The sequence below is a fragment of the Ursus americanus genome, chromosome 24, assembly GCF_024610735.1.
Source record: "Ursus americanus isolate L20-20 chromosome 24, mUrsAme1.1.p, whole genome shotgun sequence".
NCBI classification, from domain to species: domain Eukaryota; kingdom Metazoa; phylum Chordata; class Mammalia; order Carnivora; family Ursidae; genus Ursus; species Ursus americanus.
The window spans coordinates 43,345,846-43,415,955 of record NC_142150.1 but is presented as its reverse complement, the minus strand read 5'-3'; the positions used below and the strand labels follow the sequence as shown (position 1 = coordinate 43,415,955).

The 70,110-nt window shown below is 58.0% G+C and overlaps 1 protein-coding gene across 5 annotated transcripts; it reads right to left on the bottom strand.

The window, feature by feature from the left end:
* Positions 1 to 17,106: 17,106 nt before the first annotated feature.
* TPCN2 (two pore segment channel 2) lies at positions 17,107 to 50,231 on the bottom strand. 5 transcript variants are annotated; one of them, XM_045775648.2, is made up of 25 exons: positions 50,024 to 50,230; positions 46,086 to 46,150; positions 45,318 to 45,394; positions 44,762 to 44,939; positions 42,981 to 43,097; positions 38,602 to 38,708; positions 38,003 to 38,075; positions 36,695 to 36,794; positions 35,645 to 35,710; positions 34,288 to 34,352; positions 33,633 to 33,733; positions 32,911 to 32,992; positions 32,606 to 32,692; positions 31,521 to 31,640; positions 31,312 to 31,371; positions 29,539 to 29,667; positions 28,718 to 28,767; positions 27,235 to 27,334; positions 24,664 to 24,735; positions 23,502 to 23,578; positions 22,936 to 23,017; positions 22,764 to 22,846; positions 22,253 to 22,334; positions 21,788 to 21,882; positions 17,107 to 21,212 (listed from the first exon to the last, which is right to left on the bottom strand). In XM_045775648.2, the coding sequence occupies exons 1-25, from the start codon at positions 50,133 to 50,135 to the stop codon at positions 21,134 to 21,136; spliced, it is 2,259 nt and encodes a 752-aa protein (XP_045631604.1). In that variant the 5' UTR covers positions 50,136 to 50,230; the 3' UTR covers positions 17,107 to 21,133. The 5 variants fall into 5 exon arrangements, 4 of the variants coding, with proteins under 4 accessions (XP_045631604.1, XP_045631605.1, XP_045631603.1 ...); XM_045775649.2 differs by having other exon boundaries at positions 36,695 to 36,797; positions 45,363 to 45,394; XM_045775647.2 differs by having other exon boundaries at positions 36,695 to 36,797; positions 50,024 to 50,229.
* Between the last annotated feature and the right edge of the window lie 19,879 nt (positions 50,232 to 70,110).

Here is a 70,110-nt window from a genome sequence, read left to right as displayed (position 1 = left end):
TGTCTTGGTAGAATAAATTGCATTTTCTAGAGCCAAGCAAGTACCTCAGTTCAGCAGACCCCGGTAGGCCCTCTCTCCCCCTCCTTGCCCTGGAAGCAGAGGCTCCCAGCAGGCCACCCTTTTGGCCTCCTTTTTCCATCACTGGGCATTGCTCACCTAGTTCCCCCCCTTAGAATGCCTGCACCTCCATTGCCCACATTCAAACCCCACCTCCGCCTCAAAGCCCTCTTGCCCAGGGACCCTAATCTCCACCCCCACCCCTAGTGCAGAGGCTGGGGTGTCTCCGCCTCTGATCCTTCCCTCTCATGTCAGGAGCATCGAGTGGGAGGGAGGTGTGTGCAGAGACAGGCCGCAGCTCTGCCCTTGGACGCATGCAGGCCCAGTTTCCAGGCTCTGCCGCTTCCCAGCACAGGGACCCAGAGGCAGAACTTTCCTCTCTGAGCCTCAGTTTCCTTAGGTGGGAAAGGGCATCCCCCAGGGAAGTGGTAAGGACTGAGTGCAGTCAAGTGTGGGCAGTGCCTAGCGCACAGGAGATGCTCAACACATGTCCACAGCCATATTCGCTGACTGATTCATCGGGGCCTCTAAAGGGAGCGGCCATTCTTGGGGGAAGCCAAGGCAGACCCCTTTCATCCCTCACGGATGAAGGGCCGTTTCGGCAGAGCCCTGCGCACAGAGCGGCCGTAGGCCCCGTGACCGCATCTCCAACCCTGCTACTGCTCAGCCTAACCCCCCCACCGAGAGAATGGAAACCCCCCAGCTGTGTTTGCAATAGTTCGTGGTGCCTCATCAAAGGGCTTGCCCTGGTGTCTCCCAGAAATTCCTGCAAACGCAGAAACATTCTGGAGCCCAAGGCCAGGAGTGGCTCTAGGGAGTGCTCATTTCCAGACTGTCCAGCTCAAAGGCCATGGATGCCACAGCCATCAGGGTGAGCCTTAGTAATGGGCATCTTCTCTCATCAAGCCTGCAGGGGTTCGACTCATTCACACACAAGCGAAGTCCCTACACTGGTCTCCGAGGCCCACAGGGCCTGACCACGTGCCCCCCCCAGCACCTTGCTCCCTGATGCAGCCTCCTGCACAAGCCTCAGCACCTGGACCAGGCTCTCCTCGGGGCCTTTGCACAAGCTGCACGTTCTGCTCAGAATGCTTTTTCCCCAGATCGCCGCACGGCTTCCCCATCCTTCCTTCCCACACATCTCTGCTGAAATGGCCCTTCATCCAAGAGGTCTTCCCTGACCCACTGGAAATGGGGCAGCACCTGTGGCCCAACCCGAGCCCCCACTGCACACCACCACCATCTGGCATAGCAGACGCTCCCCGGTTCTTAACACTTCCCCCACCTGGGCTCTGTTCCCTTGTTCTTGGTGTACAGTGGGCACTTAGTAAGTGGTTGACGGATGGACAGATGGATGGTGGATGGATGGATGGATGGTGGATGGTTGGATGGATGGATGGATGGATGGATGGATGGATGGATGGATGGTGGATGGATGGTTGACTGGATGGGATGGATGGATGGATGGTGGATGGATGCGTGGATGGATGGTGGATGGATGGATGGTGGATGGATGGATGGATGGATGGTGGATGGATGGATGATGGATGGATGGATGGATGGATGGATGGATGGTGGATGGATGGGTGGATGGATGGATGGATGGATGCGTGGATGGATGGATGGATGGATGGATGGATGGATGGATGGATGAGTGGATGGATGGATGGATGAGTAGATGAGTGGATGGATGGATGGATGGATGGATGGATGGATGGATGATGGATGGATGGTGGATGGATGGTGGATGGATGGATGGATGGATGGATGGATGGATGGATGGATGGGTGGATGGTTGGGTGGTTGGATGGATGACAAGGTACCCATTCACTTAATAATAATAATTAACAGTAATAGTAGCGACCAATAAGTAGACTACACACTGATCATGAAAAGATTAATAAGTACGTAGTTGTGAGTTGTCGTGGGCTCCTAAAGGGGCAGGACCAGGCACTCTGATGGGCATCAGGGGCCTCCTCTCAGGAAGCCGAGCTGCTGCCTGAAGGATGCGAGAGGGTGGGGAGTGTGTCAGGCAGAAAGAATGTGTGCGAACATCCTGGGGCAGCAGTAACAAATGACCACAGGCTGGGTGACTCAAAACTACAGAAATGTAGTCTCCCCCAGTGTGCAGGAGGCCAGAGGTCTGAAATCCAGATGTGGGCAAGGCCGTGCTCCCTCTGGAGGTGCTGGGGCAGGTGGGGGGCTCCTTCCTGCTCTTCCACCTCCTGAGGCTCCAGCATCCCTGGGCATCTGGACACATCCCTCCCTCCCCCACCTCCGTGGTCATGTGGCTCCTCCTCCCTGTATGTTCTCTCCTCTTCTGTCTCATAAGGACACTGGTCACTGGACTTAGGGCCCACATGGATCATCGAAGATAGTCATGTCTTGTGATCCCTTAAATTGATTACACCCGCAAAGGCCCTCTTTCCTAAACAAGGTCACATTCATAGGTTTTGTGGTTTAGGACTTGGAGCCATGACAAACATCCTGGGCAAAGCCTCAATGAGGAAGGTGCATGTGACCAGGTATGACCATCCCATAGCACTGAGAAGTGGGGGCTCTAGGTACCCCCACCTCACAGATGTGAGCTGAGACAGAAGAGGCTGAGTGACCTGGGGCATCATTCAGGCAGAGACTGCACCTGCCATGCTCACCACACTTCCCTGGGCCAGTGCGGTACTCAGCAAACCCTGGTGCTCAGCAAACACAGCAGCATTAATGGCAGGGCCTTCCTCAGTGTTCCTCAACTCAAAAACAGTACTCCAGGGGCGCCTGGGTGTCTCAGTTGTTAACTGTCTGCCTTCAGCTCAGGGCGTGATCCCAGGGTTCTGGGATCGAGCCCCACATTGGGCTCCATGCTCTTCTGGAAGCCTGCTTCTTTCTCTCCCACTCCCCCTGCTGTGTTCCCTCTCTCACTGGCTGTCTCTTTCTCTGTCACATAAATAAATAAAATTTTTAAACAACAACAAAAAAAACACAAACAGTACCCAGGCCCATTTCCAAAAACACGAGGGACTTCCCAACTAGAACATGCCTGTTCAACGCCTTACCCACCAGGTCACTCGCTCACTGGGCAGCAGGAACCCCGGGCCTGCCCACCCCCATCAGCCCACTGCCCCCTCTCCACGTCGCTACCCCAGCCACACACACCAGACCCGTCCTCGTCTTCTCCACCTGGACGTCCATGCTCCAGACCCCTTTCTTCCACCCAGAGGCTGTGATCCCTGAAAACCCCAGAGCTGCCATTCGCTGTCCCTGTTCTATGGCCATGTCCCCATCCTGACAGCTCAGCAGAGGGCTGGCCCGAGGGCCGTGGCCTCCAAGTGTCCCCAAGCAGGAAGATGGTGAGGAGGCCGATGCCCACTACAGGCAGGAGCCTATGACAGGCTCAGAGAATCGCCCAGAGGCACCTTCCCACAAACGCCTCCCTAGGCGGACAGGCCTGGGAGGCAGGGCCAGCAGGCCTCAGGGGAACTGGGCAGTTGGTTTTGCTTCATGGATCTGGATGAACTGGAAATGCAAAGGTCCGCACTGGGCGTCCCGAGCTGGGCAAACTAGAAGTGCTTCAAAGAGCCGGGCACATGCCTGGACTGCCCGTTCACACGGCCGTGGCCGAGCCCAGCGCGGTCTCCCATGCCACCCCCTCCCCCGGCCCAGGCGCCCGCCCCGCTGCCAGCCGCAGCCCCCCAGACCCTGCACACAGAGCAGGGCCTCTGACCGCCGGCCCCTTGGCAGCAGGAAGCCCCTGCCAGCCAAGCACAGGCCTCTTGCTACGTCAGATATTAATCAAACGCATCCTGATAATGATCAATGGAGGCGGCTTGGCAGCGCGGGCCTGGCGGGTCTCCAGGCCCACCTCCAGCTACAGGAAAGACAAGGATGGCAAAAGTGATCCTTGGCAAGGGACAGCACATTGTCCCACAGCTGTGGGAAAGTGCTCAGTGCGCAAACATTTCCTTAAGACGAGCTTACAAGGAAATGTTCACGATGGCCTTATTAAAGACCATCGGCCTGGCTGAGCAGGACGAAAATAACTTTAGGCCCCGGCCGTGTCCCCGACTCCAAGAGCCACGTCAGTAGCCAGTGAAGCATCGTTGCACTGCAGCAGCGGCCGGGGAGGGCCAGGCGGCACTTTGCGTGGCGTGACTGCTTGCGCACGGCTCCAAGTGTGGGAACCCTCCCACTCCCACCCACCCTCTCCCACCCCAAGTGCACTTGAAGCTCACGAGAACTCCCAGCTGGCAGAGATGGGGAGTGGGCTGTGGCCATGGGGGCCGCCACGCAGGAATGTCGGGGCCTGGCTCACGTTCTGAACCTGCCATATGGCTCTGCGTCCTGGGACCCAGGCTGGTAGCCAAGGAGGAGCCCTGTGGCTGGGTCCCCGGCACTCCAGGCCGCCGCATGAAGCCATTTGTCAAAGGTGTTTCCCAAAAGCTTCTCTGGAAGGAGCTCCCTTTGCGAAGCTGGCTTGGGCTGGAGCCAGGCAGAGACATCTGGGGGCTCTTGGCAAAAGTGCCAGCCCTCCTGAGATCAAAAGTCCCTCTCCTGGTTATCCTTGCTTCTCTGTGCCAGGTGAGCACGCCACGGGGACCCCGGCGGCTGGGTGAGGCCAGGGCCGCTCACCCAGACGACAGCACGGCAGTGGGAGGCTGACCGCAGGCATGCCCTGCTGAGCCCCACATCACAAAAGATCCGTGGCGGGGCCCCTTCCAACAGGAGCTCCCCCAGGACACTGATGTTTGTTCAGGGATCATTAGCTGTTTGACAGAGAGGCCCAGAGCAAGGACATGTAGAGCCAGAGGGACCGGGGGCCCTGCCAGCTGACATGGCGTCGGCATCTAGAAGGAAATCTGGCCCATGCAGGCACGAAGGATTCCCATGGAAAAGTGAAGCTACAAGTTAATCCCCCTCCCTGGGACCCACTTTCTGAATGAGGAGCGCAATCCCGGATAAATGCATGCTTTTCACTGTGCAGTGCCAGCAGGCAGCCCACCTGTCACACTGCAGACAAATCTGCTGGTGGCTCCGTGGCCATGGACACTGCGTGGCCAGCGTCCTGGCAGCCCAGCATCCAAGAGGAAGACTCCAGGATGTTGCTCATGCCGTGAAGCCCGGCCTCGGCCACTCCGGACTCGTCCGCGGCCCATCCATGACCCATTTCATCTCCAGATGTGGCTGATACACAGAATTGTGCCCCAGGTTTTTCTTGATGGCACCAGCCGTGAACAACGCCAGTAAAACCTGTGTGGGGACCAAAGTCAACAGGGGGACAGGGGATCAAAATCTGCAAGACTCTCCTTGACCATCTCCAAGGGGGGGCCCCAGGGCTGCACACCCAGCGGGGCTGAGCTGTGTGGACGGCTGGCTCCACGTTCACCTTCCCGCTCACCTCTCATCTGTCCTCACTGCAAGCCGGCCAGGTAAGGACATCCCCCTCCTGCAGAGAAAGCAACCAAGGTGAAAAGGGTTTGTGCAGCCAGTGGGCGGCAGCACTGGGACCCTTGGCTGTTCCCAAAGACCCTGCTCCCGGTGTCACTCAAAGGGTCTCTTCTCTGTCCTTTCCACAGAATCGGCAAGTGACACCAGTGCGGTGGAGTAGACCAACAGATCCATTTCACAGACGCAGACGCTGAGGCCCAAGTGGGTTCAGCAACTCACCTGAAGCCAAACAGCTACCAGCTGGCGAGACCAGGACTGAAACCCAAACGGGACACCAAAGTCCACCCCTGCCACCGTCCCCTCATTTCTGCACCCTTTCTTGCTCTCCGTCCTCCTAATGTCCAGCGTGGGGCCGCTGGAGACATGGCTGGGTTGAGGCGTCCACTATGAGAAGCCAGGAGAAGAGCTGCTGCTGGTGAATGCTCATCCGAGAGAAAACCCCTCTGCTGGGTTGAATTGCACCCCCCCCACAAATTCACACCCAGGTGGAACCTCAGAGTGTGAACTTCTGTGGAAGTAGGGTCCTCACACTGAGGAGCGTGGGCCTTCAATCCAGTGACTGGTGTTCTTATAGGAAAGACACGTGCAGGGAAGGAGCCACATGGCCATGAAGGTGGGGGTTGTGGGGACGGGGCCCCCAAAAGCTGGAAGGGGCAGGAAGTACCCTCCCCTAGAGCCTCTGGAGGGAGGCGACCCCACTGACACCAAGATCTCGGACTTCTCTCTGGCCTCCAGACTGGGGGAGACCCAATCTCTGTTGTTTAAAGTCACCCTGTCTGTGGCACGTGTCACAGCCACCCCAGGAAGTTGGTACGACACCCCAGCTCCCTGTGTCTGGAGGAGGGGCCGTGCCGATCATCCCCCCCCAACACATGTACCTCCTATTCCTGCCACGTTATCTATAAACTGGGGATGTGGCTGAATTTTTTTCTGGGGGAGAAAAGAGAAAACGAGATGCCCAAAGGCTCCACCAAGGAGCACAGATCCTGAAGCCTTGAAGGGCGGCCATTCTGGGGCACGCTCTCTGCTCACAGCCAGTCGAGCGAGGCCCTCCTGCCAGGAGGGGCCCTTCTCTTCTCCCCCCACCCCCGTCCACTCCCCGCTCCAGGTGTCCGGCCTGCAGTTCCCCTCCCTGGCTGCCGTCCACCGCCACCAGGCCGGAGCAGAGAGCCCATCCCGCATACCTTCCCTGCCGTGTGGTCCAGCAGTCACTGCCTTTTAGTTATGCGGCAAAACTATGTGCCCAGTGGAAAGCAAGACCATAGGGCTCCCAGTGCCCCTAAACACATTCTTGGACTCTCAAAAAAATGCCAAAGGCATTTGATCAGAGTAAGATTGTTTCCCAGAGCAGGGGCCTGCGAGGCCATCCTCGAGCCCGAGAGCTGACCGCGTGGCGGGCCTGTCCCCCGCCTGCAGCCAGCCTGCCTGGGGCTCTGGAATGAGAATCCGCCCGTTTTCCACATCCCATCGCCACACACCACCTTCGGACACCTCCGGTGGTGACGAGGGGCCCCAGGTTCTGAGCTAACGCCGGTCTCCCTGTCCTCACTGGGAGAGCTCTTAGCCCCGGGCAGACCCTGACATAACTGTAATTCCTTTTGTCCATTACAGTGGCCAGCACTTTGGTTTCTGGAAACAGGAAGCCCAGACATGCACGGGGGCTATTCCAGAATGTTCTGAGCCTCAGTTGTCCCCTGTGAGACAGAAATAAGAATGCATGAGCGTGCATGGCACACTGCCCCACAGAGGGAGCGGAAGCCAGGGTTCCCTCGGGGTCTGCACTGAGGCTGGCCCAGCACCAGAGGCTTATTTGGTCATTTTTTCCAAGGATATGGTTTTAGGCCCCTTCCACTCCCCTCCTTGTCATTGTCCCTGCAGCACCTGGCCTTAGAAGGGGCTGGCTCTGGACAGAGAAGAGAAGGGATCTGTCCCCTTGTTTCCTCAGGGCCTGTCGTCCTAGCTATGTCCTAGGTACCCCTGAGCCCACTCTGTGCACCCCCACAGCACCCCTTCCCACGCACAGGAACTGAGCCAGCCAGACTATCCCCAGGGCCCCCTCCAGGGTCTCCTAGACTACCTGTTGTCTGGCACCTAGGGGAGCAGAGTGCCACGCTCACCTCTCAGCCCGTCCCTCTGCTGACCAGGTATGACGGTGCTTGAGCCCCAGGCCCAGTTGACAACAGCCCCTTCTGCAAGAGGCCCAGCAGACCCCACGTCCGAGTGCAGAACGCGCAGCCCTGGCGAACAACGGGAGACGCTTTCTGGCCTGACCCTGCCTGGGCCAGGTGGCCACACGCGCCCCCCAGAGGTAGGGAGAGCTCTGCCCTCTCACCCCCACCCCCTGGCTGCTCAGAGGCAGAGTGGGGAGGCCTTGGGGGATGGCCTGGGGTCTGTTCACTTAGCCACCGGGAATTCGTGGAGCACCTACTACGTGCCAGGTGGTATTCTGAGGCCCTCGGGACTCAGCGGTGACTAAGACGCAGTCCTTGCCCTTGGGGAGGTGACATTCCAGGAAGGGGAAGCTGTAAACAGAGCATACGCTGCACCTGACAGCGTGGGGACAGGACAAGAGAGAGTCAGGCGGGCGGGGGGCCGGGCGAGGTCTGACGGCCTGTCAGGATGGGGGTGGTGACATGTGCAAAGGCCCTGGGGCACATGCTCAAGGAGCTGTGGCGAGGGGTCATGCTAAAGAGATGTGGGATGGGGGGACGCCCACTGAGAGGCAGACTTCTAGACAAACAGGAACACGTGAACAGAGTGTCCACAGAAGTGCGAGGTCTTCTGAGCCACAACAGATGACCCAGGAGAGACCCACGCCACCCACCCCCCCCAGAACCCAGATTCCCTCTGGGGACATCAGATGTGGGCACGAGAAGGGTCACAGAAGTCTCCCTACCCGGGGAGAAGGGATTCCAAGCTGCCTCCGTGGTTAGCGGGCAGCACCAGCACTGCAACCCCTCCAGACCCAGCCAGAAGGGTCCCCTCCTCCGGAGAGTGCCGAGCCAGCGCCCTGCCCCCCGAGGGTCCACTGGCTCCAAGGGGACCTGGCCCACCGCACTAACGCTGCCAACCATCCGCCCACCCTCCAGCGGGCCAGGTTGCCCTCCGCACCAGAAACGTTCAGCAAACATCTGTGCGGACTCAGCAGGCCCAGGACACTGTGGGCACACAGGTCCCACACGTCCCTTAGGCCACTTAAAATAGTGAAGAGAGCACCCTGACGGAGGCAGACGAGGCTGGGGCAGCCAGAGGATGTCCCCAGCACGGGCCTGGGAGTCGAGGAAGTCTGTGGGAGGAGGACACACCTTTGCAGAGAATGGAGGGAAGTTCCAGACAGGGGTAACTGTCCCTGTGTGTCGTGTCCCGTTCCCCCCCCCCCCCCCCCCCCGCCTGGGGTTGGAGTTAGGGAGGGAGGGTCGGCCTGAGGGTACACCTGCTGCTGGAGCTCTGCTGCCCCCCGCTGGCCATCCCCGGTACTGCACATGTGCCTGGCAGCCTCCCTCCAGGTGTGTGCGTCCTACCTGGCCCTGCCTCTGGGCACCCACCTCGGTCTTAGGCCCTCACCTGTATGCAGATCACCTCTGGGGGCCCCAGCGCCCTGCCATCAGGGGCAGCATGAAGAACCCACATTTCCTGTCACCGAAGCTGGCCTGCAGGTGTCCAGGGGACTGACAAGGTGGCCAGCCAGGACAACAGGAAGCCCTTCCCCAGCTGCGGCATCGAAGCCCATCCTCGGGTGCTGGGTCTGCACTGTGCTGCCTCTCTGTGAGCACCTCCTCCAGGGGGCATGAGGGGGTGCTGCTCCGGGGCTTCCTCAGAAGGCGCCCACCTCACCCCCAGAAACAAGGGGAGCATCAAGGGCCCGGCACCCAGTGGGGAGGGAGACTGGCCTGGCGGGAGCCAAGGGGAGGTGCAGAGAGCAGCTCACAGGCCACAGCAATGCCAGGGAGCTTGTCCGTAGCTCCGGCTCCTCCCTCTGTACCAGCGGCATCGAGGGGAAATGCCAGGCGTGGCGTGAGGCCATCTCCTTGCCCCAACCTCTCTGAGTCCCACAGCCCCTTGAGGCCACAGCCACCCCAGCTCATACTAACGACACTAAGGGCCGAGGAGAGAAGGGGCCACCACAGAGCCGGTTTCTGCGGAGCTGGGCCCAAGCCCTGTGACCTCCAAGCCCTCTCGGCTGTCGACTAGCACACTTGTCAGCCAGTCGGGGGCCTCCTTGGAGCCCTCGGCCACTTTGGCTTACGGGGCCACACCAGGACGGCTGGCAGCCCCTTGGGTGGCTGGATCACCCCCCACCATGTGGTCACATGCCTCCCCACAGACACCCCCCCATTTGGGCCCAGAGCAGGCTGTTAGGTTTGTGCTATGGCCCCGAGGAAAGTCACCACAGCACAGCCCCTGCGCAGCGGCCTCCCCAGCCAGACCTCGCCTTGGAGCCTCCAGTTCCAAACAAGCCCAAGGAGATGCCCTCTCTGGCTCCCTGGACTGCAGCCCTAACGAGAGCCCCGGACCCGGGCAGTGTGGGCCTACCTGCGTTCTCGAAGCTGCTGTGGGGCACCTCCGGGAGAAGAGCGAGAAGCAGGCGCAGGACGTCACCCACCTTGCTTCTTCCCTTGAGCACTAGTTCCCTGGGACGGGTCTGGAGCTCATCATCTGAGGCCTCGTGGAGCTCAGCAAAAACAAGAGCACCACTAATTGGCACTTGTCAGGGGCTGTGCAAGTGTCCTGGGGCTGCTGTGACAAATGATCACAAACAACAAACGGATTCCCTCCCACTTCTGGCCAGAGGTCAGAAATCAAGGTATGGGCATGGCGCTCTTTCTGGAAGCTCTGGGGCAGGGTTCCTCCTGCCCCAGCACCTGCAGCCTCCAGGCGTCCCTGGGCTTGTGACCCCATCCCTCCCACCACTGCCTTCGTGGTCACTCCGTGGTCCCTCCCACATATTCTCTCCTTACACGGACACCTGTCATTCCATCTAGAGCCCACTCCAAAGAGGGTAGGATCTCATCTCAAGATCCTTAACATAATTACACCTGCCAAACCCTCTTTCCACGTAAGCTCACATTCGCAGGTACGGGGGGCTAGGACTTGGACTTTGGGTTGGCTTCCACTGATCCCCCTACAGTGGTTCCAGGAGGGGGCACCCCCAGTGAGCACCTGCCCCTGGCCAGCAGTGTGAGCATCACCCTACGAATGCACATTCCCAGGCTGGCCTCCAGTGGAGCCCAGCGATCTGGGTTCCACAAGTCCCCCAGGGGTTCTGATACAGCCCACATCTGGGAGCCACTGAAATGAAACCACAAAACGTTCCTTCTTGACTCACAGATCCATGCACACTACGGCCTCAGTTTGGGTTTGGCTCAGGTGTCACATCCGTTGGGATTTATTTCATTTATTTGGGATGCAGAAGGCTTGAGACCCTCCAGGACCCTGGGGGCTCACAGGCCCCCAGGCACTTGTGACATGGGTGGGGTCAATGCTGGAACAGATAGAAAACGTGGTGGGAGCAGGAGGGGGTTCATTCAGATGGGGGCACCAGGGAGGCTTCCTGGCCAGGGGGTTGGGGTCGCCACCCCAGCCTTGGCTGAAATCAGAAGTTCTTGTGCCACCATAACCGGGGGAAGGGGGGAGGGGAGTCCCAGCAGGAAATCAACAGGGACCTCCGTGGTTCCGGAGAGCTGGGGACTTGGGTGGGAAAACCAAACCACAGCACGGACCAGCCACGAACCAGGGGTCAGTGAGAGCTCCTGCCCTTCCCCAGCATAAATCACAGCTACCCTCCTATCACGTGGCCGCCCGTGTCCACATCCCAAAATGTTGTTTTGACCTCAGGGCAGGTTGTGGATCTCCTCTGTCCCACGTTTGGATTTATTAATATTGTGTTAGCAGTTTTTCGATACAATTATTCCCCTTGTACGTCCACGTGTTTTAGGTTACGGCTCGAAGACCTTTTCCTAAGAAGGGGCGACAGATTTGGCAGCTGCCCGAGGCCCCCTGGCACCACGAGGGCTACAAATGCCAACCGACTGTCCAATCAAGAACTTTCCAGTTTATTTTAAGGCTGCTCGTGTCAACTTTTTCCACAGTCCACCTCCTGCCTGGACATGGGGGCGCACAGTAGACGTCCTGTCCGTCCTTAAACATCTTTCTCCGTGTAGAAGTTCTGCGCACGAGAGTCTGAAATACTGCAACCCAGAGGGACCAGCCACCCACGCCGGCACCATCGAGAGGACAGGTCGACAGGCGCAAGCGGCGCTGGGTTTGCTTCTAGGCAAACACACCGCAGCGGGATACGATCCACGACCTTCCACCTGAACACAAGAGGCATGACATCCCGAGACGGAGCCCTTCCGGCGTGAACAGAAGTGACCAAAGAAATGGATAAACACCAGCTCCCCAGCTCAGAAGCCCTCTTGCTCCCAGGAGAGCGAAAGTGCCCAGAGGGGAAGGGGTAGGGCTTTTGCCACTGAGGTGCACCCCCCAGCTGCCAACACCACATGCCGTGCCAGGCTCGGGGTCACCTTGAGGGCTGCTGGGGACAGTGACCGACGCCAGGGCAGCAGGGCAGCAACCCCAGCCTGCAGTCCATGGGGCAAGGAACACCGGAGGCTTCCCGGGGCCGGAGGCGGGTCATGAGGGGACAGAGAGAGGACACGGTGATGGAGCTGTGTAGAGACCTGTCCAAGGTCTCCAGCAGCAAGTGTCATACCCACGGACAGGCACAGTCCCTGTCGCTGGAGGTGCTGGCCAGTGGGAGGGACCCAGCAGACGAGCGGCCAGACAGAATCCCAGAGTAGGCTCTGACCATGGTCCCCTCCTAGGAAACTGCCCCCTTTGTCCCAAATCTCCTCTCCCCAGGGTCCTGCTGTGGGGGCCGGCTCTTGGTGGGCCAGACAGGAAGCAAGAGGCACAGGGAGGGGGAAGGCGTGACTGCAACCCTGAGTGGCCACCAGGGCCCCGCAGGGCCGCCAGCCTTTGCTGTGACCACCCGCCTCCTCCCTCCCGGCTTGGTTCTGCACACCATCGGTCACACCACCCCCGACCTCGACCCAAGGCCCTTGGTCCTCACCCAGCTTCCTTCCATCCCTGCATGGGAGCGGCGGGACACCGATGAGGACCTCCAGACCAACCAGCGGAGCAGACTGTGCTTCCATGTTCTGAATCGGGGCCCCCGTGAAAGCCGGGCTGCTGCGGGGCGCCTGCACCGACCGCGGGCCCGCGTGCTGAGCAGCTGCGTGTCGGCACTCATCAGATAAAAACCGAGGTTCCGTCAAGTCTGGCACGGGGCTCCCTGGGGCCGAGGGGACCTGCCCTCATAACAGACTTTGGTGCACTGTCTGCCGTGCCGCCTGTCAGCACAGGATCCTAAAAGAAAAAAATATACATATATATATATATCATCATCTTGTGCCTCAGTTTCCCCACCTACAAGGAGCTCCGAGATTGAACCACAGGTCTGAAGTTCGAAAGCCCACCGGGGTCAGCACATCAGCTTCCTCGGTGTCATCATTCATGGCAGCAGCCCCCCACTTCCTTTCCAGTCAAGGGAGCAGGTGCTCGGGAAGGCTAACTGCACGTCGAGGTCACGGCGTGCAGCAGGTGGGGCCCAGATTGGGTGGCCGCAGCCTCTTTGGATGGTCCCCCCCCTGCCCCCGAGGCACCCTGGTCATACCTGTCACCTCCCACATCCCGTGGGGACTGTTGGGACCCTCCCGCGTGCAGGGAAGGACGGTCTGATGCTGCGGTGCTAGCCCTACAAATACTTGTCTTAGGCACGCGGTGCTCACGTCCCCTTGCTGATGTGCCGTGGGGCGGGGGGGGACACACAGCAGAGGCCGGGCCGGGGGAGGCAATGTCGTGAGCAGCCAGATGGCCTCAGCCTGTGCCTCGGTTTCCCCCTCCATCAGTGCCACCCTAGCCCATGACTCCACGGGATGAAACAAGCCATCACCGTGCCTCATAAAGTGCTCAGAAAAGCACACGGAGAGCTGGCACTCAAATGGTGGCTCTTCATCACCTTAATTATCGCTGCTGCTTTGGCCTCTCAACAGTCCCTTTACGTGTTCTCTGCTTTCACATCCTTCCCCTCGTGGGGCCCCTTCAACGAGACCTGGAAACAAGATGACAACAGCAAGGCTGTGGGTCGCAGGCTGCTCACCTCCACCCCAGCCTGGCCTCCCACCAACCAGCAGCCTGCGGCCTCCTCTGGCAGAGAAACCTGTTCCCCTTTTCCCAAAGGCTGCCGGGGAGCTCCACGCTGGCCTGCAGCAGGAGCAGGTCCTCCTCGGGCGTATGTGCAGCCTCTTCCTCCTGCTCCTGGCCCCCGCCTTTTCTGTTTTCATCCCATTTTACGTGCGTGCCTGGTGGATCACAGCCCGTGGTGCATATTTCTAGAGGGAATGCGAGTGTCTGAGGCAAGATGACATCTGTATTTCCTGGAGTCCAATGGCAGCAATCACTACAGATTCTCTCCCTCACAGATCCTCACCAAGCACCAGCCACACACAAGCAGCACAGGCCCTGGGGACAGAGGAAGGAACAAAAACACCCACTGCCCCACAGGGCGAGGGAACAGCAAGGAGAGCGAGCGTATGGTCATGTTGCTGCGGGAGAGTGGCAGGACCCCCACGGAGGCAGGACCTTGTTGGTGTCCCTGCCCGCCGCACCCACTCCCCCAAGCCTGGGCAGGGCTCTTGTCTGGCTTGGGACGCAGCCAGGTTCTCCATGTCCAGGTGTGCAGTTTGCACACAGACCCAGAATCCAGGCAACAGAAAAGGGGGTGGGATGGCAGGGAGACAATGTGCTGCCTGGACTCTGCCCGCCTGGAGAGAAGCCGGAGGGGTCCACTCAGAAAGGGGTCCTTTCTGTAATTGCGTCCACTAAGCATTGTTTTACAATCCACCAACAGCAACAATGCGGAGAGCAAGCAGACGAGGAGGGAGAAACCTCACTCTGCCCGAGCCAGCTGTTCTCGAACCCTGGTCTCTGGACCCGCGGCAGCATCCCCTCGGAAATTATTAGAAATGCAGGCTCCTAGCCCCCTGACTCCAGGTCACCCAAATCAGACCGCCTAGGCTGCAGCCCACAGCTCTGTTCGGGCGAGCCTCCTCTGGAGGAGCCTGAGAGCCGCTGGCCCCGTGCCTCCCGCTCCGGGATGGTCTCCTCCACCACGGAGTCCGGTCTTAGTGGGCCCCATCCACCTGCCCATTAGCTGAGAGGAAAAAGGGAAGGCCAGGGAGGCGGGCAAGGTAGGTCTGGCTCACCTGGCGACAGGTGTCGCTGGGGCCCAGATGCGGATTAGCCAACTGCTGTCAAACCCAGGGCAGCAACCGGGCCGCCCAGGTCCCTGCAGGTGTGGGCCCGCCGCCCGGGTGCGGCTCCAATTGTGTTACCAGAATGGCTGGGCTCTGGTGTGATCGGTGGGCTGGGGTGGGCTGCCTGCAGCCTGCCCGGGGCGTTTGCTGGCCCCTTTGATGTGAGGGGCATTGTCGAGCCCCACGCCCCCTTCTTAAATTTTTAAGAGCAGCACAGTGTGCCTGCCTTCCACTTTCCTTCAAAAAACAAAACAAAACAAAAAAAACAACGAATTGTTCTAACCTTTTAATAATAGGAACCACCAATTATCTCTGAGGCAGAAAACCAAAACCTGGCTGTTTTGGTGAAAGACAAGATTCCTCCCTGCTGTGCTGAGCGGATGAGACCACATGAAAGGCCCCAAACCGCTTGCTAAGAGCCCACTCCCAGGTCCCGGCGACAGACCCAGCCCAGGTCCTGGACCCCATCCAGCTGCCGGCTCAGCCGGCTGGGCCACGGCCATCACACCTCTGCACCTGCCAGCCCAGCGGAAAGCCCACGCAGACGCTGACCGAGGCCACTCTGGACCCGGGGGCGTACGGGGCCTCCCAGATGCCCCAGCCCCTCGCTGCTGGCATTTCTGGGCTCTTCATTCCATCCCTCCATTGGCCCCGGCACCAGAGTCAGGCTGTCCTGGTCACCGTAGCTTCAGTGAGTCTAGAACGCTGGCAGAACGAGGTCCTCAACCAAATTGTCCCATAGAAGTGACACGGCTATTTTTGCATGTTAGGTTTCATGTAAATTTTTCAATCAGCTGATCAAACGTTGTTGAAAAGATCTGCATTATGTTTAGATTTTTAACAGATCCATGGATTGATTGGGGGAAGACGGACATGTTAACAATATCAACTCTTTCTGGCCATGAACAGAACAATCATAGTAGGCAGAATTCTGAGATGACCCCAAGTGACCCTCACCCTTCTATAGGCTCCTCCCGCTGGGCGTGGGTGGACCCACGACTATGATGCCACAGTCACTCCTGGGGTTGGTGCCGATTTCGACACAGCTGACTTCAAGAAAGGGAAATTATCCCGGTGGGCCTGACCTAATCAGGTGAGTCTGTAAAGGGTCACGGCTCTTTCTGGAGAAGAGGCGCGAAGGGTGAGGGATTGGATTCGCAGCAGGGCCTCTGTTGCTGACTGAGGACTAGGGGCCATGTGGCAGAGAACGCAGGCAGCCTCCAGTTCCTAAGAGGCACCCTCCGTGGACAGCCAATGAGGAAATGGGGTCACATCAAGGACTATTACCTACAGCCTCAGCCCTTTCGCCTTGGAATTCGGCTGATGACCTGAATGAGCGTAGGCGAGGGCTCTTCCCAGAGAACCCAGGTGGAGCACAGCCCCAGCCCGGCCATGAAGAGGGCCCAGCGAGGCCGGGGCTGCAGAGCCACGAGCAGGTAAGCGCGGAGTGTCCGAGGCCACCATGCGGTAACTGGATACCCAGCATGCTCCCCTCGAGTCCACAGTCCTGGACATTAATGACATTTTATAGTTTTCTGTATATCGGCCTCGAACATCTCTTGTTCAATGTATCTTTAAGGGCCTTGAAAATTTTACTATCATGTAAATAGTACTTTTTTTGGTATCTTTTAAAAGAAACTTATCAGAGTTTATTGCTAATGTTTAGAAAAGTGATTGATTTCAGTGTATTAATCTTACAGCAAGCCATTTTGCCTAATTCTCACTATTCAATAATTTTAGCCTTTCTATATGGACAATCATGTTATTTGTGAATAAAGAGAAATATTTCTTCTAATGTTTATTTTTTTAACTTATTTATTTGGTTTTAATGAGCTGGCCAGGTTGTAATTTCGCTATTCCTAATTTTAAAGGGACTGACAGTACCATCTCTCCATCTGGAAAGCTCTTTCCTGGAGGTTTGTGGTTGGAGGGCATCCAAAGGGCACCCACGCGGGGTGAGAAGGGCCTCTCTGTGGGGAGTGGCAGCAGCAATGGGAGATGAGTATTTACAGAACTAACCAAGTGAGTGCACAGATGAAGGAGAACGGGAGCCACTCAGAAAAAAAGGGTTACAACCACACAGAGAGAAAACCAGATGTGCCCCGTGGTGTTGGTTTGAAAATGGAGGTACTAGTGTAATCTCATGGTTGTCAATGGATTGGATGGATGGATGGATGGATGGATGGACCAATGGATGGATGGATGGACGGATGGATGAATGGATGGACAGATCGACGGACAGATGAACAGATAGATGGACAGATGGACAGACACACAATGGACAGATGGATAGATGGATGGACAAATGATAGATGGCCCAAAAGACAGAAGGGCAGACGGATGGATGGATGAACTAACAGATGGATAGACAGACAGATGGACAGACAGAGAGATGCATGCACATGCTCCCTAGCTCTATCCTCCAAGAGAGCCGGGGCACACCGATACCCCAGCTGCAGCAGGCACACCGCACACCTACATCTTGGTTCCTAGATGCTATTCTTGCTAAAGGAGCAGGGGCCCTTGGAGCAACGGCTGCTTCCAGGGCTGGGGCAGAGAAAGTGCAACGTGAGCCCGGAACATCTTTTCACGCAGAAAGCAAAGAAGCATTCAAAAGATGGCCGGTACCTAGGAAATGGACACACAAGCTAGATGAAGCGGTTCCCGCTGGCCAAAGGAGAACTTGAGCATGAAATGAAATACAACAACAGCCGACACGTAACCCACCGACTGGAAGGAAGCATGGTGCGCGCACACGAGTGTGGGAGGGAGAAGAAACTGAAGGAAGTTTGGCGAGGCAGAAGCTCACAGAGCTTCAAACCACCCCCTTCACCACAAAGGGAGAAGGAGCAACTTCCCGCTGGGCAGCCCGGCCGCCACCGCCCCACCAAGGGACAGGGTAGGCACCAGCCATGGGGCAAACGGAAATTTCACACCACCCGCCGGGATGCGCTTCTGGAATATTCCTACAAACACCGCAGACTCAAGCTCATGAGGACACCTCGCATAAACCCAACCCGGGGACCTTCCTACACAATCACTCACTGACCTTCGGGAGTGCTGAGGTCACCCGTCCGGGAAGATTACAGGCGACCCGGGGGGGGCGGGGGACCGAACTGGAGGCTCAGAACGCCGTGAACGCAGTGAGCACCAGCCAGCAGGAACCCGTGGCGACCCCAGCCCAGTGTGCCTTCTGTTGCAGGCCCCCCAAAGCACTGACGGTGAAGGGCACCAGAACCACAGCTTCCCCTCCACTGATTCCGGAAGAAAGCTCTACTTGCAACTTTTCCCTAAGTATGCAGCTGCTTCCGTGCTGTTGTTAAACATGGGCCAACTCATGACCTCCCCACCCCCCAGCCCCAGAAATGGCAACTGTGTCCTTCCAGGGGCTCCCCAGTGTGGGCAGGGCCTCCACGGGGAAGCTCAATGGGAAAGGAGGCAGCCCCTGCCCATTTGCAGCCCCTCCTGGTCAATGAAGGACCCGGGAGGAGCTCCCCTTCAGAGCCCCAGGGCAGCTGATGGCCAAGCTGGGCAGGGGGGAAGTGAGACCCCCCTCCCCCACAGCGTGGAGGCTGCAAGTGCTAGCTGGACAGGACTCAGGCCTCCCAGGTAGGCTGGGGCTTGGGTGCCCACCCAAGTCGCTGCCTCGCCCACACTCCAGGGCCATCAAAGACTAGGAGCCAAGGCCCTGCTATTTGGCGTGGGCAGCTCCGAGCCCACAGGCACCCATGCCACCCTATCCCACCCACGGCCCCTTCCCTTCTTCCCCTGAGCCTGCCCCCTCCACCAGGGCAGCTGCCTCCATTCAGCTTCTTGCTGCCACCCGGCCCAGGGCTCCCCAGCCTGTGGACACACACCCCTCCTCAGAGCCTGACCCAAGCCAGGACAGGGCACAGCAGCCTCCTGCTCCTGCCTCCTCCCACCTGCCCGGGGGGTAGCGATACCACTCCAGGTGTCCCAGACTCCTGCACAGCCCTGGGTGACTCCAGGGTCCAGCGGGGCTGAGCCCCCTGCACATATCATGCCCAGCCAGAGTGCGGAGGGGTGGCCAGAGCCCCCACAGCCACAGAAAACAGCATGACCCCCACCAGAGCTGCAAGGGTTTATCTAAGAGATGTGAGCACATGTTCTTTCTCAAATGGGTCTCACCCAGTGCAGCATCCGGCTGGGGACAGGATGGGGGGGAGGGGGACAGGATGGGGGCACCAGGAGCACTGCACACCAGGAGACCCCCACCAGCCCTGCTCCCCTTAATCAAAACCTGAGCCCCAGCTCAACTGTGAATTCAGCCCAGGGACAAAGGCTTGGAAACCGATACCATTTGAAACTGACAGAGGGGATAGTCAGCGCCCCCCAGAGCATCTAAGAAACACCAGCTTGTGGTCCGAAGACACCAGCTCATTGGCCCCAGCTTTGGTTACCCATCCTAAGGGCAGAGTCAGCCTCTGAACAGCACGGTCTGCCAGAGTCCAACGTGGGTTCTCCAGAACTCTGTGCCATGTGACGGTAAGCATCAGAGGGGGCTTCTCTGCACACAAGCCAGGAAACAGGAAGGCAGAAGACTTCAGGGACCTACACAAGGCAGGGCAGAAAATGATACTCCACCTGGCAAGTGCCCACTGGAACGAGGCTCACTGCAGGTGGCCGAGCCTGAACCTAGAGTGTGAGGCCAGGCTCCCCACCTCCAGGGCCTGGGAAAAGCAGTGAGTGCTCCCTGAGGGTCATGGGGTCCAGCGTGCATTGAAAGTGAATCCGATCCTGCCACCAGATGGCGCTCGGACCTTGGGGACAGAGGCTGAGGGGGTGGTGGTACAAGTGGGGGTACACAGCAGCTGACGGGGGGGGGGGGGGGGCTCACCCCTGTCCCTGGGGCGAGCAGGGCTCTGCCAAGGCAAGCTGGGTGCAGACTTCTAACCCACTGCTCCACGAGGTGCTCCCCGCCCAAAACCAGCCTGCCCAGATTCTAAGGAGCCCGCAGAGGCAACAGGTCAGGGAGTGTCCTCAGTACACCCAAAGATGCCCCAAACCTGAAGGGTAGCATGTCAATGCCCAAGATCGCAGGCAAACTCCAAGATCAGAAACTACAATGTTCGTGGGTACATGAAACATAACCCTGAGCACTGGGGTTTCTTGATGTTTTAGAAGTTCCTTTTTCTAGTTACTTTCCTCTAATCCCACTTCCCAGACAAGCTGGGAAAACAGAGGCGATCACTTCCCAGGTGATCACTTCCTGCAGTGGAGTCAGCACCCATGCTCTCGTTTCCCCCCACCCCCACCAAATCAGTACCCACAGCAGACACTGCTAACCTATCCCAGCATTACTGTCCATTAGGCTTCCAGTCCTTCTCAACAGAGACCTCCAGGAGCTCCCACCCATCACTCGAGTCGGCCCTCGAAATGAGAAAACCGTTTGTTAATCTGGACCCACCGTGGCTCAAGCGGCAATGTGGCCAGCTGCACATTATTCGCTTTCCCTCCTCCCCGACCTAGAAGACAGACCCGCGGATATGTAAAGGAGAGCCACCACCAGCGCATACGAGCCTTTATGCAAATTAGAAAAAGATACCCCTCACCTTAGGGAGACGTCCAGTGGCTTGACACACCTTTGCAGCCAGGTTTGTAGTTCACAACCTGAACAACCTTACCTGGCCACACTGTTCCAGAGAAGGACTGGAGTTGTGTCCCAGTAAGAATGATGACCCCATTCTTTGCAAGACTTCAGGATAAATATTATTGGCATTCTGACCCATAAAGAAATACACCCAATCACACTCACGTGAGCCATAAAATAATAAAACAGTTAAGACTCCCCTCATGTAAAACCATAAGCATCCCTATTCAAACCCTGGAAAGCTGCCAGTTGGCCTGTGCAGGCCCCGGGCAGGCCTCTGGTCCCTGAAGGCCACCAGCAGTGAAGGCACCATGGAAATCACAGGGCCCAAAAGGAAGGCCGCTGCTTCCTGCATCTCAGACAGTCATAAACACCCCTGTGGAGTGACACTCTTCCAGTATTTAGAGAAGCCAAAGTCTCACCGAAGCAGCTTACAGGACAGTGGCATGTGCCACGCAAAGCATAGGTGGCCCGCTCTGACGTGGCGCAAAGAAAAGCTGGTGGTAGTTGGTGGTTCGGCTCGGCGGCGACCCAGGGCTCTCTGCCCCAGCCTCAGGCGGGTGGAGTAGTTCGTTCCGTCTGTCCGTCCATCCATCCGTCCAAGGGAAAGTCTCTCCTTCCAGGCTGCAGCTGCCTCCTCCCACAACTGGCGTCCGTCCTGAGGCCACATGGCCCTCTGCCGCCCTTGCCGGGACGGCGCACCTGGGCGTCACCTGCACAGCTGCAGGTGCGGATGATGGCTCAGCTTCTCCATCAGCTCCTCCTCCGCCGGCTCCTCCAGGACGTCCCTGTGGAATCGGGGAGAAGATGTCCAGGGAGCTCTGGAGAGAGAGAGACTTGGGCACCTCCAGGAGGCCGTGCAGCCCTGCTCCCCACTGAGGAATCATCAGACACGTGCACAACTGAGCACGGGGACCTAGGTCCATCTCCCGGATGTGTGCACGGAGTTCCTAAAAGCCCAGGAGGGCAGCCCTCCACCCTGGCCGGCGGGGCGGTGCAGAGGGGCTGCTACAACACATGGAGGGAAGGGGCGGCCGCAGCTCTCCGGGCGACCACCACTGTCCTGCACCAGCAGAGGAAGGACTTTCGAAATCACCGCAGGGAAGTAAGGGCCACCTGCCTCCATCCACCAACAGAATCTCCTGGAGACTACCAGAACCTGAGAACGTTGTCTTAAACGTCCTCATCAAAGAGCAGGACAGAGATCACAGCCCCGGGAGCAGGAGCACAGGAAGCCCAGACCCTGATCCCAGCTCAGAGCTGGCGGAGGGAGTGTTGCTGTCAGAGGACACCCGCCCGCCCCCCTGCCTCGCCCTCCCTTCCTCCTCCCCCCAGAGCAGAAGCCCCTTCCTCATCCATGCACCTGAACAACAGCTCCACGCTCATCTGATAAGTGGTATCCGGGTCCCCAGCAAGGGACTGCAGGTGACTACGGCGATCCCACTTATGAAGAAAATTCTGGCAAGCAGGAGGAAAGGGTGGCCAGTGGGTGTGAGCCCCACATGAACCAGCCTTTTCCCCTCCGGTGTTGGCCAGGCATCCACTGCAGGGAGTGGACCCCTCCCAGACGCTGGGATCCAGGGCCCTGCAAGGCCACCCACTCCTGTAGGAGCCAGATGCCTGATGGGCCTCCCCAGCCCCACCCAGGGGCTGAGCACCCCCACAAGTCAAATGCCAAGGGCACACTAAGAGGCTCCCAGCAGCCAGGGCGAGCAGCACTAGGCCAGAACCCAGCACGGCCAGTCCAGGTGGGGCTGGTCGGCAGCCCCATGCCGTCCTCAGCAAGTGAGAAACCACCCGAGGCAGCCCCAGCAGGGATCTCGCATACCTCCAGAATCAGAGCCAGAAACAGGTTGACCCAGATGACAGATGACACCAGCCACCACGACACAAAGTAGATCTTTGACCACCTGCGGAGGCAAAAAGGCCAGCCGTGGCCCCCGTGAGCAGTGCGAGATAGGACACCACGACTGACGCACGCAGCAACACTCCGTGAGTGCACCCGGAAACTCTGTGACACTCCCATTCCCGTTTTCGAGACAACCCGACCAAGGCTTTTGCCAAGGTAACATGGCCAGTGAGAGGTACAGCTGGGATTTGAACCCAGGACCACCCGCTGCGGCAGGGCTGAGCTCTTCAAGCTCCAAGCTCTTCTTCCCTCAGCCTGCCTCCAGGGCTCCCAGCACCGGGGAAGTCTCCAGAAGCCACACCCCCAGCAATCCCCAGGAGGGGTAAACCCAGTCACTGGCAAGGGCGCACAACTTGCACCGCCACCCTCTGGGCTCACACTGCACTGTGATGGGGAGGGGGGAGGGGCCCTGCCAGCCCGGGTCACTCACGGGCCCGAGTAGCGCCGATAGGCATCCAGGAACACCTGCCAGTTGTTCACCACCATCACGTTCCACAGAGTGATGAGGGCGGCCTGCGGGACAGCAGACACAGGGTCCAGAGGGGCAGGGGGCGTGCAATGGGAGGGCAGGGGCCCCGAGGAGCAGGGGGTGCAGGGCTCACCGCAAAGTCATCAAAATTATTGGCCCAGTATTCCAGCTGCTCAAAGCTTCCGCAGGGTACCGAGCTATTGTCAGGGGCCAGGCTGCAGGGACACGACAAGCTGGGTCAGGGGTGGGGACCGGGACACGGACACCGGGGCGCCCCAGCAGTGCCTCAGCCCCTGCACAGCTGGACCCCTCTGGGCCCTGAGAAGTCAGAGGAAGAACAAAGGGCCCCCGATCTCTGGAGGTGCTGTGAGGGCAGCCAGAGGCCGAGAGCTCCAGACACGCACAGGAAACGGAGCTTCCAGAAGGCAGGATCCAGGTCTGGCTCTGGGCATCCCCCCACCAGCATGGGGCGTGGCCTGAGGGTCCCAGATGGGGTGCAGGGGTGCGGCAGCTTCAGAAACACTGTCAGTACAGACTGGGTGAGGGCACCGGGCAGGGCGGAGAGGGAGGGGGGATAAGAGGAGGGACTAGGAGCCCCCCCCCCCCCGCCGGGGAGCCCGCCCCCACACCATCACCCAGCCTCAAGCTCCTCCGCTCCCCCAGAGGCACTCCTCCTGGCACGTTCAGGCCCCACCTCACCTGCCGTTTCCAGGAGGAGCCACGATGACCCCGCGGAACAGGTTGATGCCCATGATGGCGAAGACATAGTACACCACCTAGGGGGGCGGGGCCGGTATGCTCAGTGCCCCCCGCAGAGGGACCCACAAAGCAGCACACGCCCAGCCCTCGACGCTGCCCCCAGCCATGGGTACTGCTGGCCTCCTCCACAGACACGGAACGCTGGGGTTCCTCCTGCCAAGTACCGTCTCCTGGCAGCCAGGCTGCCCCAGAGGGAAGGAGGGAGGAGCCACAGAGATACACTGGGGGCCAAGGGGAAAGACCCAGGAGCCAAGGAAGGGAGGCTGCTCCAGGACAGGTGTGGCAGGAAGACCGGTGAGAAGGACCCCTACTCTGCATGGTCTTAGGCGAAGGGGGGTCCCAGGGGAAGGGGGTCCCAGGGGAGTGGCAGGTAGGAACTGGCCAGGCTTCTCCAAGAGAAGATGTGCAAGGAACGCTACCCAGCAGTCTCATGCCACAGACAGAAGAGGCGACCACCGGCTGTCCCCACCTATTCCCACCATGCCGGGGCAAAAGAAGGGGCACAGGCCCTGGGCTAACCCAGTCCCTTCTGGGCCTCCGTTCCCTCTGAGGGGCTTCGCGCCTACAGCAGCACGAGGGGTCCCCTTTCCTGGGCTGGGCGATGGGGCAGAGCCAACAGCACCTCAGTGGCAAGGCTGGGTCTGGAACCAGGGGATGTCATGGTTCTCTCTCAGCCAACATGGATGGGAATTCCCAAAATCCCTCTGCACAAGAAGGGCTGACCAAAGCCCCATTTGGGGTCTACGTGGGCTCCGGGGATTCCTAGTGCCTCTCACACTTTTTAAAATCAGTGTCTCAGTATGGTCCGCGATCCAAAATACATGAGCACATAAAAAGTGACCGATGGACCTCTGGCATGGAAAGGAGTGTGGTTGGGCAGCTCTTCCCGCAGACCAGCCCCGAGGTCCACGCTCAGGAACGTTTGCCTCCCGGGCCTACACAACCCGAGAGTGGCCCCTAACACAGGGCCCTCCTTCCTCCAGAGCAGCCAGCCTCAGGCTCAGCCGAGGACTCCCGCGGAGCTCAGACTCACCAGACCCCACACCCAGCTCCTCTCGTGCGCCCACCCCCCCAGCGGCCAGAGCCCACCAGCCAGACTCACCACCAGGATCCCGCCAAAAGCCCGCATGTTTCTGATCAGGTCCAGGATGGTACTAGCCACCACAGCCATTAGCTGAGGACAGAAGGAAAGCAGGACCCTATTCTTCCTGGTCGCACTGAGGTGACACCAGCCCTGCCTGGAAAGGCAGGACAGGACCAGTGCACTACCAACCCACACACCTGTACACACATGCCAGTCAGCCGCCCATACACACCTGTACATGCACCCCATGGCCTCTTGCCCACATACACACCTGTACTTGCACCCCACGGCCACCCGCCCACATACATACCTGTACGAGCAGCCCACGGCCACATACACACCTGTACGAGCAGCCCATGGCACCCGCCCAGATCCACACCTGTACGAGCACCCCAGGGCCACCTGCCCATACACACCTGTACACGCACCCCATGGCCTCTTGCCCACATACACTCCTGTACAAGCACCCCAGGGCCACCTGCCTATACACACCTGTATGAGCACCCCACGTCCACTCGCCCATATACACACCTGTACTTGCACCCCACGGCCACCCGCCCACATACGCTCCTGTACAAGCACCCCAGGGCCACCTGCCCATACACACCTGTACGAGCACCCCAGGGCCACCTGCCCACATACACACCTGTATGAACAGCTCACGGGCACCCACCCAGATACACACCTGTACACGCACCCCAGGGCCACCTGCCCATACACACCTGTATGCGCACCCCACGGCCACCCATAAACACCCCCACACACTCACACATCTACATCCCTCCATCCAGTCACAGGCAGACACACACCATATACACTCACATACACCGCACACACAGACACCTCCATCCACCCAGACGCAGATGTGTCACAATTCCAAGTCCCTTCGGTGAAGCCACAGCACGCAGGAGCTCAGAGCACACAGCCCAGCGACCACGAAGGCTGGATTAGCTCCTGTTGGGTCTGGAGGCTCCAAAGAAGCGCAGACCTGAGGCATCCAGCTCAGCCCGAGTGATCAAGTCTGAGCAAGGGGCTCAGAGACCCACCCAGGCACCCCAGCTACAGAGGGCTGCTCCCCTGACGTGCAAACCTGAGCCCCAGAGAAAGACTTTCCGATTCGCCCGTTTACCCCACCTGAGCTGTTAGCCCCTAACCCTAGACGCTGACAGACCAGAACCACCGTGGGCATGTGTGCACGATTACGTGCGAGTGTGCGGCACGCTCGTGCGTGTGCGCGTCACTGCGTGTGGGCACGGTTACGTGTGAGCGTGCGGCACGCTCGTGCGTGTGCGCGTCACTGCGTGTGGGCACGGTTACGTGCGCGCGTGCGGCACGCTCGTGCGTGTGCGCGTCACTGCGTGTGGGCACGGTTACGTGCGCGCGTGCGGCACGCTCGTGTGTGTGTGCGTCACTGCGTGTGGGCACGGTTATGCGCATGCGTGTGCACAGTAGCGCACGTGTATAGTATGTCGTGCACACACGTGCAAGATTGTGCTCATGGTTCACACGTGTGTTCGGTGTGCGCGTGTGATCTGAGTCTCGACTGTGCTGCAAGTGTATGATCACGGGTGCTTACACGTATGGTTGTGTGGTGACGCATGCATACAATCGTGTGACTGTGATTAGGTGTGCATGTTTATGTGTGGTTAAGGGTGATCACATGCGTGTGTGACCACAAGCCTGCGTGTGGCGTGCACGAAGGCCTGTGTGCAGCAGCCCCCATCTGCACCCAGGGCCCCCAGGCCACCTGCCGATGGGAAAGTCTGCCAGCTAACAAGTAACCCCCGGACAGCACAGGTGCGCAGCTTGGCAGAAGGGACACATGTGCACAGGGGAAGACTTTGACACTCAGAAAGGGCTCTGATGTCCTTGGTTTTCTCTCTCCTAAAAAGTTCTTAGGAAAACGGACAGGGAGAGCGAAGTCTACCTCTGTGCTGGGAGGGCACTGGGCCTAAATGCCCTGTTCACCTGGCTCCCCTCCCTCAAGGCTCGTGTCACCCCCTGTGGGTACATGAAGAGAAAACGGGGCGTGCAGACGGTCACAGCCACCAGGACCGGAGTACTGCAGACTGGCGCCCCAGCCAACCACACTGCCCCACTCCTCTGGGGGGCCTGGAGGTGAGTGCCTTGGCCCATCCCACCTTTGCCCCTCATTACTAGAAGTCACTATGGGCCTACACCCCTGGCCTTTTGGAAACCTCAGGACACCTAGGAACACGCTGGTTCCAGGGCTCCAGCCCCTGCCCCTCACAAACGCCAAGGGCCCCAAAGAGCACAAAGGCCCCCTGCAGCTGGCCCAGGTGCCCCACACCCGCCCACCTGCACCGGCCCTCCCTCTCCTCGTCCGTACGGCAGGGCTGGACGGCTCTCAAGCTCCTAACCGCCCTCCGGCATCACCCAGATGCAGCGCAGGGCTGAGGACACAGACCAAGGGAACCAAGGCAGCCAGGGGGACAGTCCTGGTCTCGGCTCCTCCCCGCCCAGGCTCGGCCAGTCTCTAGGGCGACGCGGCAGCGGGAGCAGGACAGCAGGGAGGCGAGGCGGGGAGCAGGACAGCAGGGAGGCGAGGCGGGACAGAGGCCCACGCACCTTCATGCTGGGGATGATGCGCAGGAACCGGAACACGATGAGCACGTTCACCAGCCGGGCCATGTCCCACAGCGACAGCAGGCCCAGCACCTCCGGCTTCCTGCAGAGACACACAGGAGACGGGCCGGGAGAGCCTCGAGGTGCCGGCAACAGGAAGACGAGGAGATGCGTGTTCAGACAGAAACAGAGACGCAGAGAGCAGGCGGGGGGGCTCCGTCACGGGTACAGGACAGCCTGGACGGCCACACCTGCCAGCCCAGGACAGCACTGGCTATCATACCCCCCATCTTCCACGGGAGAGCACGCAGGTTCCAGATGCCGGAACACCTGTCTCGGGTCCCAGCAGAAGTAGAAGGGACCTGGTTCCCGAGCCAGTCCCCTGGCACCTGCCCACTATCCTACTTAACCCCTTTCTCTGAGCTCGTCTTCTATCCCTCTCGCCTGACCCTAGCTCCTGACTCTCCTGCACTTCCATCCTGTATCCTGGCCCCTCCTGGTGTCTCTCAGGGGCTTACTATGCTCTCGTTTCTACGTAAGTTGAAACTCATTCTCACGCACAACGCTCCCCCGCGATTCTCAGACCAAAGTGCACAGTGGGTTTTCAGTGCGCTTTAGAAACAAGGGAAGCTGGCCCTGCGGCCGCCAGGCAGCGCGGCCCCACCACTCCTCAGGCTGGGGCTCCTGCCAGGCCCCAGCGCACCAAGGACAGCACCAGCCCGACCTGTCTGTGCCACATAAACCCTTCCTGGCTGGCTCTGGAGCAGCTGACCCTAAAGCAAGTCTTTCAGCCCCACTGCCTACCTCCAGCACTTTCCAGATGCTCCACTAGGTCAGAAGCAGCCCGCAGAGATACCAAGATGCCAGGGCTGCCAAGATGCCCGGGGCCAGCACGCGCACTGGCTGGGGCAGCTGTGTTCTGGGCGCCACGACCGGACAGCCACCACAAGCCACACTCTGAGGTGCTCTGGGACCCCCTGCCCAGACATCTATACTGCTCTGTGGCCAGAAGCGGGGGTGGTGGGGCTCAAATAGCAGCCCCAGCCGCCGCCATCTTACAGGGTAGTAAACTGACGCCCAGGGTGGGAGATGACAAGCCAAGGTCACAAGGCTTCCAGCCCTAGTCCAGCGCTCAGGGTCACCCCAGCCCTAAGCTGGGCATCTCCACTCCGCAGGACACCAGGAGCCGCACGCCCATCCTAGCACTGGTGCTGAGCCCACTAGAGGCTTGTCCCAGCTCTGGGACAGTATCGTTCTGACGGCAAGTTAGGACACGTTCCCCAAGAGCAAGGAGAGGGGACGGCTCCCACAGTCCTCAGCCGGCCAAGCTCCGAGCCGCGTGCTCTCCTAATACTTGGGCGCTTCGCCCTGGAGCCGAGCAGCCCGAGCAGGCAGGCCGGGGCGCCTGGGCGGCGGGCCACCCACCCCTGGGGCCTAGCGGGGTGCTGGTTGCTGTAGCCTCCCTCGGTTCTCTCCAGTCACATACCAGCCTGGGTGTGGGAATCGGTACACAGCCAGAGTTGAGATCTCCAAAACCTTTAATTACAAAAGAAGAGAAGGCATCGCTACAGCAACGCTAGTCTAGGGCTTTCACGTGAATTCTAAAGCTCGTGTGTAACACGCGCCCCCCCCCAAAGGGGGTTTTGGGGAGAAGTCAGAGCTCCGCCCTTGTCCCTAGGGTGTGGTTCCAAACGTGGGGCTTCCTGCGGCTGAGAAAGACACTGAGGTCTCAGGAACCGGCGCCCACTCGTATGGAGGGCAGGACACCAGAAAGGCTGGTGGAGGCCCAGGTCAAGGACAGACCAAAGACCCTTCTCTCAGACTTATCTTTGCTCCTGTCCCAAGGGGCCCACAGCAAACACGAATAAATGCTGTACCAGTATGGCAACCGTGACACACAGACCACGCGTGACCCTCCACTCCCACAGGTTCTGGGGAAGGGTGCCAGAGACCCCCCCTCCCTGCCTCCACCCGCGGCAAGGTCCCACTGTGCTTCGATCTGTGCGGGGCTGGTTAGCCGGCAGGATGGTGGCCTCCAGCCGGGCCCCCCTCAGGGGCGGGAGAGGCAGCGTGCCCCCGCGACGCTCAGATGCCATGGAAACCCAGCCGCCTATCGGCGCCCGCTGGCCGCCCACCAAGCAGCTCATGCGGGGGAAAGCCAGCCCCTTGTCGCTGGAGGCAGGAGCCCAAATTCCTGGGGCCCTCCGCTCCGGAGGGACAGCCTGAGACGGAACGTAGCGCAGAGGCAGACGCAGAGAGCACACCGCCCGCCCGGGGGCCAGCAGCCTGGCCCGTCTCAGACTTTACCAGCAGGACGATGGTGAGGAGCCCATCGAACACGTTGCTGGGGTAGGCCAGGTAGCCCGGCAGGCCCAGAGCAAACACCTTCAGCAGCAATTCCAGCAGGTAGTACAGGATGAAGACACAGTTGAGAATCTGGGAGAGGAACACAGGTACCTGGCATTCAGCTCCCCGTCACCCGCCCTCCCCTTACCCGCTCCTCGGGGCTCTCGGGGCTGCTTTTCCCGTGCCCCCACACACACGGGGCATCTCTGGCACCCCACCCTCCTGCTCCATATCCTCCCCTCAGGTGACCGGGCACCCACGCTGGCTTCGGTGATGACCAGCACAGCTGCACCCCCAGTCCACACTCATCTTGCCCACCAACTCCCAACCCCACATCCCTTCTGGGCCGTCGGGGCCTGGGGCACACCCCACCCCACCGGCCCATTCTCCCACATCTCTCTCCCCATGGCTGCCGCCCGAGCCCACCCCCCCCAGTTCTCTGCCCTGACCCCTCCGGTCCACTCTCCATGGGCACATCGGGGTGACCTCTAACAACACACGTGGGCAGTGGCCTCCCCGGTGGGCACGCCTGGCTCTCAGCAGCAACCCCCCCAGCCCCTGGTGTGTATCAGAGGAGATCTTAGCATTGAAGACCACCACAGGCTACTTTGAAGCCAGTCAGTAAAATACAGACGGGCTCCTCCCTTAATGGGGGCCTCACAGCACCATGGCGTGCACAGGGCCATGGGAGGGGCATGTGGGGTCAGATGACTGCCGCAGTCACCTCGCCTCAGTGTCCAGTCTAAATTCCAGATTCTTAGCGCTGCCTCATTCACACCCGTGAAGAGGTCGCCGTTAAGGCAGGAAAAACATTCCTGACCCTATATCATGAGCAATTACCAAGGGGCAGAAAAGGATGGAACCCTGCAGGTACCCCAAAACTCCCATGCGACATTCATGTAACCAGAAGTCTCTCACAGATAATCACGCCGGCCCTCAGGCTTAACAACTACTGCTACAAAAGATAAAATACTGGTCAACTGTATCCACCCTGAGTTCATCAGGAATAAAAACCAGCCACCTCACGAGGAGGAGACCGAAGCTTTCTGGTTCATCCAGGAAAAAAGTACAACGGACATAAGAAAGCTGAGAACTGGACTTTCTTGAAGGATAATACAAAGGAATTTCAAGCATCAGGTCAGGAAAACCATTTTTTCAATTTTAATGCCATGATAAAGTCTACTCTATGCTTAATATGCACGACATACTGCATCAGTTTTAAATCAGAAAAGTCAAGCTTTTTCTTACGTAATCAGGGAACATTTACTCGCTTTCATCAGTATTACCATTGTTCACAAGATCTTTCATTAAAACAAACTTCAAAATACCTGTTTTGTTAGCGTTCTGGCATTGAGTAATGTGGGGGTATTGTTGCTACTTTGCTGAAAATCCAAGATGAAAAAATTGTTTTTAAATTCCTAAGGAGTTTGACAAGCCTTGTAATGTTAAGAAGGGAGTTCATGGTTCCAGAAAGGGCTGAGAACTGGCTGAGAAGCAGCCAGAAAGGGAAAAGCTCCAATCCCAGGGCCACACAAGCCCGGAAGACGCCGACGGCCCCACCTGCTGCCTCCGCCACACCAGCCTCTCCTGGGCCAGCACCCCGTCCTCCGGAGAGCACCCCACAATGGAAGGAGCGGCTTCACACCAGAAGGGCCCCAGGGAAGGGGAGGCTGTGCCCTCTCACTCCCGCTGACTCCCCCATCACCCCAGCGAACGCTGGAACACCTAGCTCACCCCTAGGACGAAGTCGTCACGGTCCTCAGGCAGCATGTCCGCGTCTACCACCAGGAACACCTGCAGAGCCAGAGCGGACGGTAGCTCGCCAGCCCGGCCCAGCGCCCGGGCTCCAAGGCCACGGTCGGGGAGCCAGGAGGAGGGGTGGGGGCCGGGGGGCGGGCAATGAGGCGCCACCCACGTCCACACGAGGCCGAGCCTGCACTCACAGAAATGGACACGAGGTTCCCAAGGGCGATGAAGTTCCCCAGGTAGTCAAAGTAGCGGTGGCTGAAGAGGAACTGGGCGCGCTGCAGGAAGGGAGACGGGTACTCGGGCCGCGGCGGGGGCTGGGGAGGGAACACACGGGGGCTCAAACACACATGCCTGCAGGAGGCCACGGCTGTTGGGAGCCCGCCAGTGCCCGTACCCCCTTACTCCAGCATTCGACTTTTTCCTACCTCCTCTTTTATCCCTGTCTGTCCAGACTAACAAAACAATCTCAAACATGGAACAGCTGCACACACTAAGACGTTCATCACAGGCATCTCTTAACAGAAAGAGCTAGAGAACTAGAGAGCAAAACGGCCCCGGACTGCTCGGGTAAACCGCGATGGAGCACGAGGCGGCCACGCGAATATACGCCAAGCGTTTACCACAAGACAAAAAGCGTTCTGTGAAAAACCACGTGGGAGTTACACACGAATAACTGAAAGCTTAACACAGAACAGGGCTCTTTGTGGACACGGTGCTGAGCTGGATGCCGAGGCCCATCTGGTGACTTTACAAATCAGTGTCAAGGACAAAAAACAAAGGCTTTGGACAAACTCAGGACCCTCCTGGGGAAGGACACAGGGAAGAAGATAAGAGTTTGTTGGAAGTAGGTAAGAGTCTGTCGTGGAGACTGGGAAACCCTTTGGGAAGTTCCTCTGGGTCACACTTGGCCCAGGCCAGTCCCTGGGGTCTATGAATTTCATAAGGTTGATAAAACCACCCCAACTTCTAAGAACCAAGCAATCTCTGCTCCCATTTACCATCCTAGGGGCCGGAATCCCTGGGAAGGCGAGTCCTGGCACGGATCATTAGCAGTCACCCGGGTGATCGATGCCAATGGGTACTGTAACTGTCCTAGCTCACCCCGGGTGGCCCAGCCCCAGTTACCTCTTTTTTTTTTTTTTAATAATAATTTTTTATGATGTTATGTTAGTCACCATACAGTATATCCTTAGTTTTTGATGCAATGTTCCATGATTCGTTATTTGCATATAACATCCAGTGCTCCATGCGATACGTGCCCTCCTTACTACCCAGTTACCTCTTTAATCACCCTTTTGTCGAACTCATTGAAGAGTTTCTGAAACTCGTCGGCTGACAACAGGTCACCACCGTAGGAACGTACCTTCTGGAAAGGAGGGAGACACACACAGGTCAGCCGGGGTCAGCCGGGCCGAAGGAAGGAAGGGCCCGGGACAGAAGGGTGCGCCGTCCCCAGCACCCCCACCCCCCGGCCTGGGCTAAGTGACACCCCTGGGCTGAAAAGGGGCTGGTGGCCGAGGTGACCTCCAGGCAGAGCCCAGAAGCACAGGCTGGGGGGGCATGGGGAAGAGGGGGCCCTAATACCTCCATGATGGCCTGTTTGTGGGAGCTGTCCAGCTGGACTTTCTGAAGCACCTGCAGGAAGTCCTGGGGCTTCACCCCAACTCTGGGAAGAAGACACCCACACCCCGGTGAGCCCGGCTAGCTCAGCGCACCAGGGCGCCTGCACCTCCGGCCGGAGTTCTGCCGCATGTGGCCGAGTGGCCCTGGGCGGTGACGAGAGCCTCCGGGAAGGAGCCCACCACGGGCACCTCAGTCGTCCTGTCATCTACAATCCCCAGAGACACTACCGTCCCGCCTTCAAGAGGAGCACGCCGGCGCTCAGAAGTGGTGTGCAGTACAACAGACACAGGACAGGGTGGCTCATGAGCCGTCCGGGTGGGCACCTTCCACAGACACCATCGCCAGACCAGGCCCCCCGCCTCACCCAAGCACAGTGGCGCGGGAAGGACGCAGGCCGGGGGAGAGGGCCAAAGCCACTCGGCCCCCACCAGCCCACGGTCTCTAGGGGTCACGAGGACAAGTGAGTCAACTCAGAGAACGACAGAACCCTGCACCACCGGCCATGAGGCATCCTTGTGATTCCAAGGCCGCGCTAAAATCAGGTGCCAGCCTGCGGGGCGCTCGGCAGAGGGCAGAGTTGCTGCTCCGGAAACACTCTATGGAGCATTCTAAGGAGCTCCCTCCCACCGGCAGCAGCCCCCGCTTCCTCAGGGAGAACGGGGTCCCGGGAGCCCGGCACTCACTCCTGAGGGTGGGCTTGTCCCTCTGCTGTCACGGAGGAGAGGACCTCATAGGCAGCCCGGGCTCCCAGCCGCCTCCGGAACAGGGAGGTCTGGAAAGACTTCTGCAAGGAAAACGGCCCTGAGTGGTGGGGTCGGGCCTCTCCTGGCCACACATCCCCCCACCTCATGCCCAGCGCCTCTGGGGGGCGGCCTGCCCACCCGCAACGGGGGAGCAGCCCTCACCCCCTCAGGCACCAGAGGAACAGCCAGACTCTTCACGGCCCATGGAAATCGCTAAGATGTGTGTTTCTGCTCTGCACATCTGGGGTCCCCAGCTCTCCCACACGGTGGGCTCGGGGCCACCTGCCCTAGAGCTGCGACCTCACGGCCTCCCTCTAGTGGAGATGGAGCAGGGAAGTGGCCCGGGGGGGGGGGGGGGGGGCTGCGGCGACAGCACTGCCTGGGGAGGGAGGATGTGACACGGCTCCTGCTCCCCCACAGGAGGGAGCCAGAGGGCAGTGCAGAGACCACTGGAGACGAGCACCCCACCCCTGCCCCAGGGGCCTGGCCCCCACCCAGCCACCCCTCCCTCCTCTGGGACCACCGGGCTGGTCGCCCCCGCCTGGCCTCCAGGGGCAGCTCCTCACAGAGGAGTAGAAACGGCAGCCTGTCTCACCATCAGGTAGCCCCGGAACCGGTTGTAGATGATGGCCGTCAGCAGGTTCATCAAAAACAAGCTTCCTGCGAGTGGAAAAGCCACAATCAGTGGGGACCACCACAGACAGGGGGCAGAGTCTGGAAGGAGCAGCAGCATCAGGAGCCCGGGGCTGGGGGTGGCACCCAGGGGCCCAAAGGGCCAAAACGGGCACAGCAATCCCAAAGGTGCTGGTGAGAAGGGCCTGGACGATCACAGAGCAGGGAGAGCCCGTCATTCCTGCCAGGTGCCTGGGGCACGCCAGTCAACACGAAAGCCTCCCTGTCCTCATCTAATGAATACGCTGCCACCGGGCATGCCCAGCCATGGGCACTGAGGACAGAGACCATCGGTGGTCACAGACTGAAAACCATGAGGTGGGCCACACTGAGGAGAAGTCACAAGGTCAGAGAGCACATGAGGTCATGGGAACACTGAAGTGAAGTCAGCAGGGAAGGCATGCTGAGGTGAAGTCAGCAGGGAGGACACACTGAGGCAAAGTCATGGGGTCGGGGAGCAGGTGAAATCACAGGGTCAGGGAAGACACATTGAGGTGAAGTCACATGGTTGGGAAGGCACACTAAACCAAAGTCAGCAAGGAGGGCATGCTAAAGTGAAGTCACAGAGAGGTCACAGGAGGACACATGAGGTGAAGTCACGGGGTCAGGAGGACACATGAGGTGAAGCCACGGGGTCAGGAGGACACGCTGAGGTGAAGCCACAGGGTGGGGGAGGACATGAAGTGAAGCCACGGGGTCGAGGAGGACACGCTGACGTGAAGCTACGGGGTCGGGGAGGACACGCTGAGGTGAAGCCACGGGGTCGGGGAGGACACGCTGAGGTGAAGCCACGGGGTCGGGAGGACACGCTGACGTGAAGCCACGGGGTCGGGGAGGACACGCTGAGGTGAAGCCACGGGGTCGGGAGGACACGCTGAGGTGAAGCCACGGGGTCGGGAGGACACGCTGACGTGAAGCCATGGGGTCGGGGAGGACATGCTGAGGTGAAGCCACGGGGTCGGGGAGGACACGCTGAGGTGAAGCCACGGGGTCGGGAGGACACGCTGACGTGAAGCCACGGGGTCGGGGAGGACACGCTGAGGTGAAGCCACGGGGTCGGGAGGACACGCTGAGGTGAAGCCACGGGGTCGGGAGGACACGCTGACGTGAAGCCATGGGGTCGGGGAGGACATGCTGAGGTGAAGCCACGGGGTCGGGGAGGACACGCTGAGGTGAAGTCATGGGGTTGGGAGGACACGGTTACACCTGAGCATTTGGGATCTTGCCACAGGGGGCAGGATCTTGTCCCAAGTGACCCCTACAGATCTGTCGGAACTTACCTATCAGGGTGAAGACTATGAAAAAGATGGCATAGGCTCGGTTCTTGGAATACGCAGGAGTCATAACTGAGAGAAAGAAGTTGCAGAAACTGAAACATGTTCACAACCTCAGCCTCCGATCTAATCCCCATCATGGCCTCACACCACCTGCCCTCTCAACAGATAGAAGGGCTCTGGCTGGGAGACCTAGGAGGCCTTCCTGTCCAAATGCCAATCCTCACACCTCTGCTTACACACCCTTGCAGTGGGGAACTCACTACTTTTCAAGGCTGCTCCCCCCTTACATTAAGCTGAAACCTGCTTCCCTATGAACTCCCCACACACTGAAAGCTCAGCTCTCCCTTGGGTGATGTGCTACGACTCACAGGACATGTGGGGACAATGCTCAGGGTCCCACTGGGTGTGCAAGCTGACGGCTGCCCTCCTGGGAAGGTCTCTATGATGGGGGATCATCCCTGAGCCCAAGACGAAAGTCATGAGCCAGGGTACCCAGGCCACAGCCAGGCCCTAGAGGCCCACAGCACCCCATCCTAGCCACAGCCCTGGCCCACACAGAGCGGCCCCAGCAGCAACCCCAAACGTGAGCACCACAGCAACCTAAGAGCCAGGGCCCATCACCTCAGGGCCAAGCCGCACCCCACAGCTGGGCCTGGGTGGCGACAGGGAAAGTGGCTGGGCCTCAAAGAGGAAGTCATCAGGGAACCCGCTGCACACACCACCAGTTGTTACCGTGCTCATTCTTAGCTTCTCGGTGGAGTCAGGGGACAGGAAAGACAAGGTGAAGGGAACAGAGGAAAAAGGAGGGAGGGAGCCAGCAAAGGAGTGAAGTGGGAGAAAAGGGAAGAAGAGGAAACAGGCAGGAAGGAGAAGGAAAAAGACAAACAGGGAACGAAAAACAAGGAAGGAGTGAGGGAGAGAACCCAACGTCCTCCTTTTCATGCTCCACCCAGGGATAGAAAAGCCTTCTGCACTCCTGCCTCGAGAGCCTGGTGCTGGGGCTCCCCGTTAACCACACCCGCCCCCCAGGCCCTGTGCCCCCTCCCCACACACCGTCGGGGTTGTTGGCAGTGGTCAGCAGCACCAGGAGGGAGGTCAGAGCCTCCGGCAGGTTGCGGAAATAGATCAGCCTCTCCCGGTCCTGCCCATCACCCTGCTGAGAGCAAACGGGGTGGCTGTGAGGGGCCGGCAGGCCTCTCCCCCCCAAGCTAAGGCCTGAAGCCGGCAGAGCTCCATCCGCTGTGGGGCCAGCACCCCTCACCTGCACCTCCCCATCATTTCCCAGCAGACTCTGCACTCATGGCCAGACAGGACCTAACTCAGGGCCTCTGGGCCCAAGAGCCAGTGTCCGGGGAGGCTGTGCACCCGCAGGGACACCGGCCTCTGAAGCGGGTCTGCTCAGAACCACAGGGAAAAGCCTTCAGCAGCCCTGGCTGAGACACACACAGAGAGAGACAGCACACACCATTAACTATACAACCACTAAACAAATATACACGGACACACAGAGACACACAAAGCACGTAGTGCACACCCAGGTGCAGAGACACACACAATTACACAAAGACAGACACACACTCAAAAGATGACTACAGACACAGGGGAGCTCCAGCTCTCCCGGAGTCAGAAGGGACAGTCTCCAGTCCTCCTTCACGGACAGGACAGCCTGGATCCCCCCAATATTGCCACAAACTCAATGGAAACCAGCCATGGCTGACCCCCAGCCACATTCCCAGGACAGAGATGCAGGACAGCTCCAACGCTGAGGATGACAGTGACCCTGGCCAGGACATGAGCGAAGACACACTGGACCACAGATGCATGGTGTGGGGGGACCAGGGTGAGAAGTGGCAGACACCTCCACGCAGCAATAGGCCACTGGGGCCAAGAGGCAGCGAGGAGCGGGAAGGGAAGGGGACCCAGGGGGAGGGCAAAAGATCCCAACCGGAGAAGACGAAGTGGAGGCAGGCGCTGTGGGGCGGACGGTGGTGCAGTCCACCTGATGGCCCCAAACGCCAGGCTGTGGGGGCCTCCATCTAACAGGGGTGTAGAGAAAGCTGGGTCAGGGGCAGGGAGGGGAGAAGAATGGAGGGAGGGAAGGAGGGAAGGAGGAAGAGAGGCAGGAGCAGCCAGGCCCACCAGCCCTGAGCCCATGAGGCCACAGGGACGGGCACACGAAGACTGGTCATTTGAAGAGACCTCTGGGGTCTAGGTGGGCCACCACTGACCCTGGTTACGAGGCTAGAGCAGGCAGCCTCACCGGTCCGCCGCCTCTGCAGGCCCCACAACTACATGGAGGAGAGGGCCGACCTGTCCGTCAATGCCCAGGGCGCCGGCTGGGGAAAGAGCAGAGCGCCGTACCTTCTCGCCTGTGAAGAGCAGCATCCCAAACATGGTGAAGACACACAGGTGAAGCGCCAGCAGCAGCATGACACTGGGGAGACGGACGCGGGCGCTTAGCACACGACACACGCCCCACGCGCCAAACGGGGTGGGGGGCTAGGGGCAGCCGGCCCGAGCACTCGGGGAGCTCCTGCCCTGGAGCCTGACCTGCGCTCAGCTACTGGTGCTGCCCTCAGGGAGCCCTTTCCCTGGCAGGGACAATCGGTACCCCAGGGGCAGTTCCAGGGGGTCCAAGGACCCCTGGACTCTCAGAGGGGAAAGGCCACATCCATCCATCTGGGCTCACGGTGAGGGCTCAACCATGTGAGCCACTGGGGGAAGGGGACTGGAGGCAGAGGGAGGCCTGGGACAGAGAACTGGGGCCGGGGGGGGTCATGGGAGGAGAGTGGGGGAGGAGGTGGTCAGTCACAGCAGGGACAGAAGGGGCGCATCCGCAGGGCTCTGCAGCTGTCGAGCAGAGGGTACAAGGCCACTAAGGGCTGCCAGGAGGCTTCCCCAGGCTGCAGTCCTGGCGCCCCCCGATGGCACAGCATGGAGGCCCGGCACCGAGAGCCCACCTGGCCATTTCCGGCAGCGAGGACCGGATACACTTGAGCGTCTTCTTCATCATGGACGAGTTCTGCATCAAGAAGAAGGGGCGAAAAAGCCTACGAATCCGCAGGGGCTGAAAGACAGGAGGAAGGCGCTCTCCACTTCCACCCAGGCCAGAGACTGGAGGTGCCGAAGAGCCGCAGAGCCCCACTCGGACCTCCCGCCGTCACCCACTCACAGCCCTGGCCTCCCTGTCCCTGTCCTCCCCCAGCCCCTGCCAACAGGCCACCCGGCTCCCATCAGCCCTGCAGCCTCAGCCCATGGGGGCCTCCACACCTCTCTACAAAGCTGCCTGTCCCACCCGGGGCGGGGGGGCGGAGGGTGCTGCTCCAAGCTCCTGGCTCCTCCGCTGCCCCCACCCCTCCCAGCTGTGGCCCCACCCCCCTCACGCACACACAGCCGCTGGGCCGCAACTCTGCACCCCGCAGTGCCCACACGCAGACACACTCACACACGCATGCGTGCACACACGCACATGCTTGCTGCAAACACACACCCTCTGTGCACATATCCTACACGTGCACACCGCCTGCACACGCACACGCACACGGATGCACACACAGGCCCCATTTCCTCCTTCCTGTCTTCCTTCCCGTCAGAACCTAAGAGAGCCCCCCCCTCCGCCCCGTGCGCAGGACCACCTAGTGTTTTCGAAGGGGCTTCCCTCAGGCGTCCCTTCTCCCTCCCTCCACTAGCAACACACCACATGTTCTAAGACCCTGCACTCGCAACAGAAACACTTGCCCCTCTACCTGTCCCACACGTCCCTGCCCCTGACCCAGCCAGTCCTCCTGTCCGGGACGCCCGCCCCAGCCTCAGTGACCTCCAGGCCTGAGTCTGCCCAGCGCCTCGGGCCATCTCCCCTGTACCTGACCCCCAAGTGCTGATGCCCAGAGCCCCTTCCTCCCCTCTGTTGGCCTCTTGCCTTGGGGAACGTGTCAGGCCACATGGTTTTTTGTTTTCTTGTGGTTTTTTTTTGGTGGTTCATATCTTTTATATAAAAGCATAACTACCTTCTCTCTTGCAATCACCCCATTTCCTAGGCCACGTGCTTTTAAGTGTCTTGTTATTGCTCCATGGCCCATCCTAGCCCTCAACTGGACTCCCGCCCCACCGGGCATCTTGTCTTAGAAGCCCAGCTGACCACATTCCCTCCCAGCCCAAGGCCCAAGGACTGCCTGGAGGCCCACTCTGGCCCATCCAGGGGCCACCGCCCACTGTCCTGCTGGCTGCAGCCCTCAGCCCACCCCTCTGCTCAGCTGGCAGGCTGTCCCCGTCCCTCCCATGCCCGTGTAAATGCCACCTCCTCTAGCACGGCACCCGTGGCAGTCTGGAGTGCCATGACGTCTCTGCGGTTTCCTCATACCAGAGGTCCCTCTCGCAACAGAACAAGGTCCCAACAGCGCTGGCACACAGCAGACCCTCCAGGTCGTCTGAAGGATACGGGATCCCAAGGCCCGACTCAACCTCCCCGGGCTACACACATTCTCAGGAGGGGGCCCAGCTCCCGGCACGGGACCAGAAAGCCAAAGGAAACAGCAATAAATGGACACTCAGGGCTCTGCCCACCCTCCTGCCCACCCCGTGGGCTGAGGGACCAGCGTCCCCAGCTCACCCGTCCCAGATGGACTCTTGCCTCAGCACCCGTATCCTGAGTCTCTTAGCCATCCCTCTAGGCTAAGAAGCAGCTAAAGGTCCTATGACACCCACACCCAGGGTCTCGGACCCTCACCTGTAATCAGACACAGACCAGGGTGCAGCTCATACCTCCTGCCAAGAGCCCTCCCCATGCTGGGGCCACATCAAGGTCAAGGAGACAGGGACGCGTGCCTTTATGAAGGACGGGGAGGTACAGTCACAGGACTTAACGCCAATGAGCAGCTGGCCCGGTGCCAGTGAAGCCCCTGGCGAGGCCCACACAGAATCACAGACCACCAACTAACCTGCAGGTACCTCGTCTCCCATGAGAAAGCGCCGCAGCAGAGACCAACTAACCTGCAGGTACCTCGTCTCCCATGAGAAAGCGCCGCAGCAGAGACCAACTAACCTGCAGGTACCTCGTCTCCCATGAGAAAGCGCCGCAGCAGAGACCAACTAACCTGCAGGTACCTCGTCTCCCATGAGAAAGCGCCGCAGCAGAGACCAACTAACCTGCAGGTACCTCGTCTCCCATGAGAAAGCGCCGCAGCAGAGTCACGACCACGGCCTAGCCAGGGACCGGTGGACCATGTGTGATCTGACCCTCTGCCCACAAGGCAGAGAGAGAGTCCAGGCTGGAGTAGGGGGGAGGCCGCTGGTCCTCCCCGCCCTCCCTCCCCCCGTGCCTGTGTGAGTTATGACTGGCTAGCTGGCGCGGGGAAGAACCTCAGGCCTGGTTCGGACACGGTTCTGGGTGATGCACTGACCCTACCCAGAAGCGGACCCCGTGTGGCGCTACAGCCTCAATCGGGAGCCCCCCCCCCCCGAGGTGGTGCTGAAGGGAGAGCATTTCAGTGGGCAGGGTCCACCCTGTCTGTACTGAGAAGGGTAACAATTCCCACGTGGTGGTCAGGGCACAGAAAGAACAAGCCAGACAAGTGAGGACGAGGTCTAAGAAGCTTGCACGTGGACGGGCAGAGGAAACATCCACGAGACAGAACGACATGTCCTATAATGTCCGAGCCCTTGCCCCCAAGGCCACTACAGATGGCTTGCCCTCTAGAGGCAGAGCCCAGCTCCGCTCACCCACCCCGATGAGGCCCAGGGCAGCTGGGTGGGTGACTGCAATGGGCCCCTTCCCCGGGCAGAGCATGGATCTGTCCTCCCTGGACTGGCAGTTAGGGCTGCCTAGGAGCGCCCCGGGACCACTATCTGAGCCTCAGGGGCCATGCTGCCTCAGACCAGCCCACGGCACTCACCGGCCTCACCACGGCCCCTCCCCTGCAGCGGCCTGCCCGTGGGAGGGCTGGATGGTGCTAGGCAGGCTCCGCGACACCAGCTCCGGGAGGCAGCCCTCGGTGGGACCGGGAGGTGCAGGACAGAACAGAACAGCAACTCCCCCTCTCCCCAGCCCACAATTCAGTGCCCTGCCGCTCTGGAAATGCCCACGCCCGGGGGGGGGGGGGGTGTTCCACGAGGGACACGCCGTGAGATTCATGAGCAGCAGGGTGGGGTGCCATGGGGCACACCGCTCCGAACACCAAGGACAGACTGGGGTGCTGCTGCGCAGAGGGGCAGGGAGGTCTAGGTCGGGGATCCTGAGGCACACCAGGTATGAAAGACTATCAGAAACTCCGGGAATCATCAAAGGCAGGCCCACCGAGGACACGGACTGGCCGGGAATGAAGCTCTGGGTCCCCGTTCAAGGTGAAGAAGCCAGAGGAGCCGGGGAGCTGGCTGAGGCTAAGGGCACGGGGACCCTGAGCAGGAGGAACTTATAAGGACCAGTCGGGGCCGCAACCAATAACAACGCAAGTCTGAGAGCTGCGCATGGCCTTCCTCGCTTGTTGCGCAGACGTGGGTCTGTAACGCTCACAAAGCTCTTTCCTGCGAGGAAGTGGGAGGCGGGCACTGTGCCATCCGACCTCCCCGCAGCTCTGCCGCGGGCTCCCCTTCAGCAGCCTGCTTACTCCTGCCAGTGAGGGCACAAGGAAGAGGCTGGGGGGCCAGAGGGGGAGGCGCGACTGCTCCCCGCTGTCCCCTTGCCAGCCCTGGGGTGGTACCCACGCCGGGGGCTGCCAGCCCTCCCACCTTCAGCACTGCCAGAACCAAACAGTCTCCGGTGGGTGATCTGCACCCCCCCCCAGAGCCTGGAGGGCAGGGTGCCGCTGCTGGGGGCCCCGCCCCTGAGTCTCCCGCAGCTCTGTGTCCCGCTGCCCCTGCCCCACCCCGTTCTGCTTGGTCGGTTACTCAACACCTGTTTAAGCTTCTATATAAATTCTCTTGCCTAAAGTGCCCCACGAGCTTGTGTCGCTGACTGGCCCTGATGGACATGGCTGTCCCCACACCAACTTTCCCGCTTCTGCTCTATGCAGTCACTGGGCTGTGCATCTGGCTGGGGGGCGGGATGGGACTCTAGGCTGACAGAGGCTTTCCCACTGCAGCCCACCCAGAGCTTCGGGCACATGGCCAGGGCGAGGCCCCAAGGCGGCAGGGGACCCAGCTGGTCAAGGAGCTCAGCTGGAAAGTGCTGAGGCAGGAATTAGGAGTCCTCGTGCCCTCCCCAGGCCTCAGTGTCTCCTTCTGCAAGATGGGACAAGGCCCCGTGGCCGATGGCCAACTGAAATGCTAAGAGGGTGTGCAGAGCTGGGCAGGGGAAGGCCGTCCAGAGCTTCTGCTCCCAGCTCAGAGCCACTGCAGCACCTACCTCCTGGCAAACCAGACTCAGAGACACGATCCAGTCCATGAGAGACACGACCAGCACTGCAAGGTAGGCCAGCAGCCAGAGGTTCGTCCGGAATTGGGCCCACCCAACCAGGTAGCTCTGCAAGAGAGGCGGTGGGTGAGCGGGTGAGCGGGCAGCCCCACAGACGCCAGCCCTGCAGCCGGCCCGAGGCTGTCAATGGCCACGGGTGAGGCTGGGGCAGCCAGAGCAGAGAGCACTTTGGCGAGCGGTGTGGCCTCCAAGTGACCTGAGGAGCAAGAAGCTGAGCCCTCACCCAGCCCACTGGTGACCTCTGCCAGCCAGTGGTCTCGGGCTCAGCACTTAACCACTCCAGCCTGCTACCACATCGGTAACAGGGTCTGAGCCGTCCTGCCCATCCCAACGGTCAGGTTAGCTTATGTACAGGAACCATTCTGGAAAAGAGCCATTCTGGAAAAGGGGCTTTGCCGATCGAGGCTGTAACACCACACATGGTCTGCTTCTGGTTGGGCTGGCCCACACCCAGAACCATCTATAAACCAGGGGGGCACCTGGGTGGCTCAGTCAGTGAAGCGTCTGCCTTTGGCTCAGGTCATGAACTCAGGGTCCTGGGATCAAAACACGCATCGGGCTCCCTGCTCTGCGGAGGGTCTGCTTCTCTCTCTGCTCCTACCCCTGCTTATGCTCGCTCCCTTCTCTCTCTCAAATAAATAAACGAAGTCTTTAAAAAATGTCTGAAAAAAAAAAATAAAAATCAACCAGGCCTGAGGTCTTCCTCTGAGGCCAGCTGGCCAGTCGTCACGAGCCCCACAGATGGCAGGGGCATCCAGAGGTCACTGCGTGCAGATAAAAACGTACACTCGCTCTAACTTTGAGACTTCCCGAACGCACCAGCCATTCAAAAACTACGAATGAGAACAACTTCTCACCAGTTTCAGTTCCAGTTTAAAAACCCCCAAAGCTCCTAAACACACCAAGGGCTGAAGAAGAAACAACATGAAGCTGCCCAGGGCCCTCGCCCACAGCCCTCCGCGTGAGCCCCAGAGGCCTGAGGCCACCCCCACAGCAGGACGCCCAGCGGGTGCCGGGCGGAGGCACTGCCTGAGTCTGGGGACAGCCCGCCGCACTGCATGGCCAGCTACAACCCGAAGGCCCAGCACTGCAGCACAGGAATCGCCCCTGTCTGACAAAAGGAACAACGTGTGACCCGCAGCCAGGCCCGGCCTCTCGGCCCCTCTGTGTCTCAGCGGGAAGCCACTAGGGCTCTGAACCTCTGACGTGGCTCAGAAGCTCAAACGAGCAAGGCGGGGCCCACCTCCAGCTTCTGGAAGGACTCAGGTCAGACAGAATCTAGAGTCAGGCACACACCACGTGGCAACAGGCCCCTTTCCACCCCACCCGCACCGCCTCCTGTGTTCCTCTCTTCTTGAGGGTGGGACGCTGGGCCATGAGAGAGACCACTGGTCCTGCCTTGTTCTACGGGGGTCTCTCCTCACAGGGGCACTGCCAGACCCTCAGCCACTCCCAGAGGTCCCACAAGGCCGTGCACCTGGCATGGCCAAACCCCGACTCAGTTTAGTCTGGAGAGGGCAGAGAGCCGACACAGCCTCTGCTTCAATGCCCAGAACTCTCCACCAACCCAGGCCTCTGCTCCGGGGGTCAAAGTGCACAGTCCGAGAAAAAGGCAGCTAGCTCCAGAAGTATAAAAATTAATCAAAAAAGCAGCAGACAGGCCAGGAAGGCACTGGCCCCTGGGCTGTGGCACCTGACGGTGCCCGCCTCACCTTCACAGAGACGTCAGCCACAAAGACCAGCAGGCAGAGCATCTCGACGCTCTCGGTCAGGCCACAGGGGGGATTCCAAGGGGCCGAGCGGTAGCGGACATCCGCGGTGCTAGTGAGCGAGGACGGGGTCTCAATAAAAGCCAAAAACAGGATCAAGAAGATGGTGAAACTCAATATCCTGAAAAAAGAACAAAAACTAATTATAATGCATGAACCAGCAGGGCTGTGGGCCAAAAGCCAGATCCACAGGCAGGATGCCCGGGGAGATAGCAGGACAGACCCCATGGTTTCAAAAGGCAAAGCCCACACTGCCTGGTTTGTGCCCATCTCGAGCGGTCAGACAGCAGCACTCAGCTCAAGGCTCGAAGGCCATGGCTGAAACTCATCACCAGAAGAGCCCCTCTTTCCTCGGGCTGGGCTCCTTGTTCCAGGAAGGAGGGAAAAGCAGCTCCTTCTCCACCATGAGGAGGCGGAACCTGCCTGGACCCTGAGGTCAGCCTCCCCCCACCCAGCCAGGCCACAGGAACCCCCCCGCTGCACGCGTGGGCCTTCTCACCATTGGCACGCGTTCGAGTAATACAACCGATAAAGCCACACCGACCTGGCGTCCATGCGGTGGTTAATGGAGCGATACTGAAAGTAAACATCACACAGGGGAGCATGAGTGGGGGTCCCCTCAGAGCCGCACAGCCTGGCCAGCCACAGGCCAGGCACCCACTGACCCCACAACAGGCCCCCAGGCAGGGAGACGGGCCGTGGACAAAGAGCTCTCTGGTGACCCCACAGGGGCACCAAAAACCTCCACAGCACGGATACCCACTGCCAAACATACAGCTGTGCCCGCTGCCTGCCTGCGAGGCTCTCCCCTCTGCTGTGAAGGCCCCCACGACTGTGCCACTGTCCAGGATGCCCCCGGCCTAGTCCCCCACAAGGCACGTTGCTCCCTTCCATATCCTATTTCCCGAATTGAGCCTGGGTGTTGTTTTCCAGCAGGCGATGGTCTGACCATCTTTGGGCATCTTTCACGGGACCTGGGAGAGGCAGGCACATGACAGGCCCTCAGTAGGCGGTAACTCAACAAAACGAGTAATGACTGATTCTAGGACTCAAGAGAAGAACACCAGCGCCCACCTGCTTTAGGGAGGACCCCAGGTGAGCTGTGCCCAAAGGCCCCATCATCACGGTTATGATGGCCACACAGTCCAGCCACCAAGGCCCTGGCCCCAGGACAGCAAGGAGGGGACCAGCAGGGCAGCCATCACCCAGTCCCCACAAAACCCAGAGACGAGCCCAGGCCCAGCCACTGGGAGCAGGTCCCGCCCACCTGGAGGGCATCTTCAATGAAGACAGCAGCCTGGTCAAAGCAGACCTCCCGCCTGGACACAGCGCCTGCAGACAGAGAGAACGCATCGGGTGACAAGGCGGATCACATGACGCTCACCTGCTACAGGTTCAACTGAGATCAAGGAAAGAACCTGGAGGCGTTGTTTTCCAAGGCTCTGCAATGAGATGCCTTCACCCTGCAGCAAGTTCTCACACGAGAGCCCCAGGACTGGCCCGGCACACAGCATGCCCGTAAGCGGGCAGCTGTGGCTACCCTCCCGCCGACTTCACCCACCAGCAAGCTCAGGTGTCAGGGCACAGGAGGATGGATGGGGCCTCTGTGAGCCCCAGCAGGCTCCCGACTACGAGGGGCCTTCAGGACAAGTCAGGCGGCTCGAAGCCTCATTCCAGCATCCCCACCCCTGCCCATACAGGAGCCATAAGCTGCACACTAGATCAGTCCCCACAGCCTTGGGTTCCGGCCACTGCTCGAGGCCAAGTGCCGCCTCTGTGGCCGCGTGGCAGAAACCACTGCTTGCCACAAAGGGAGAAGAAAGGCATGGGGAGCGGTGGCTCACAGCAACAGCCACTGCCCAAGGTCCCTGAGAGAAGGTGCAGCCCAAGCAGCCCAGGCTCCAGGCAGGGGCAGAGCCGGCACGCAGCACCCAGCAGCTCCCAGATCCAGGCTTGGAAACGAGGGGGCAGCTGTTTCTGTTGAAGATTCTACTTTCACCTCTGGGCCATAGCCAGCAGTTTCTAAAACCACCCGTACCTCGTACGGAGAGAGGCAGCGACACGCGGGCTTCTAGCGCAGACGTACGGAAGCCCGAGGCAGAGCGGGCAGTGCGCCACTGTCTACTCTGCCCACCACCCCCAGGGAAGCAGCTGCCCCCGTCTCAGGGCTCCTGCCACAGGGCCAGGGCAGGGGGCAATCAGGGAGATGGGGGACGCTGGACAGAAGTAGGAGGTAAGACTCCAGCCTGGATCTGCCATCACACTGCTGTGTCACCCAAAGCAAGCACCCTCCTCTATCTGGGCCTCAGTTTCCCCCCACGTACAAGCACCATGCTCCTCGCCCTGAGGAGCCCTAAAAGTTCTCCCAGGGAGGCTGTGAGGGTGGCGACTACCTGCTTTCCCTAATAGCGTCCTGAGAACCAAGATCAGACAGCACGCCGGTCTACTCCCTACTGTACCCACAGAGCCCAGGACCAGGCAGGGCTTGGAACACAGCGTCCTCAAAGCTGAGTGAGTGAACAGCCCCAAGGGGAGGCTGCGAGGGCCCACGAGGGGCCCCATATTACCCAATCCCCGGATAAGAGATGAGATCGCCACCTGGAAAGATCTAAGGATATAAGCTTCTTAGACAAGAAGAGCCTCTGGGTTCCCTTTAGGCCCAGATGCGGGGTGCAGCTCATGCCCAGGCAAGCCATCACAGGCAGGGGTGTCAGGTACCCCAGGAACTTCCCAGCACACATCAGACCTCCTTCCTGGGCTGCAGGGCACCAAACCTCAGAAAGGCCACCCCACCTGCTTTGCAGTCCCTGACACCAGCAACCAGGGGAATCTTGTCACAAACCCTCAGTCGTGAGTATGTCACAGATTCCCACGAGTCCCCAGTGCTACTGGAAAAAGGCCACACTGAACCCACTTGGCACTATGGTGCCCACCTCACCCACTCACAGCCCATCCTGCTGCTTTCCCCACCCTATGCCCTCCACAACGCTCATCCTGAACTTGGCTCTGCCAAGACCAAGTTCTCCCAAGACTCCAAGCCCTTGCCCAGGCTGTTGGCCCTACCAGGAGCGCTGTCTCCCAACGTGGTGGTCTAGGGACCACCACCCCAGGTGGCAATCAGTGGGCACACCAGGTCGGAGCTTCAAGGTAGAACGTGTGCTGCAGAGAGCAGAGGACAACAGGGACTCAAACACCACATCCCACAGCAGCCCAGGACCAGCCTCTCTGCCCCAAGCCTCCACTCCTTCCTGTTCCAGGCTCCACCCTGTATGACCTCCCTGGGGCCCCAACCAGCTCCCTGATGACCCTGAACAGGCCTCTTCACCTCTGTGCATCAGTTCCCCCCCCTCACGGGTCATACACGATGGGACAGAAGTGCAGACTGAATGGGTTGCTGTAGCTATTTGCTGCTTTTATTCTAGAAGCCCATTCCATAGTGTGGTGCTCCCTCATCCTGACTTCTCCATAACCAGAAAAAGGGTGACGAGAGGAACGAGAAGAGGGAACAGCTACCCTTGCCCAATGAGGTGAGGCTGGATCGGAAGGACGTGACTGCAGGGTCTGCAGGGCACCCAGCAGCATAGTCCCCCGACCCGGCAGCAGGAGGATCCGACTGCAGGACACGCAAACTCTGTGCACAGAGCCCCACCTAGGAACCCCCACGGGCGCTGAGGGCAAACCAGCCATTCTCAGTCGCCACCACCCCGGGGCCAAGGAGCCAAGCCAGGGAGACTCAAAACACAGGGTGTCCCATGACATTCTCAGGAGCCCTCATGGAGGTCATGGCGTCAGGACAAGAAGCCCTCACTCGCCATCCACACTGCCTGGCCCTGGCCCCTCTCTTACAGTGCAGGTCTCATGTGTCGCCATCCACTCGGCCAGGACCGGGACCTGTGACTGTCACAGTGCTCTGTGCAGAACGGCCCTCAGCACCGACCGCTCGAGCTCTGCCATGTGGCCAGGCCCTGCGCCGAGGGCATTCCCAGCATTCTCTCTGAATCTTCACAACACTCAAGTCAGCCCCTCTGACTACCTCCCTTTCATTAAAGCTCAGAAAGGTCAGGCAACCTGCCAAGGTCACACAGCCAGAAGTGGTAGCACCAGAAAGGCACCCTCACCTCCAGACACAAAGCCTTAATGACCTACGTCCCTTGCCCAAGGACCTGTGAGGCCTGGCACAGGCTGGATGGAGAACCTTCCTGGGGACAGCCTCTGAGATGGGCAGGCAGGTGGCTGCCCACGCCTCTAGTTTTTCCACCTCTTATCAGGAACCCTCCAACCCCACTGTCCACGGATGGGCACACACTACTACGGCCCCCTCCCAGACAGAGGAAGAAAGCAAGCCCAGAAAGGGAAAGTGCTCCTGAAAGGAACGCCCAGCATGACACTAGCAGCAGCAGCACCAGATCCCAGAGCTGACCTTGGACAGGTCCCAGAGACTCTCTGGGCCTTGGTTTTCTCCTCTGTAAAATGAGGTTGAAGCCCTTCCATCACTGACCCAGCACCCAACCCCCCTGACGTCTGCCAGAGACAGATGGACTCCACCCACCCGCCCTCCTCAGGATTCAGCAACTTCTCTGCTGGTAAACAGGAAGGGCAGGAGGGAGCTGCAGAGGGCAAAGGGAGGAAGCTGCCCTGGTCTGAGGAGGCCAGCCCCAAACCCAAGCTGAAGGGGCACCAGACTCTGGGGAGACTCCAGCACCGAGACTGAGAGGGTAGACTGAAAGGACTCCTAAGTCTACTCCCAGCTGGGCTCGAACCCCACGCCAGCCACTTCGCGGCTGTGTGACCTTGGGTAGGGGAACGCCCCTCTCTGTGCCTCAGTTTCCCCCATCATAACCTGGAAGAAAACGGAAGTGCTGCCTCCTAGGAGCCACCAAGGCGATCCGCGAGGGCTGGGTCTACCCGAGGTCCATCGAGGGGGCTGCACGCGGCTGCGGGGCGCGGGCGGCCGGCTAGGCGAAGCCTCTCGGGCCGGCAGGTCGGAGGCAGGGCGCGACCCCGCAGCGCGTGGCCGACCCTGCCGCCCGCTCCTCCGCAGGGAGCAGCCCCCCGCCCTCGGGGGGCGATTCCCCTCGCTCCCCGCGCCCGCTCAGACCCCGGCCCCTGGGGCGCGCCCGCAGCGGCGACACCGAACGGCGCAGAGCCAGCAGGACCCCACACACAACCCCCACGGCCCGCTCCCCTCCCCGGGCCGCCGCTCACCAGGGCCGTCGCGGACGCTGCGGCAAGCGGCTGAGCCCGCCGGGCAGTCGCGGCCACTGCCGCCCCGGGCCCGGCTCAAAAGGGGCTCCGACTCCGCCCCGGGGTCCGCCATGGACCACCGCACGCCTCTGGGACCCTCCCCGAAGCGCAGGACGCGGAGCGCAAGCTACACTGCGCAGGCGTGGCGTCCCCGGCCCCGGAGGTCGGGGAGAGAAGCTGACGACACTGTGACGTTAGGGGATGCCCCTTCGCTACCAGCCAATAAGAATGGAGGGTTCGCGTGGAGGCGGGGCTTTCCCGGCTCTGCCTCTCAGGGGGTGGAGCTCAGCTGCCTACTCACCCTGGGAGGAGCTCTTAAGGACCGTTTTATGGCTGGGAGGAGTGCCTTACCAAAGACTGGCGCTAGGAGCTCCTGGGCACTGGTTAGAAAGGCAGATTCCTGGGCCTTCCCCTACCTGCTGAATCAGAAACTGGGGGCGGAGCCCAAGAATCTGTGTTTTGTTTGTGAGTGTTGAGTACATAGGGATCACGACCAAAGGACCGCCCCCAAAATGGAACTTGAGTTTACCATCTAGTTATGAAATTAGTAAGATTAAATATAATTAAGAGTAAGGTTTAAAAAGACATGGGGCACCTGGGTGGCTCAGTTGTTAAGCGTCTGCCTTCGGCTCAGGGCGTGATCCCGGCGTTATGGGATGGAGCCCCACATCAGGCTCCTCCGCCATGAGCCTGCTTCTTCCTCTCCCACTCCCCCTGCTTGTGTTCCCTCTCTCGCTGGCTGTCTCTATCTCTGTCAAGTAAATAAATAAAATCTTTTAAAAAGTAAAATAAAATAAAAATAAAAAGACAACTGGCACACTTGAAAGAAATATTTACAACATACAGATGAAGTGTTTCCAAATAACACATAAATAGCTTGTTTTCCATTGCTGCAGTGACACATTACTGCAAATTTACCAAAAACACCTGCCATTTATCATCTCTCAGTCCCGGAGGTCAGAAGCCCGGGGGCTGGACTGGGTCCTCATGTCGGGGCCTCACAAGGTCTAAGTCAAGCGTCAGGGCCAGGCTCATTCACGGGGCTAGCTAGGACTGTGGTCCCTGTTTCTTGCTGGTTGTCGACCAGAGGTCATTCTCAGCTCCCAGAGACCATCACATTCCTTCCCTCATGGCCCCTTCCATCATCAAAGCCAGCAAGAGTGCGCTGAATCTCTCTCATGCTTTGAATGAGATGGTTCAAAATGCAGCAAGATGCTTCCATCTCTCCAACTTCCTCCCTCTGCCACATCTCGTTCCCTTTAAGGGCTCCTTTGAGTACACTGGTCGCATCAGATAAATCTTCTTTCAAGATCAGCTGATTAGTAACTTTAATTACATCTACAAATCCCTTTTGCCAACTATACTACCTTAACCACTGGTGCAATGCTGGGAGGTGAAGGCACCAGGAACCAAAATTCTGCCTCCCATAGAGCTCTTAAAAATCAGGAAGAAAGGGACGTGTGGGAGGACTCAGTCGGTTGAGCATCTGCCTTCAGCTAGGGTCATGATCCCAGGGTAGTGGGATCGAGTCCCACATCAGGCTCCCTGCTCAGCGGGGAGCCTGCTTCTCCTTCTGCCTGCCGCTGCCCCTGCTTGTGCTTGCGCACTCTCTCTCTCTCTGGCAAATAAATAAAATATTTATTTTTTAAAAAGTCAGTAAGAAAAAATTAAATTCTCCTTAGGTGGGAAAGGAACAAAGGACTTAAACCAGAAGTTCACAAAAGAGGAACTATGATGTAGATGCTTGAAACGAAGCTTCACCTCATTAAAATACAAAGAGATGGAAATTAAAATAACAATAAAAATCATTGAGTCAATCAGTTAGCAAATATTGAAAAGCGGGAGTGCAAGAGTGTGGTTATCCCAGGAGAGTAGAGAGAAATCCTAGAATTTGTTCATGGGCTTGATTTTTTTTTTTTTTAAACAAGAAGCATGCATTTTACAATCTGAAAAAAGTAAGATACTTTTGTTCTGGAAAAAGAAAGCAACAGATGGATGGAGAACTTTGTAAAAACCGACCCATCTGCCAAGGATTTATCTTTATTGCAACTGAAGAATTCCCTTTAGGTTTGGGCACAGACTCAAGGAGGCCCAAGTGGAATGCAAGGCAGTAAAAGCACTTGGTGAAAATTAATTAAAGGAAACCTCATTTAAAATGGAGTGGGGAGGAGATGCCTGGGTGGCTCAGTTGTTAGCGTCTGTCTTCGGCTCAGGTCATTATCCCAGGGTCCTGGAATCCTGCCCTGCATGTGGAGGGGGGGGCGGTCCCTGCTCTGGGGGGAGTCTGCTTCTCCCTCTCCCTCTGCCCCTCATGCTAGCACACTCTCTCTCTCTCTCTCTAATAAATGAATAAAATCTTTTTAAAAATAAATTAAATAAAATAAAATGGAGTGGGGAGGGGCACCTGGCCAGCTAAGTCAGTGGAGCAAGTGACTCTTGATCTCAGGGTTGTGAGTTCAAGCCCCACCCTGGGTGTGGAGAACTTAAAAATAAAATCTTTAAAAAATAAAATAAAATCTTTAGAAAACAAAATAAAATAATATGGAGTGGGGAAGCCAGAAGGGGGGGGCGCCTCACACACTACCACTCATGGCAGTCAACTGTAGACCCCAACAGGAAGAGCCAGTACCTTCTTTCCTGGCTGGAAGATGCCTACCTTACTACCCACTCAAGATTTTCTCCTCCCCCAGCAACAGTCCAGCCAATGAGAGACAGTCACAGCTCGACCAATGAGAAGCCATGACACCTGAACTTGAAGTGTATTGGTTATCTACTGCTGTATAACAAATAATCCCAGAACTTCATGGTTTAAAAGAACATCAATTATCTCTCAGTTTTTCTTAGCGTTGAATCTGAATGTGGCTTGGCAAGGGGCCTCTGGCTCTGAGTCTCTCGAAAGCTGCAGTCGAGGCGTCCCCCAGGGCTGCAGGCATCTTGAGGCTCAAGGCTCACTCGGTGGCTGTTGGCTGGATTCGGTTCCTTGTGGGCTGTTGGACTGAGGGCCTCCACTCCCTGCCTCTCCCTAGACCAGCTCACGACAGGGCAGCCAGCTTCATCAGAGCAGTCAAGAGAGAAAAGCCAGAGAGGACTAGCAGGGTAGAAGTCGTATCCTGTCCAACCCAGTCCCTTTGCTCTCACTGTGTCCCGTTGGTGAGAAGCGAGTCACCATGCTCAGCCCACCTTCAAGGGGAGGGGCTCTGTGGGGGGTCATCTTAGACGCATGCCTGCCGGGGCGCCTGCGTGGCTCAATCGGTTAAGCAACTGACTCTCGATTTCAGCTCAGGTTATGGTCTTGGGGTCCTGGGAGCAAGCCCCAAGTTGGGCTCTGGCTCAGCATAGAGTCTGCTTGGAAGTTCTTTCCCTCTCCCTCTGCCCCGCCCCCACTCTTGCTCTCTAAAAATAAGAAGGATGCCTGCCACAATAGGTGACAAGGCTTTGTTTCAGCATTAATTCCTGTGCCCATAAAGTCATCTCCCACACCACAGTTATCTGTTCTCATGTCCATCCTGAGAGCCAAGACAGCTGTCACTCTCCCCCGCTGGCAGACGAGGGAACAGGTTGCAGGGTGGGGGGCTCAATGGCATTCCTCCCGAGGTTACATCACCCAGTGGGCTAGAAGCACCATATCTGAACACAGCCCTGGCCGGCCATAGACTCAGTCCCCAAGCATGCAACCCACAGGCCGGAGAGGAAGGCGCCCCAGGCGGGCAGGCCACAGCACATCGGGCCTGCGGAAGGGCCAGGCTGGGCCCTGGCATGGCTTGGATTGCAAAACGAGGCAACCCAGAGGAGGCACTAGGGCAAAGTCAGAGCCGGTAGTGTGCAGAGGAGTTGAGAAAGGGAGTGCTTGGCATGGCTCCAGGCAAGAAAACAAACCTAAGATTCATCAGGGGACAGTGGCCTCCTCTCTCCTGCCTCCCCCTCCATGCACAGAAATGAAGAGCCCACCCACCACCACGCAGCTGTGTTTCCAATATTGCTTTGTTGCCAGTGTCCCCCGGAAGCTGCAGTGAAGAAAGGCGTCCTCTTGGTGGGGACACTGACTTGGGCTCAGCCTGAGGATCGCTTCATGACACACCAGGGCCACTGTTGGAGGATTGCACCACCAACAGAGAGCTTTTTCTCCCAAGATACCCACCGGCGGGTGGCTTGAAACTTGGTTTGAACGTCAGAAATGCCCCTCAGTTCCCTAACACGTGCAGGGGGGGTGGTGATGTGACTTTGGGCAAGGTGCCAACTACCTCCGTGTTTGGTTCCCGACTTCACAGGGGGATTAATGGGAACTTCCTGTTGAGGCTGCAGGGCTGCACGGGGGATCCCAAGAGGGGCCCAAATGTCCGTGCAGCCTGGAGACACCCACCGTCACAGGTCAGGCTCCCTGGGCCTGCTCTAGATGCTTCTCGGTCTTATTCCCTGCTTTCCTGGGTTCCTCAGGCTGACCACCCACCACGGGGCTGGTCCCTCGTCAGCTGCTCGGGCAGTGGGCATGCTCCTGCCCACATCGGCCTTCCTAAGGTGGCTTTGCGGTTTTAGCCATCCCTTCACTCATCCCTCCTACCGAGCGCCAACTGCATGCAGGACCGGCTGGGGCACCACCCAGTAATACAGAAGGAGCTCGCTGGCTCGTTCGGGTCTGCATCCCTATCCCTCCGCAGCACCGACCTCGAGAGCTCAGGGCGCCTGGCAGCTCACTGGGCCTCGGTTTCTGCACCCATAACATGGGGTCAACGACAGTGCAGACTGCCAGGTGCACAGGGAGAAGGGACACACGACAGGGCCTCAGTCCCTGTTCCCGATCTTCCCCCACTTCCTCATGTAGCACGTGTCTTTGAAAGTCACAAAGAATTTCCAAATCCCGTGTCACCATTCAGTCTCGACACTACCGCTGAGAACAGAGCAGCAATTATCTAACTGGTGTGTTTGGGGAAACTGAGGCTCAGCGAGGCCGTGTGCTCTGGCCACAATCACACGGTGGGTGGGGGACAGAGTGGACGCCAAGCCTGGCAGGAGCCAGGGAGAGCCCGCCGCTGAGCCTGGGGCCACCTGCAGGGGCGCTGGTGAGCTAACCCCATGGCAGTGCCCTGGGGACGAACACCCCCCCCCCCCTGCCGCCGGCCCCTCACCCCCGGAAAAACCAAATACTTCCCAGGCCAGGCTGCACTGGCTATTTTCAGTTCTCTCACACGTGACACAAGCAACAAGAATCCTGGGAGACCCGGATCATTTGTCGGGTTGGGAACTGAGCTGCCTGGGGTGGCAGCCAAGGGAGGGACTAAGGGGGCAGAGGGTCAGCAGGGCGGGGGCAGGAGAGCGCAGGGCAAGAGGCCAAGCCCGGAGGCCAGCAGGGTTGGGGTGCAGCCCTGGGGAGAAGGCCCATGGGGAGTCCGGGATGAAGGCCTGGAGAGGCTGTTGGGTGGGGCAGAATCTGGGGCCTTAGCGGGTCAGGCCCAAGCACAAGCATGTCTTCCTAGGCCGGGAGCCCAGGGTGCAGACCCTGACACAGGGTTGGAGTAGTTTGCTTGGATGGCGAGCCAAGAAGCAACTCAGGGAAGGGGAAGAAGCCATAGAAGGCAAATTACCAGTTGGTAGCAAAAGGCTCAGTTCCAGTGGGAATCTCGAAGAAGAAGACCCTCTAGGGGCGAGGAAGCCGGCTGTTCCCCCAAATCCCCACAACACTGGGGCCACTCTGAGGGCGCAGTCCTCCCGGCACGGGCAGGCGGGTGCCATCAGCCTGGTTCAGTCAGGGCGTGTCCCGTGCCAGTGGCAGCTGCTGTGACCGGCGCACACACCCCTGCTCGCTAAGCACCCTGTGTGCCGGCACCGGGGTGCAGCCAGGAGCAGCTGGGCCAGGCCTTCTCTCTCGTCCCATCGAGGAAATGGGACATGAGGAGAGCGCTCGGGGATATCGGAAGCCCACAAGCACACAGGGCGTTCCTGCACAAAGGGGCGAAGGACGGATAAACAAAACGTGGCGAATCCGTGCAATGGGGCGGTATTCAGCCATAGAAAGGGGTGCAGGGCTGAGTCTGGTCCGTGGAAGCAGCCAGATTCACTTGTGTGAAATTGTCCAGAACAGGTCAATGCACGGAGACAGGAGGCAGGTTAGGGGAGTCAGGGCCTGGGGGAGCGGGGTTGGGGACCCACTGGTAACGGGCTCCAGGTCTCTTTTGGGGTGAAGAAAGCGTTCTGGAACCACACAGCTGTGTGGTTTTTGTTTTTGTGGTTACCTTCATGACCCTATATAACATCCATGTGAGTGGATGCACAACCATGTGAACATAGTAAAAACACTGAACTGTACACTTAAAAAGGGTAAATTGTAGGGGCGCTTGAGTGGCTCAGTCAGTTAAGTGTCCGACTCTCGGGTTCGGCTCGAGTCATGGTCTCGGGATCGTGAGACCAAGTCCTGCACTTGAGGGGCGCCTGGGTGGCTCAGTCGTTAAGCAGCTGCCTTCAACTCAGGGCGTGATCCCGGCGTTCTGGGATCAAGTCCCACATCAGGCTCCTCCACTGGGAGCCTGCTTCTTCCTCTCCCACTCCCCCTGCTTGTGTTCCCTCTCTCGCTGGCTGTCTCTCTCTCTCTGTCAGATAAATAAATAAAATCTTAAAAAAAAAAAAAAAAAAGTCCTGCACTTGAGATTCCCTCTCTCCCTCTGCCCCACCCCCTGCTCTCACTCTCTCTCTTAAAAAAAATAAATAAAAGGGTGAATTTTATGGTAGGTGATTTATATCTCCATTCTAAAAAACACACAGTGGGGCCATCTACCTCTGTGCGCTCTCTCTCTCTCTCTCAAATAAATAAAATCTTAAACACACACACACACAGAAAGACACTGTACAAACGAGAGGATGAGGAATCGTGACAGCCCTCCACAGCCCGGGAAGACGAGCCGCCAAGACATGCCCTCCAAACGGATGAGAGCTGTACATTGGACATTTCAAAAGTTTTACATTCCCAGAGCTTATTGTATCTTCTCAGCGGAAGTCTGTCCTTTAGACCCCCTTCCGCCAGGTCCCCCCATCCCTTCCCCCCACCTCTGGCAACCACCAATCTGTTCTGTTTCTGCGACTCTGTTTTTCTTAGATTCTGCAGGTAGGTGAGGTCTCTGTGTGTGTCTCTCTAGGTCTGACTGATATACTCAGCACGATGTCCTCCAGGTCCATCCACACTGTCATAACTGGCAGGAGCCCCTGTGTGTGTGTGTGTGTGTGTGTGTGTGTGTGTGTGTGTGTGTGTGTGTGTGCGCGCGTGTGTGTGTAGCTGAATCATCTCTTATTTAAGATACTAAGAAATATTGTGGCCAGATAGCCTGAGCAAGACTGAGAACAAACGTACAAGTGAAGCAAGGGGAGAAAAAGGAAAATTTGAAAGGAGGTGGCAGAACCGGAAAGAATTAAAACGAGAGAGGAATCGAAGAAATGAGAACTGAACCAGAAAGGAACCGAGAAGGGCCAAGAAGCAATGCAAACGAGGCTTTAAGGAAAGCAGGAAACTTTATGAATCAAAATGAAAACTTGAATCAAAATTACAGACGTGGAAGACAGGCAAAGAAGATCCAAGAGAGGCGTAAAAGGAATCCCACAAGGAAAACAAAGCAACGGAACAGAACAAGTACCAAAAATTATAATTCAAGAAATTAAATAAAATTTTAACGACATAATAAAAGAGCACACCACCCAGAGTAGGAAACCAATCGACAAAGGCCAAAAACATGAGGGACTGCGATGTCATATAGGGCCATGAAGGGAACCACAAAAACAAATGTCCTAAATACAAAAAAAAAAAAAAAAATGCACTAAAATCAAGAAAGAGACATAGAGGGTGTGCAGTGCGGTGGACTGAATGTTTGTGTCCCCCCAAATTCCTGTGTCGAAGCCCTAACCCCTGCCATGTGGTATTTGGAGACGGGCCTTTGGGGGTGGTGGGGGTTACATGGGGTCATGCAGGGGCCCCACCTGCAGGGATCAGTGCCCTTCTAAGAGAGATGCCAAACAGCTTGGTGGCTCTCTATCTGCCGCATGAGGACACAACGAGAAGGCAGTGGTCCACAAGCCAGGGAAAGAGCTCTCACCAGAAACCAAGCGCCATCGACCTTGCTCTTGGACCCCCCAGCCTCCGAAACTGTGTGTTCGAGCCCCCAGCTGTGATGTTTGGTCATGGCGGCCCCGGCTGACACACGGGTTGTCTGAAACCCACCACGTGCCACTGTCACTCCTTCTATAGCTGAGAACAGCATGTCCCAGAATCCCCTTCTCTGAACAGTTCCTGGTAAGAGTTTACCAATAAGAGGAATTTTCAAAAGATTTGTAAGGTATCCGTAAAGCAGAATTCCCTAGATGTTGTGCCAACCAGATACAACAACTTCATGGATGTCTCCGGGAGCTTCCGTTTGGCCCTGGGTACGAGTGAGCAGTAGCTCTGAACACCCCTCCCGGGTTCCTACCTTACGCCCATGGTGGCCAAAGGTGGTTGGCTCTGGACCGCTCCCTGACCTGTGCGTCCCCTCTGTTCCAGCACTCCGGGTCAAAGTGAACAGTGACTGCTTCCCTTATCCTCTGGGATTTCCAGACCTTTCCCCCAAAGCTCCTCTCTTATTCAGAGAAGCCCCGCTTTCTATAGTAAGGCCTTTATTTCTGGAATACCTGGAGAGGTTCTGTTCTCTTGCTCAAGCTCAGATGGATACCATTTTCTGTAATAGGAGTGAAGCCTGGAGATGAGAACCTGCAATGTGGCCTCTGGCCTGATTATATTCAAAGGCACCTTACTGCCAGCAGTGACTGGGACACTGGTGTTCACACATGCATGGGGGCCAAAATGGTTACCTAAATAATCACCATGAGTCCCATGGAAGCTGTACAGCCAGCAGACTCCAAGCCAGGGGTGGGTGATAACCCAGCGAGACTGAACGAAAGGCCCACAGACAGCAATTGAGACATAAGTTTATTGGGGGGACTCATGGAAAGGGCATCTGGAAACGGCCCAATGGACAGAACACCCACGCAGGCATCCTCTGCGGGCACCTGCGAGATTCTATACCCACACAACGCTCTGTGGCTGCTCCCTCCTTGCGCGGCCAGCGCTCTGAGAGCAAGGCCTGCCATCCGACATTCTTCCTTACAAGGGAGATGCTCTGGATTGGCCACTCCCGGAGCCCTTGACTTGAAGGCTGAACAATACAATCTTCGACAGATCCTGCTTGGTGGGAATTTAGAGGGAGGACGGATCTGTAATTTCTCAAGACAGTGATGAACGGGGGCGTTCATGGTGTGCTTTGCCCAAACCAGCCTTCCAGCACGTACCATAAAGGGTCAAGTGACACATGCTTTTCCTTGACAGTGACAATCACACCCAGCAGTGTGTATAAGCTATGCAGTTGGTGGGCCTCTTCTAAAGGCATAGGAAAATTAGGAGGGGAAAAAAAATGAGCTCAAGGCTTTAACTATTCAGTGCATGGCCAAGTTAAAGTATCAGAAAACTTCCATGACCGCCCGAAAGAAGTCCACATCTCTTACAGCCACGGAGTGAAATTTCTGAAAATCCAAACCCAAATTCTGACCCTGTGGGGTGGCTGAACTACGCATGACATGGCCATTTCAACTCACGGCCACGTGGCCCTCCTCAGTGAAAATTAGGGCATCGATTGGGGAAGTGGAGAACCCTAAAGACTTGGATGAATTCCATTTGGAAAGACTCCAATGCAGCTGAAGACGTTGAATCTCCAAATTCCATGGAACCTCTCTTGCTGGTCGAAGCAGCCCTGTCCCTTCTCGAAGAGCATTAGCTCAAAGGAATTCCAAGGGTCACTCCTAAGCTAGACACGTCCTCAGGAGCCCATCTCTACCACCTGCTTCCAGACCTGCACCTACTCTCAAACCCCAGCAGAGTCCGGGAGCATGGGAACAGAATCTGACCTGGGAAGACGTACTATACACAACGAAGAATTGACAGGTGTTTTGTTTCCCATTGGCAGAAACTTCGGGAATATGTACGGGAATGGCCCCTCCCCCAAGAGTGTTAGACCAAGGTGGGAGGAATGTGATGTTGGGGCTTGCCAGGAATGATAGCGGGAGATGCTACCATCCACGCGGACTTCCTGAAATCAGCGGAGATGATGGAGCCCCCCCCCCCCCCGCAGCCCAGGGCCATGGAGCCAAGGAGGGCGTAGTTACCATAATAGGAACAGTAACGACCAGAAGAGCTTGACCCGTGGTGAACTCTGGCAATGGCTCCTTGATCACTAAGTACCTGAGACCAAAACGATGGGTTTAACCACGTAAAATTGCTGATATTCCAACATTTTTTACTAGAACGACTACCATTTAACATGGTTCACAAACGGATGAGCAGCCTACCGAGAACTTCCTTGATTGGAATAAGCAAAAACACGCTAGATCTGACCAACAGACCTGGCCTGAGGCCCTGCCACGGACAGTCCTGGCCCCTCTCCCAGTCCCCAGATTTTATCCAGAGCCCTTGAGGAAGGACCCTGCTTGTCTACCAAAAATCTATAATGTAGAGATTTCCTCCTTGCCTTCCCCCAAAGAGGTCATTTACTCGGGCAGTTGTACTGGAGAAAAGGAAGGATCCAGATGGGGGAGGAGGGGAGGGAGGAGTATAGGACCCTGGGTCTGAGCTGATGTTAATCCTGGGAAGCTGACATCACCCCCCGGTCCTCCTTATGGAGGTCAAGCAGTGAACAGGGTTTTGATACCGGTCCATCTCACCAAGCTCAGTGGGTCCTCCAAGCCACCCTGTAGTCAACCCCCTTGTTCTGGAAGGCAGGGGGGGTAGAGAGTCTCAGCAGGTGGAGGCTCCCTGGCTGGCGGGAGGAGGGCTGTTGTAGCAGAAACGGCTGAGGAGGATCCCCCAGAACTGCCTCTCTCTCTCCCCCAAAATAGAAAACCAAAAGGAATACTGTAAACTCAGTTGGTGGTGAGTTCAGTTTCACATGCTCTTCCAGATGTGGGGGGGTCTCTACCAGAGCAAATCAACACGGCTCCCAACACCCAGCAAATCCTTCTTCCCCTATACTCATCAATCACGAAACACAAGCAAGTGGGAAGTTAGTTTTCACCGGCCAGTGACAACAGTGCCCCTGCCCCATCTCCCCTTAGGCCCGTCAGCTCTCCAGCCCTGCGTCATGACCTAGCACTCTGGGACTTGGGGACGTCGCCATTCCACAGGACAACACCCTGATCCACGGTACTGATGACACTGTGCAGCTCGGACCTGATGACTGAGAGGCATAAATACCCTAGAAATCTTGGCGAGACACGTGCATATCAGAAGGTGGGAAGTGAACCCCACAAAATGCAGGGGCTGTGATCTCAGTGAAACGGCCAGCGCTCCAGTGGTCTGGGGCACGTTGCGACAGCCCCTCCGAGAAGCAGCACCAGTTGCTAGACCCGACTGCTCCCGCCACGAAGCTGGCAGCACGATGCCTAATGGGCCTCTTTGGATTTGGGATGCAACGTGCAGCTCGTGCTGTGTGCTCTCCCAGCTGACGCCTGCCAGGTCTGAGCGGGGTCCGGAACAAGAGAAGAGTCTGCCATTCATCCAGGCTGCAGTGCCAGCTTTGCCACGGCTGGAGCCGAGTGACCCGACAGAAAGTAGACAGCTGTGGCTCTGCAGCTCCAAGGAGGTGGTCGGAGGTGGTCCTGACGTGGCTAAGGACAGAATTTCCAACAGCACCCTTGGCTTTTCATTTTACTTGGAAGGAGAGATTGTCAGAGAGGTCAACACGGCCTTGTTGGCGGTGCCTACTGGATAGTGAGGGACTCAGAAGGGACAAGATTGGTCACAGAAGGCCTGGGGAAGAGGCCTGGGGAAGAAGCTCTCCTAGTGGGCACGGAGTGGGCAGACAGATATTTGCGTCCCACGTAAAGCCTCACTAAAGGCCAGCTTCACAGGTGAGGCTCCCAAAAATCAGGTGGACCAGATGACCTGTCTGGACATCGCTCAGCCTGTGTCCTCAGCTGCCCTGCTTTGCATGAGCTCAACAACTCAGGCTTCCCCTCAGCAAAGCTGATACAGTTCAGCCAGTGCTGAGAGCCAGACACCCCGGAAAGAGCGCCATTCCCCAGAGGATGGCCAGCCACTCAGTGGAGGGCCGATTTCACTGAACCCCTTCTGTCATGGAAGGGACCGCAACCTGTTTTTCCTGGAGTAATCACTTGCTCTCAGTGTGAATCTGCCTTCCCTGCCTGCAAGGAATCCTGACACAGTGCCATCCAGGGACTTAAAGGAATGCCTTGGTCATATACAAGTTCGAGAACGCTGCTTCTGCCTGAGGAACTCATTTCTCCACAAATGAAGTTCATCAGTGGGCTTATTGTCCATTGAACTCTGTCTTGCCATTTCCCCATCATCGTATTTTTTTTTTAAGATTTTATTTATTTGACAGAGACAGCCAGCGAGAGAGGGAACACAAGCAGGGGGAGCGGGAGAGGAAGAAGCAGGCTCCCAGTGGAGGAGCCTGATGTGGGGCTCGATCCCAGAACACCGGGATCACACCCTGAGCCGAAGGCAGACGCTTAACGACTGAGCCACCCAGGCGCCCCCATCGTAAGTATTTTTGAGTGAAGGGATGGCCGTTTAATGGCTGGGTGACAACACTTTGCAGGACCCTAGGATGCAGTCTAGGCTCTGAAACGAGAGGCAAAGAAGGCGCTTACTATGCTGTCTGGGATGACTGGTCCTGGTTCCAAGCGGAAACTGGAGACCTACCAGGCAGTAGGGAGCATGCACCTGGACCCCAAGGGAGCCTCTGCGGCTCCCCCTCAGAACTCCCATGTCCTAGTACGCATGTGTGGGAAACTCCAGGAACCCAAAAGTGGTAGGCCCCCTGCTGGCATGGAAGCTTCAGGGATGAAGGCTTGGATCACCCCACCAGGCAAAGAACCAAGACGAGCTGTGATGAGCACAGAGGGCAAAGGGAATGGTCTGGGATGGGTAGAGGAAAAGGAAGTGGCACCTGCCTTGTTGGAGCGGCAGGAGCAAGGGCTGCTGCAGGGGTGGGTGTGCTCCTCCCCCCTCTCCCCTTCCTCCTCTAGCGAATAGGAAACGTGTTCATAGTGGCTGCCCAGTGTCTAGCGTTCACGTGACAAGACCCAGAAGGAAGCGTGGCTCAGGGAGAAGGAATGAGTGCCACCCGGACGTGGCTAAGAGGCCAGCAGGACTTTGCATCTCCTCTTCTGGAAGGAGGGCCATTGTGTCCTTGGTTGTCAAGGGACAGTTGGGTTCTAGTAGGTAGAAGGATACTACTGTTTTCTTTGTTCAAAAGTTAAGCATAGGTCACCGCAGTGAGATTCCATCTCACACCTGTCAGGAGGCCGCTAGGAAAAAAATGGGAAATGACGTGCTGGTGGGGATGTGGAGAAACCGCCACCACTGTGCACCCTTTGGGGGACTTTGGGGGACTGTAAAATGATGCCATTACCACAGCAAACAGCATAGTGAGTCCTCAAAAGTGTCACGCTCGGATTACCATAGGATCCAGCAATTGCGCTGCTGGCATATTCCCACGGGACTGAAAGCAGGGTCTCAGAGAGACATTTGCAAAGAGACTTGGTGTGTTCCCAGCAGCAGGATCGGCAACAGCCAAAACGTGTGAGCAACCCAAGTGTCCACCCGTGAATGAACGGACAGACAAAACGTGGTCCGTCCCTGCACCGGAACGGTGTCCAGCCTTAAAAAGGAAGGACATTCTGACACCTGCTCTGACAGATGGGCGTGAGGACACTCGGCCAAGTGAAACGACCAGTCACAAAAGGACAAACTGGGTGATTCCACTTCTATGAGGTCCCTAGGGTCGTAAAATTCATAGCAAGTAGGACGATGGATGCCAGGGGGAGGGTGAATGGTTCGTGGAGACAGGCTTTCTGTTTTGCAAGATAAATTTCTGAAGATGGACGTTGGTGATGGTTGCACGACCGTGTGAGTTTACTTCCTGCCACAGAACTGTGAGCTTGAAAATGATTAAAATGGCAAGTTTTAGGTGGCGCCTGGGTGGCACAGTGGTTGGGCGCCTGCCTTCGGCTCAGGGCGTGATCCCGGCGTTATGGGATCGAGCCCCACATCAGGCTCCTCTGCTAGGAGCCTGCTTCTTCCTCTCCCGCTCCCCCTGCTTGTGTTCCCTCTCTCGCTGGCTGTCTCTATCTCTGTCAAATAAATAAATAAAATCTTTTTAAAAAAAAATAAATAAATAAAATAAAATGGCAAGTTTTATATTAGGTGCATTTCACCACAAGGTTTTGAATATCCTGGAATTTAAAACTTCTTAAAAAAAAAAAAAAACAACTTGAGGGTGCCTGGGTGGTGCAGTTGGCTAAGCGGCCGACTCTTGGTTTCAGCTCAGGTCGTGGTGAGCTCGAGCCCCGCGTCAGGCTCCACACTCAGCACAGAGTGAGTCTGCTTGGGTCTCTCTCTCCTTCTGCCTCTGTTCCTCTCCTCTCGCCATGCTCACTCTCTCTCTCTCAAATAAATAAATCTTAAAATAAAAAAAAAGAAAAAGAAAAAGAAAGACTTGAAACACACACACATCCAATCAGTGTGATCTGTTCAACTGGCAGATAGAACGAGCCTTCAGGGGAAATTCCAGATCAGACAGATGTACCAGGAGCAAAACAATCTTGAGCTTTCTCTGGAAAACAGCTACTTGTGCCAGGTTTAGGAACTGCAGCCTCCCACAAACAGAAGACAGCAGCTCACCCAGACCTGAGAACAAGCCTGCGATTTTGCACTAGTCCCAGGGAAAACCGTAACCAGTGTGATGTGGGCACCAAGACACACTTCCATTGTATTTGTACGTATGCACTGATGGTCGGCCTAGACAGGGAGGCAGAACATGACCTCGGGACTTAGTGCAAGGTCATCTCTGGCCTCCCTGCCTCCTATTCCCCTCAATCAGGGGTTGGTTTACCCCAGTTCCCGTGAGGGTCTGACGGCCACATTCACTGCTGGCCTCAGCCTGTCTCCTCACCCTGCAGCCACCTGCCCAGGGCTCCTGCCTGGGCCTGCAGGTGTCCACTGTCACAATATCCCAATGACAGAAGCCTGAGGCCATGGTGGGCTGAAGACTAGATCCCCTCAAACAAGGTGGGGTCTTCTCATGACTCCTTTCCTCCCCGGCTCACTTCCCCACCTCCTTGTAGTGCTTCCTGGGACCATCACCCAAGTCAACTACTTACACTGTCCCCAAATGTTAAGTATAGTTAAAGTGGAGGGGAGGTCACAGGAGAGGCTGGGCCAGAATTGCCAGAAGCCTGTCCCAAGTCCAGGCCACGGGGAGGGAGAGAAGTGGACACAGATGGGAAATTTCTGGGCCCTAGGGAAGCGAAGAATTGGAAACTGGGCAGAGAGTATCCAACTGGAAAGATGGGAAACTGGCCAAGATGCTCTGCCTGCAAGCATCCCAACCTCGGCTCCAGGAGGCAGCTCTTCACCTGGGCTGGCAGGGGGCTAGAGGTGGCACCCACCTCCCCAGCCTCATCACACACACCTTCACACTCCTGTCCTCCAGCCACCCTTTCTGCTCTGCTAATACACCAAATCCTTACTACCTCAGGACCTTTGCACCTGCTGTTCTTATCCCGGATGTTGCAGGTCTCATTCAAGCAGAAAGAGCTTCCAGAGCTGCCTACCACCTATATTCCTTCCCAATGGCTGCTGAAACAAAAGACCACAAACTCAGAGGCTTAAAACAACAAATATTTATTCCCTTGCAGTTCTAGAGATCAGAAACCTAACGTCAAGGAGGAGGCAGGGCCAGTCCCTTCTGGAGCACCTAGGGGAGACCCCATTTCCTTGTCTTTTACAATCTTTAGGAGTCACCTCAATCCTTAGCTCAAGGTCCCTTTTCATATTCATGTTCATTAGTCATCATTAGTTCATTAGTCATGTTCATTAGTCTCTCCCCTCTGACCCCAGGGATCACACCTCATGCCTCATCTCCCCCACAAACCCCAGTGATCACGCATCACTCTCAGCCTCCTGCCTCCCTCTTATAAGGACCTTGTGATTATGCCAGCTCACCCAGATGATCCAAGATTTTCTTCTATCTCAAGATCCTTAGCTTATCACATCTGCAAAATCTCTTTTGCTAAGGTCACATACTGCCAGACCTGGGTATTAGAAGGATGTCAACATTTTAGGCTTACATCACACCTCCCCACCCTCTCACCACATCATTCTCTATCGCCATCCTTGTTCATTCTCAGCACTGCATGGATCTCAGTTGGAATTCTTGTGTTCATTTGTTTCTTTTATCAGCTACCTTCCCTTCCTCTGGTTTATCCATTATTTCTTTCTAGCACCATTGTTGGTGTTCAGTAAATATGTGTTAAATGTAGATAAAAATGGATGGATGGATGGATGGATGGATGATGAATGATGGGTGGATGGATGGATGGGTGAGTGGATGGGTGATGGGTGGATGGGTGATGAATGATGGATGAATGATGGGTGGTGTGTGGATGATGGATGGATGAGTGGGTGGGTGGATGGATGGATGGGTAGATACATGGATGGGTGAGTGGGTGGGTGGGTGGATGGGTGCATGGGTGGATGATGGATGGGTAGACGGATGGATGGGTGGGTGGATGAAGAAACACATGAATGAACAAATGAATAATCTCCCACATGCAGGACAAAGGAGAATGTAGGCTTCTGCATATATTCCCAAGATACACTTTCCATCACTGATGGTCCAGCCTGGTTGGAGAAGGGGAGAGTGGAGGAGGAGGGGGCCCCACTCACCCTTGCCCAACAGGAAAGCGAGCTAAACCTCGGAGAGACCTTTTTTTAAATCGCCAGAACTGAAACCAAAAAGGCAAAGACCAAGCCCTACACTGGTCTTGTCTCCTGGAGGATCTTAGTCAAGTGGAAGAGAACAGGTCCTAGAGCACACGGCCCTAAGGAACCAGCCTATCACCATATAAAGGGACACAGCCCTGGCATGTGCCACAATGTGGATGAACCTTGAAGACTTTAACTGAGTGGAATAAATAAGATACAAAAGACCACTAAGTGTGTGGATCCGTTTCTATGAAATGTCCAGAACAGGGCAAATCCATGGAGACTGACAGTAGGTTCGTGGTCACCAGGGGCTGGGGAGGGGGATGTGGAGTGACTGCTCACAGTACCAGGTTTCTTCTGGGGGTGACAGAATGTTCCCTAATGAGATTGTGGTGATGGCTGCACAACTCTGAATATACGGAACCACTACACACTTTAAAGAAGTGAATTGTTTGATATGTGAAATATATCTCAGTCACCCTGCTAAGGAAAGAGAAGAACCAGCCTAGTAGAGCTGGAGTGAAGGGTGAGCATGGGGAATGGAGCAGAGGTATCATCAAGTCCCCCACCACCACTCCACGGTACAGCTGGGGAAACTGAGGCCTGGTTTTCTCGGTTCATCAGAGGCAAAGCCAGGACTAGGTCCCAGGGCTCTGGACCTCTCCTCATATCCCAATACCTCCACGCCCAGTGCTGGGGATACAGAGATGAAGTGGACCCCCGTCCCCGGCTCAGGTCCTGCAGGGGGGGTACAGGTGTGAAAAGGAAACACAGAGTTGCTCCTTGGGCCTCAGTTTCCTCATTTCTAGGGTCTGGGCACCTTGCAAGCAGGGATCACTATCTGTCTCATCCATCAGTGGATTCCCAGAGCCTAGCACAGTGCCAGGCACACTGTAAGTGCTCAGTACATGCATGTTGAATGAATCTGTACAACAGGGGATGCTGTGAGGACTGAATGATGAACTAAGGCAGGCCCTGGCTCACAGGCCGCAGGAGGGAGCAGCTGCGGTTGTCACTGTCAGTGCTGCACCTGTCCTCCGAGCACATGGCACAAATGGCAGTAGAAAGGTGAGGTCAGCACTAGGAGGGCCAGGTCCTGGGCCCGGAGGGGCCGTTCAGAGCTGCCTGGTGGCTGGGGTCTCCTCTACCCCAACTCACCTGTGCCACATGCCTCCCTGCCCCAGGGCCTTTGCTCATGCCATTTCCTCTGCTGGGGATCCCTCCTGTCCCCTTCTTACCAGAGTCACTCCTGCCCATTCTTGTGGGCTCCACCGTCCCCTCCTCAGAGAAGCCGTCCTGACTACCTGGCCTCCTATCCAGGTGTGGTTTTACACCTTTGGGTCATCCGATTCTGAGCCGTCCTGCCTAACTTCCACTCCCTGAGGGGAGAGACTGTCTGGTTCATGAGCCTGGGGCCCAGTGCCCAGCATTTAGCATATGCTCAGTAAATACCTGTAGGAGCAGAACTCTCCCTGGGGGGAAGGGGGGTACAACCTCACAGGCTTGGAGGGGCCACAGGAGGGGCCTCAGGAGGGCTGTTCCACACCCCACCCCTGATCCAGAAGCAGCAGGGCAATGGGGGACCCCAGAAGGGCCCTGTCGGGACCCTGCCAGACCCTGCCTCCTGCCCCCAGGGACCCCAGCAGAGGAGGGTCCTGGCCTGCACCCTCGGGAGGGGGCGTGGGGTGGGGTGTGGTGGGACCCGTGGCAGGGGACGATTAAAAATAAAGTTCCGCTCTACTGGAAAGAGGGCAGGGCGGTGGCGGTTCGGAGCGTGAGGACAGGATGCCAGGGAGCCGGGACTGTGGCCCTGTCACCTCAGCACTGAGTCCTACACCTTGTGGCGGGAGGGTGGGCTTCCGTGGGTGAATGCCGCCAGGCCCACACACGGAGCCTGAGGCCGTGGTTTCGGGTGCCAGCCCAGCTGGGGCTCTCTCACGGTCCCTGCAGGAGCCCGGCCTCCGGACCCGTCCCCCACAGCCCTGACGTGCTGCTCCACGCGGGGACACTGCCTGGGGACGCTGGGTGGCAAGGGGACCCAGCAAACACAGGCCAAGGATGGCATTCCCATTTACAAGCACCTCTCATTAGTTTTGAAAGAAACCAATTTCCAGACCAAATAAGGCTCGGACTTCAGAGCTGCAGCCCACTTCACACGATTCCTTTTAAGTGTCCAAATGCAATTACGCTTGGAACTTGCCTGGATTCGGCCTCCCCCAGCCTCCCCCCTCCCCCTGGCCTCCCCATGTAAACAAGCAGCCCAGCTGGGCCCCAGCTGGCCTGCCCTAGGAGAGGAGCGGAGGGTCACCGCTGCCTGCTCTCTGCCCAGCCTCTCTCTCAGTCCTGGGCGTGGCCATGAGCTTCAGTATTCTAGAGCCCTCCCCTCACGCTCTCCCTAAAAACAAAGGCCCCGGAAGGCCAGCTGGACCCTGCAGGGAACAGACCTAGGCTACCCCCTCGGCTCTGAGATTTGCACTTGAGTGGGGACATCAGGTTCCTCCAGGGGCAAGAGGCCTGGAGGTCCCAGGGCAGGTGCGAGGGAAGCTCTATTTCTGGGTTCTCTTCCCGATGCCCACCCCACCCCCAATCTGGGCACCATTTGCTCCCACAGGGAAAGCACTGAGGGGAATTCCCTTGGGCTCCCCGGGCCATGAGAAAGTTGGCGCAGGGCAAGGGGGGGCCTTCCCGGGTGGCTCCCTGGGAAGCCACTTGTCCTCACAGCCACCCCTGGGGCTCCTGCATCCCCCTTCAGGCTTTGGCTCACTGCCCCAGGACCCTGAGAAGGCTCGCAGAGTAGGGGGGAAGCCTGACTCATCCCCCGCGGAGCAGGCACGCATAGCCCATCGACCGCACCCCCCCTCCACCAGGCAAGAGCTGTGATTTTCCACTTGCGCCATCTGATTGCTATTAGGGCCGGGAAAAGGGGGTTCCTGGTTCCATACGCCGGCAGGGGGCCTTGGGCAGATTCCAGGTGGGAAAGGGGATGGGGTGGCCCCTGGGTAGCACTGCTGTCCTGCTGCCCAGCCAATGTCTCAAGAGTGCCTGCAACGCCCCCTCCATGGACCCCTCACCTTGCTACCTCCTGGCTTCTCTGTAACAGCCTCTGAATATATTTCAACAACTGGATGGGGACTGTCCCTCCTGGGCCTGCGCACCCCCAAAATGACCAGTGGGAGCAGAAGGAAGGAACCAAGCAAGTGCACAGCCCAGTGCTTTCTCCAGGGCAGCCCTGAGGAGCTGCAGGACGCGAGGG

Excerpts from the sequence above, each read along its gene's own strand:
- TPCN2 (XM_045775647.2), bottom strand. The coding sequence starts at position 50,135 with ATGGCGGACCCCGGGGCGGAGTCGGAGCCCCTTTTGAGCCGGGCCCGG. Across the intron at positions 46,151-50,023 it reads CAGCGTCCGCGACGGCCCTG|GCGCTGTGTCCAGGCGGGAG; the intron begins GTGAGCGGCGGC and ends CTCTGTCTGCAG. Across the intron at positions 21,883-22,252 it reads TTCTGGCTCTGATTCTGGAG|AATTTTCTTCATAAGTGGGA; the intron begins GTATGCGAGATC and ends CCTGCTTGCCAG.